At 43.8% G+C, this 55,976-nt stretch overlaps 1 protein-coding gene across 5 annotated transcripts; it reads left to right on the top strand.

Annotated features, from left to right (window-relative positions):
- The first annotated feature begins 26,266 nt into the window (after window positions 1-26,266).
- On the top strand, window positions 26,267-55,442 carry LOC115464525 (barrier-to-autointegration factor-like protein). Of its 5 annotated transcripts, none has more exons than XM_030194889.1 (3): window positions 26,267-26,333; window positions 47,073-47,203; window positions 55,211-55,442. In XM_030194889.1, exons 2-3 carry the CDS (start codon window positions 47,078-47,080, stop codon window positions 55,358-55,360), a joined length of 276 nt encoding a protein of 91 aa, XP_030050749.1. In that variant the 5' UTR covers window positions 26,267-26,333; window positions 47,073-47,077; the 3' UTR covers window positions 55,361-55,442. The 5 variants fall into 5 exon arrangements, with proteins under 5 accessions (XP_030050749.1, XP_030050751.1, XP_030050752.1 ...); XM_030194891.1 differs by having other exon boundaries at window positions 26,301-26,375; XM_030194892.1 differs by lacking the exon at window positions 26,267-26,333 and adding an exon at window positions 26,470-26,572.
- The last annotated feature ends 534 nt before the right edge of the window (window positions 55,443-55,976 follow it).

The following is a 55,976-nucleotide window of genomic DNA, read 5'->3' as shown; positions in this document are numbered from 1 at the left end:
TTTTCTCATTTTGTCGTAATCACCTTTTCTATAGTTAAACGCTAGCGTACTTGATTTCCTAGTTTCACTTCCTTCAATGCCAATATCAAAACCGAGCAAGGATTTGAAGATGGGCAGGGAGGGGGCTTGGCATATGTTCATCCATAATTGCACCTTTTCCAAGCCAGCTTGCATGTAAGAATGTCTTATCAGATCAGGGGTCTCTGGTCCACATACTTCTCAGCCTTTTTGCCCTGTTTCAAAGTACCCTTTCACTCTGCTTCAGAGTGCCCAATTGTGCTCATTATTTACACGTAACTACCGAGAGGGCCTGATGCAAGTTTTTTACTCTGCGAGCTGCTCCTTTCAGTCTTTTTTTCACCATTTTTCTCATTTTGTCGTAATCACCTTTTCTATAGTTAAACGCTAGCGTACTTGATTTCCTAGTTTCACTTCCTTCAATGCCAATATCAAAACCGAGCAAGGATTTGAAGATGGGCAGGGAGGGGGCTTGGCATATGTTCATCCATAATTGCACCTTTTCCAAGCCAGCTTGCATGTAAGAATGTCTTATCAGATCAGGGGTCTCTGGTCCACATACTTCTCAGCCTTTTTGCCCTGTTTCAAAGTACCCTTTCACTCTGCTTCAGAGTGCCCAATTGTGCTCATTATTTACACGTAACTACCGAGAGGGCAGGACATGGTGAGGGAAGGAGGCCCAAAGGGAAGCGATCTGTTGCCCTGCTGCCTGCAGCGCTTTCACACAGAGGTGAGAGGCGCTGTGATTTCAATGCAGAGGGCCCGGCCCGGTGGCGGACGGAGGGGGCGGCGTTGCCCCAGGCCCGGCCCAGTCTCTCAGCGGCCCTGGTGTATAGTTAGGGGTAGTGGGTTTTGGGTGGGTTGTGGAGGGCTCAGCAGACAAGATGGTGAGATGTGTACCTGGGTGTCCATAGCAGTGCCCCATATGGTGCTGTATTGCTCTCCTCGGATGTCTGGGGGACCAGTCTGCTAAAAATGTTTGCCCCTCCTACATCACAATGGCTTGATTTTCTCACATGCCAGGACACCAACCGGGCACCCTAGGGGGCACTGCAGTGGACTTCATAAATTGCTCCCAGGTGCATAGCTCCCTTACCTTGTGTGCTGAGCCCCCCAAAACCTACTACACACAACTGTACACCACTACCATAGCCCTTAGGGGTGAAGGGGGGCACCTATATGTGGGTACAGTGGGTTTGTGGTGGGTTTTGAAGGGCTCACATTTACAACCACAAGTGTAACAGGTAGGGGGGGGGGGGGGTGGGCCTGGGTCCGCCTGCCTGAAGTGCACTGCACCCACTAAAACTGCTCCAGGGACCTGCATACTGCTGTCATGGAGCTGGGTGTGATATTTGAGGCTGGCATAGAGGCTGGAAAAAATATTTTTAAAATTTTTTTTTAGGGTGAGAGGGGGTTAGTGACCACTGGGGGAGTAAGGGGAGGTCATTCACGATTCCCTCGGTGGTCATCTGGTCATTTAGGGCACATTTTTGTGGCTTGGTCATAAGAAAAAAAGGACCAGGTAAAGTCGTCCAAGTATTTGTCAGGGACGCCCTTCTTTTTCCATTATCGGTCGAGGACGCCCATGTGTTAGGCACGCCCCAGTCCCGCCTTCGCTATGCCTCCGACATGCCCCCGTGAACTTTGGTTGTCCCCGTGACGGAAAGCAGTTGAGGAAGCCCAAAATTGTCTTTCAATTGTGCCGATTTGGCTGACCCTGTGAGAAGGATGCTCATCTTGCGATTTGTGTCGAAAGATGGGCGCCTTTCTCTTTGGAAAATAAGCCTGATAGGGTGCCTTGCAAAGTTTTCATAGCCTTGTACACTTTTCACATTCTACTGTCCAAAAAATACAGCTTGGGGTTTGCTTTATTGATCTACACAATAGATGGCATACTTTTAATTAAAACATTGAGAAAGTAATTATGAAATAAGAAACCAAAAAGTTGATTGTATAAGGCTTCCCACCCCTTGGCTCTACACTTGGTGGAAGCCCATTTTGCAGCAATAATAGTCATGCCATTTGGGATTACTGTCCAGCAATTTTGCTAAACAGGAGGGTTGAGTGTTTGACCATTCTTCTTGACAGAGTAGCTAAAGTAGCTCAGAAGGACCTAGTTTAGTCTTCAATAGTTATTGTTATTGTTATGTGATTCTTCTTTCTTGTATCTGTATGTTTTGACTACAAACCAGTAAAACTTTTCTGAACTAAAAAAAAAAAAAGAAGACGAAGAAAGAGAAGGGTGAGAAAGAGGGTGAACTTTGAGTGCATAGAGAGACATAAAAGAAAAAAAACCAGTAAGGAATGAGCTAAACGTGAAATATCAATATGTCAGAGAAGTGTAGTGACGGAATGGAACAAGACAGGAGAAGACAGGATGTAGAAGAAAAGACAAATGGACTACAGCCACTACAAGGAGAATTAGCAGAAGACAAACAGAAAAGCAGAAAAGAGAAACTGGGACAAACATCATGGGAAAATAAAATATCAAGACAACAAAGGTAGAAAAAAGTGTTTTATTTTGAATTATTGCCTGGAATATGTTAGCTTTGGGATATATGCATTGCAAATGTCTTTGTATTATGTTTAGTACAAAAGGAAGTACATTGCTATTTTTATTTCTCCAGTGTTGCAGTACTTACCAAATTTAATTTCTTAGGGTTCCTAGTTCAATTTTGGTCTTCTTATTTCTATTTCTAATTTGTGATTCTTTGTTCTTTATTTGGTGAAGGTCTGACTATGTTTTGTCTGTGAAGAAATCAGTTCAAGTGGTTTTATGTGAGGTACTAATGGTGGGTGGGGAGATCAAGGGGAGAGGCAGGGAGAGAGGATTGGAGATCAGGAGGCCCCCTCCTTAATTTCTGCCCTGGGCCCCAAAATATCTAACCCTGGCCCTGCCTGAGCTCCAGCATATTTAACAGTGGCTCTGCAGATGATATCCCATCAAACTTGAAAGAACTACAGGTCCTGTTGAGCCTTCTAGAGGCTATCTGTTAATGTTGTAGGCTGTGGCAGAAAGTTCAAGCTAACTCAGTAATCAGATTGCTCTTAATATCCTTTACAATACTCCTGGTACTTGCCGCTATATATGTATCATCAAAAATTCACCTGAGGCAAGTATAACTCTCTATATGATACTTTCTAGGATATAGAGGAAAAGATATCAGCTGTTACCGAGTTTCTGAAGTCTTTTCCTCTATATCCTAGAAAGTATCATATAGAGAGTTATTTGATTAATGCAGCCGACCACTTTGCTCTGCGTGACCTAAATTTAATGCTCATGCTGGCGAGAATCGTCATCAGTCAAAAAACCACTTTTAGCACTGTATTAGAATCTTCAATATAGTTATTTCTACAGGATACATATATAGCGGCAAGTTGCACCTTGAGCTGGAATTCTCGGATGGTGTCTGTGGATGTCTACTATTTATTTATTTGTTTTTAGATCTTGCATTTGAAATTCATAATTATTCAGCGCCTGTTAGCAGAAGAGCCTTTTGAATGAAATATAGGAGCTTGTTTTGCCTGTTGGATTGCTAAGTATCCGTGCTCTGGTGACTACAGCTGGCTTATTCCAGTCCGGCTGCTCCAGCTTGCTCCAGTCAGTCTGATTCAGGCTGTTCCAATCCTGCAGTCTCGCTGTCATCTGCCCCGGCCTTCGAGTTCCGGTCTTCGGTCCTGTCCTGTCCTGTCCTGTCCTGCTGCTCCGCTCTCATCTGTTCCAGCTTATTCCAATCCGTCTGTTCCAGCTTCCAGTCCTGCTGCTCCGCTCTCATCTGCTCCAGCCTGTTCCAGTCCGTCTGTTCCAGCTTGTTCCAGTCCGCTCTCATCTGCTCCAGCCTGCTCCAGTCTGTCTGTTCCAGCTTGTTCCAGTCCTGCTGTTCCGCTGTCTTCTGCTCCAGCTTGTTCCAGTCCATCTGTTACAGCTTGTTCCAGTCCTGCTGCTCCGCTCTCATCTGTTCCAACTTGTCCTAGTCCGTCTGTTCCAGCTTACTCCAATCCGTCTGTTCTGTTGCAGCTTGCTCCAGTCCTGCTGCTCTGCTCTCATCTGCTTCAGCTTGTACCTCTGCATTGTTGACTCTAGCCATACTGTTCCAATTTGTTGAATATAACCATACTGCTAAAGTACCTCAGTCATTTATGGCCCCTATACACATTCTCTTCCTAGCCCTGGCCCTTCCTAATCTTTTCCCTCACCCCCTACCTCTCTCCACTACAGGAACTCACTGCCCATCCATCGACTTCATCACCTCACCTTCTCTCCTACCCTCTTCCTCCCTCTTAGCTCTTAATCTTCATCTCTTTCTTCCCTCCATTTTGCCTTCCCCATTCCACCTAAATACCTCTCGCCTTCAACGCCTTCATGGCCACACCTCTCCTACTCTCCTCCGCTCTCTCTTACTCCTTCTCTTACTCTCTGCCGGTGACATCAATCCCAATCCTGGCCTTCCTCACCAACTATTATCCCAACTCTACAGATCTCACCTTAACCTCATCACTCATCTCACCGTGACCTCTCTAACCTCATCCCTATTCCTCTACTCCCCTCCTCTTCTCTGTCCTTCTCTTGTGCCCTATGGAATGCCCGCTCTATCTGCAACAAACTCCCCTATATCCATGACCTCTTTATCTTGCGTCATCTCCATCTGCTCGCCATAACAGAAACCTGGCTCTACCCTGATGACTCTGCTTCAGTCGCAGCCCTCTGCCATGGCAGTTATCTTTTTTCACATACTCCTCACCCTGCTGGTCGCGGGGGCGGTGTTGGATTACTTCTCTCTCCCTCCTCCAGATTTAAACCCCTTATTCCACCTCAATCTCACTGTTTCTCCTCCTTTGAAGTCCACCCTATCCGCCTTTTCGAATAGCGGTCATTTATCGTACCTCTGATAAGTCCCTTTCATCCTTTCTCAGTGACTTTGATGCTTGGCTTGCCTTCTTCCATGATCCTTCCTCCCCCTCTCTCATCCTTGGTGACTTTAATATTCCTGCTAATGATCCTTCTAACTCTTATATTTCCAAGTTACTCGCTTTAACATCCTCCTTTAATCTCCAACTATGGTCCACCTCCCCCACTCATCAAAATGGTCACTGTCTTGATTTATCTTCTCCTCCAACTGTTCACCCTCTAGTTTCCTTGCCTCTGATCTTCCCCTCTCTGATCACCATCTTATAACTTTCACACTTAAATCTCCTCCCTCCCAGTCCCGTTCTATCTTATCTAATTTATCTAGGAATCTTCATGATATTGACCCTTCATCTCTATCCTCCCATGATTCAAACCTCCTCTCTACTGTAGCACCATCCACGTCTGTCAACGAGGCTGTTTCTTCTTACAACAATATTCTATCCTTTGCCTTAGACATTCTTGCACCTTTGATGACCCACCCTATAAGGCGTACAAAACCCCAACCTTGGCTGACTTCTAATATCCGCTACCTACATTCCTGTACCCGCTCCGCCGAACGCCTCTGGCGGAAATCTCGGGCCCTTGCTGATTTCCTACACTTTAAGTTCATGCTGACCTTCCAATCTGCTCTTTTACACGCCAAACAGGATTATTATATCCAACTGACTAACTCTCTTGGCTCTAACCCTCGACTTCTCTTCACCACATTGAACTTTCTCCTCAAAGTGCCCCCTCCCCCAACTCCCCCTTCATTATCTCCTCAGACCCTTGCTGAATTCTTTCACGACAAGGTTCAAAAGATAAACCTTGAATTCTCTATCTCGCCACCTCTCCCTCCACTAGTCCGTTCCCCTCATTCCTTTTACTCCTTTCCTGAAGTTACTATTGAGGAAACTACACTTCTCCTTTCTTCCTCAAAATGTATCACATGTTCCTCTGATCCCATTCCCACTCACCTTCTTAATGCCATCTCTCCTGCTCTTAGTCCTTTTATCTGTCACATTCTCAACCTCTCACTTTCCACTGCGACTGTCCCTACTGCCTTTAAACATGCTGTGGTCACACCTCTCCATAAGAAGTCTTCACTCGACCCTACTTGTCCCTCTAATTACCGACCCATCTCCCTCCTCACTTTTCTCTCCAAATTACTTGAGTGCGCTGTTCACCACTGCTGCCTTGATTTTCTCTCCTCACATGCTATTCTTGACCCACTACAATCTGGTTTTTGCCCTCTCCATTCAACCAAAACTGCGCTTACTAAAGTCTCCAATGACCTATTACTGGCTAAATCCAGAGGTCTCTATTCCATCCTCATTCTTCTTGATCTTTCCGCTGCTTTTGACACTGTCGATCACAGCATACTCCTCAATACACTGTCCTCACTTGGATTCCAGGGCTCTGTCCTTTCCTGGTTCTCTTCCTACCTTTCCTGTTTCTCTTCCTACCTCTCCCTCCGCACCTTCAGTGTTCACTCTGGTGGATCCTCTTCTACTTCCATCCCTCTGCCTGTCAGCGTACTGCAGGGTTCTGTTCTTGGTCCCCTCCTCTTTTCTATCTACACTTCTTCCCTTGGTTCATTAATCTCATCCCATGGCTTTTTCTACCATCTCTATGTTGATGACTCCCAAATCTACCTTTCTACCCCTGATATCTCACCTTGCATCCAAACCAAGGTTTCAGCGTGCTTGTCTGACATTGCTGTCTGGATGTCTCAATGCCACCTGAAATTAAACATGACCAAAACCGAGCTTCTCATTTTTCCCCCCAAACCCACCTCCCCACTCCCCCCGTTTTCTATTTCTGTTGATGGCTCTCTTATTCTCCATGTCTCTTCAGCTCATAACCTTGGGGTCATCTTTGACTCCTCTCTCTCCTTCTCTACTCATATCCAGCAGATCGCCAAGACCTGTCGTTTCTTTCTTTACAACATCCGTAAAATCCGCCCCTTTCTTTCCTAGCAATCTACCAGAACCCTCATCCACACCCTTGTCACCTCTCGTTTAGACTACTGCAATCTGCTTCTTGCTGGCCTCCCACTTAGTCACCTCTCCCCTCTCCAGTGAGTTCAAAACTCTGCTGCCCGTCTCATTTTCCGCCAGGGTCGCTTTACTCATACTACCCCTCTCCTCAGGTCGCTTCACTGGCTCCCTATCCGTTTTCGTATCCTGTTCAAACTTCTTCTACTAACCTATAAATGTACTCACTCTGCTGCTCCCCAGTATCTCTCCACACTTGTCCTTCCCTACACCCATTCCCGTGCACTCCGTTCCATGGATAAATCCTTCTTATCTGTTCCCTTCTCCACTACTGCCAACTCCAGACTTCGCTCCTTCTGTCTCACTGCACCCTACGCCTGGAATAGACTTCCTGAGCCCCTACGTCTTGCCCCATCCTTGACCATCTTTAAATCTAGATTGAAAGCCCACCTCTTTAACATTGCTTTTGACTTGTAACCACTTGTAACCTCTCGCCTCCACCTACCCTCCTCTCCTCTTTCCTCCACACATTAATTGATTTGCTTGCTTTATTATTTGTCTATTAGATTGTAAGCTCTTTGAGCAGGGACTGTCTTTCTTCTATGTTTGTGCAGCGCTGCATACGCTTTGTAGCGCTTTAAAAATGCTAAATAGTAGTAGTAGTAGTAGTAGTGTGAAATAGTACAACATTGGTACTTAGCTGTGGTTTGTGCTGAGACTGCTGAGAATGCCCACGCCCGACAGTGAGCTCCTGTTTCGCTCAATGCTTCATAAGGAGCTGGACCTCACGTCTTCTCACAGCAACTGAAACAATAAATATACTATCATGGGAGAGGAAAGTTCTTGGAACAATATATCTCGCGGTTCTGGTTCCTACCTTCCAGTCTGTCTTTTTTTAAAGGGGGATTCAAAAATGGCGGGGGAAGTTTAACCTACTTCCTACCTACCACCAGCAAATCAGGAAACGTTAACATTATACCCCCGTAGGAAATACAATGCAATGAGTTCTAACATTTTTGACCATATACCCCCTTAGGAAATTGTGCATCTCATCTGTAATAATATAAGCCATCACACTCACATTAAAAAAAAACCCCCAATCCCAAACAGGAACCCCAGAACCCCACCCCAGAACCCCCCCCCCCCCCCACCACCACCACCACAGCCACAGGCTGTACGGAAAAATATTCATAGGCACCCATCTGAAGGGGAAATAAGTTCAGAGGAAGAACCTTTGCATCATCTCTGCACCCAGCTATAATAATCAAGTTTATATAAACATTAAAGAAAACTGCTTAATACATAAACAGTGCAATATATATATGTTGGAGAGAGAAAACAAAGAACTACAGGCAGTTAACAGTGATTGAAAAGTTAATTACCCCAGTGAAATGTTCACATATAGCTGATCAATTTGCCATCCGGATGAGAGATTCTTGTTCTGCTATGAAGTGTTCCAGCTCCTCAGGGTCCGTGTACATTTTCAGCAATTCTGAAAAGTGATCTGCATTTGTGCTTGTGCCATTAGACCATATTATGTATCTAAAGCTTTTAGTCGGGGTCTCATGGCAAGAAACCTTTGTCACTTTTCAGCAGTGGCTTTGGTGAAATCAGGAGCGATATATATGGTTTGACCTTGCCATGTAATTTTGTGTAGATTCTTAATTTTGGTCAGAATGGCCTCCACCTGAGGGTACTGCAGCATCTCTAGTGCTATTGCATAAGGTCGCTGGCTTCCCGTCAGCATGTGTGTCAGTACCCGGTGCACATGCTCAGTCTCCAAAGGTCTCTCAAACCACTACTAAATGGACTTGGGAAAAATCCAAAATTCCAGGAATAACATGTATAGAATGTTTGTACGTTTGGGAAGCTTGCCAGGTGCCCTTGGCCTGGATTGGCCGCTGTCGGGGACAGGATGCTGGACTCGATGGACCCTTGGTCTTTTCCCAGTGTGGCATTACTTATGTACTTATGTACCTTAGGCAAAGCACCTTAGGCAACCAGGATTCAAAGAACTTAACTGGATCGGAGCCTTCAGAAGAATCATGCATACCCAAGATGCGCAAATTATTGTGTCAATTCCTGTTGCCAAAATCTTGAAGAGTAACCTTTATTTTCCAGATAGCCTTGTGATCCATCCAGACATTGACTAACTTGTGTTTCTGCTCCAAAGTGAGTAAACAGACATCCACAGCAGATAATTTAGCTGTTAAATGAGAAATCTCAGTATTTATGCCCCTAATATCAGCTTTACTTTCAGAAAAGAGTATAGATATCTGGCACAACTGATCTGCCACCTCAGCCATATTGTCCTCAGGAGATTTAGCTCCAGGATCTTTAATTGGGGATAATTTGGGACGCTTTGCCCCTGGGTTTAGGGCAAAAGCCGCCTTAATCTTGCTGGGTTTATGCTGCGGCATCCTGAGGTGTTGAGTAGGACTCCAGAAAAATGTTTCTAAAGCAGTTTTAAATGCAAATAATAGAGCTGGCTCTCAGGAGCTGAAGCATTATGCCTCCATCTTGTATGGGCTTCCCAGTGCCCCAGCCCTTCGCTTTCTTTTTACTTTTCAGCTGCCTATCAATTTTCCATCTCTTTCTGTCATGCCCTAGCACTCCCATTTCTAGTGTTGTTCAAAGTCCTAGATCAAAGTACTTAAGTAAAAGTAAAAAATAAATGTATATTTTAATACTTACATAAGAGTACAGTGAAAAACACATTAAAAATTTACTTAAGTTAAAGTACAAAAGTTATTGCCTAATATAATACTTTTATGAGTAAAAAGTAAAAGTACCACAGCTACAATGAATGCAAGTATTAACGTTTTTTATCCCAACAATTTTATTGCTCTACAATTCAACCCACTTTGCTTTTAGTAAAACTAATTTTTTTAAATGACTGTCACTAATGCGAGTGTGCTTGTGAGTCATTAATCCAGCACAGTTAAAAAAAAGTGTTCAACAACTGCACTAGCAGGAAGGGAATTGTTCAGTCTGATTAAAAGTTCCTTCAAATCAGGCCAGGCTGCAATATTACTGATGTCTTCTGACTTGATCTGCATGTACTGATCAAGGGAATCTCTGTCTGAAACATTTGACTTCCATATAGTAAAGAGTACTTTATAATCATAATTGTCATTATCATCTGCATTAGAAGTAGTGTTGTCTAATTCATCACTTGCATCTTCATCTTTATATTTGTTATCATTGTCATGCTAATTACAAAGAAGGCTTTCACAAAGTTGGAATCATTGTTTGTTGTTGTTGTTGTAGCAACAATTTTTCATCTGATGGCAAACTCTGTTTGAATATCTTCGAGAACTGATGCAAGGATGTCAAATGTGTGGGAATCCTTCAGTCCTAAGACCAGATAAGCATACTTCCTCTCAAAAGACTCTATCAATCCAGTGGACAGTCACTCCAGTGTAAAGGTTTTCATGGGATGGCCTGCAGTCTGTTGTGATAGACACGTCTTCACCAAGAATTGCTACCAGCTTCAGCTTCATCTCCATCTCCACTTCAAAGTGACCGAACCCATCACTGTTCAGATTGGCTGGCAACCAGTAACCAATAAACACAGGAAACTCCACTGTTCTTATAGGCTATATATTCACTGAAAAAGCACAATTTAAGATGAGATGATCCACTGTTTGCATGACAAGGTTTGCAATAGCAAAATACTGTTCCTGGTTTTGCTGTTTCCTTTGGTTTACTGAGGAATTGTCATTTACATCTTGCTTCCACTTTTACTTTTTTAGTTTTAACTGCAAGCATTAGATGTAACTGAGTAAAAGTAGTAAAAACTAGGGAAATTATGACTTCAGTAAAAGTAACAAATGTTATCCTGTATTTCTTTACAAGTAAAAGTGACAAAACTTTTACTTAAGTACAGTAACTAATTACATTTACTTAGTTACTATACAACACTGCCCATTTCCCATCTCATTCCTTTCCCAGTCTCCTATTCCCTTTCATCGTTCAATCTTTACGGAAGAAGATGTAAGAGATCTACTGTACCAGAAATGGTTTTCAAGGGTGATGAAGCAGAGGAAGTGAAAGAAATCTTGGTGAACCTGGAAGACGTACTGAGTCAAATCTACTAATTATATTTAAATCTGTTTATTGACAGACATTCAAAAGATACATGCATGATAATGCAACAATAAACTAGTAACTGTGCAACTAACAACTGCCAATCTTTCGGCATTCATCAATTAGTTTTTCATTTTATCCCCACTCAACCCTCCCCCTCCCCACCCCCACAAAGTACCGTCAGGCAAAGCCACATCTAGTAAACAAGAAACTATGTCAGTGTAAATTTATGGGAAAACAATATACATCACCTCCAAGAGAAAACTCCAGCTCCTGATTCCTGCACCTGAAACATAATATTGCCTAATCTTCCAACCAATCTTTAAATTACCCCTACCTCCCCTCCTCCCACGCCGCCCAGATGCTGTGCCGTACATTAGGAATTCAATACTCAATTTCGCGCCACCACCGTCAGAGAGTCCCAAAACGGGGACCAAGTTCAACAGAAAACATCACCTTTAGGCGAGGCCAAATCTACTAATTAAAGAGTAGTAAATCACCTGGACTGGATGGCATGCATCCAACGGTACTGAAAGAATTCAATCATTACATTGCTGATCTACTGTTAGTAATCAACCAAAGTCTCCAGATCATGCATTCATGGGCGGATGCATTTCGGCTGAAACTTAATGCAGAAAAAACCCAGTGCCTAATACTCACCTCTCAACATAACAAGAACAAATTCACCTCCATTAACACACCTAATCTGAGCCTTCCAATTTCGGACACCCTAAGAATCCTTGGAGTTACCATTGATCGACACCTAACACTCGAAAGCCACGCGAAAAACACAACCAAAAGATGTTCCACTCAATGTGGAAATTAAAAAGAGTAAGACCTTTCTTCCCAAGGACTGTTTTCCGTAACCTGGTACAATCATTGATGCTCAGTCATCTAGACTACTGTAACGCACTCTACGCCAGCTGTAAACAGCAAATAATTAAGAAACTTCAGATAGCCCAGAACACTGCAGCTAGACTCATATTCGATAAAACAAAATATGAAAGTGCGAAACCCTTACAAGAAAAACTACACTGGCTCCCACTTAAAGAAACCATCACATTCAAAATATGCTCCCTAGTCCATAAAATCATTCACGGAGATGCACCAGCCTGGTTGGGTTAGAAGGTAAAGTTTGCCTATTTGCGGATGATACTAAGATCCGTAACAGAGTGGACACCCCAGAAGGAGTGGAAAACATGAAAAAGGACCTACGGAAGCTAGAACAATGGTCTAAGGTTTGGCAATTAAAATTCAATGCGAAGAAATGCAAAGTGATGCACTTAGGAAGTAGAAATCCATGGGAGACGTATGTGTTAGGCGGGGAGAGTCTGATAGGTACGGGCGGAGAGAGGGATCTTGGGGTGATAGTATCTGAGGATTTGAAGGCGACGAAACAGTGTGACAAGGCGGTGGCCGTAGCTAGAAGGTTGTTAGGCTGTATAAAGAGAGGTGTGACCAGCAGAAGAAAGGGGGTGTTGATGCCCCTGTATAAGTCGTTGGTGAGGCCCCACCTGGAGTATTGTGTTCAGTTTTGGAGGCCGTATCTTGTTAAGGATGTAAAAAGAATTGAAGCGGTGCAAAGAAAAGCTACGAGAATGGTATGGGATTTGCGTTACAAGACGTATGAGGAGAGACTTGCTGAACTAAACATGTATACTCTGGAGGAAAGGAGAAACAGGGGTGATATGATACAGACGTTCAAATATTTGAAAGGTATTAATCCGCAAACGAACCTTTTCCGGAGATGGGAAGGTGGTAGAACGAGAGGACATGAAATGAGATTGAAGGGGGGCAGACTCAAGAAAAATGTCAGGAAGTATTTTTTCACGGAGTAGTGGATGCTTGGAATGCCCTCCCACGGGAGGTGGTGGAAATGAAAACGGTAACAGAATTCAAACACGCGTGGGATAAGCATAAAGGAATCCTGTGCCGAAGGAATGGATCCTCAGGAGCTTAGTCAAGATTGGGAGGAGGGGCTGGTGGTTGGGAGGCGGGGATAGTGCTGGACAGACTTGTACGGTCTGTGCCAGAGCCGGTGGTTGGGAGGCAGGGCTGGTGGTGGGGAGGTGAGGATAGTGCTGGGCAGACTTATACGGTCTGTGCCTGTGCCAGAGCCGGTGGTTGGGAGGTGGGGCTGGTGGTTGGGAGGCGGGGATAGTGCTGGGCAGACTTATACGGTCTGTGCCCTGAAGAGCACAGGTACAAATCAAAGTAGGGTATACACAAAAAGCAGCAAATATGAGTTATCTTGTTGGGCAGACTGGATGGACCATGCAGGTCTTTTTCTGCCGTCATCTACTATGTTACTATGTTACATGTCAGATCTGATTGACTTACCACCTAGGAATGCCAAAAGATCATCCCGCACATTCCTTAATCTGCACTTCCCTAACTGCAAAGGTCTAAAATACAAACTAATGCACGGGTCAAACTTTACCTACTTGAGCACACAGTTATGGAACGCATTGCCGTGCAACCTAAAAATGATTTACGAATTAACGAACTTCCACAAATTGCTGAAGACCCATCTCTTTAACAAGGCATACCACAAAGATCAACCAATGTGAACATACTCAACTTCTCCACATATATTCAGAACTGTCTTAGAATTCCTGCTTGTTATACTACTATCATGTTCTATCAATATCATGTTACCCAAGATCCTTCTGTAATACTAATTGTCTATTTTCTAATATATTTCCACTATCCATGATGTATTGTAAGCCACATTGAGCCTGCAAAGAGGTGGGAAAATGTGGGATACAAATGCAATAAATAAATAAATAAATAATCTGTAACCTATCATTAAAATCATCAATATTACCTGAAGACTGGAGGGTGGCCAATGCAACACCAATTTGTTAACAGGGTTCCAGGGGTGATCCAGGAAATTACAGACTGGTAAGCCTATCAGTGCCGGGGAAAATAGTAGAAACTATTATAAAGAATCAAATTACAGAACATAAAGAAAATCATGGTTTAATGGGACAGAGTCAGCATGGATTCAGCCAAGGGAAGTCTTGCCTCACCAATTTGCTTAATTTATTTGAAGACATGAATAAACATGTCAATAAAGGTGAGCCAGTTGATGTAGTGTACCTACAGTTTCAGAAAGCTTTTGACAAAGTTCCTCATTAAAGAGTCATGGAATAGGAGGCTATGTTTTGTTGAGGATTAGGAATTGGTTATTGGACAGAAAACAGAGGGTAGGGTTGAATGGTCATTTCCCTGAATGGAGGAGGGTGAATTGTGGAGTGCCACGGGGATATGTACTGGTACTGGTGCTATTGAACATATTTATAAATGATCTGGAAATCGGAACGACATGCAGACTGTGAAAAGCAGGAAGACCATAGGAAATTGAAGACTGGGCATACAAATGGCAGATTAAATTTAATGTGGTTAAATGCAAAGTGAGATGTAAGATGGCAGAGTTAAACATTGCCTTAAAGGTGCTCCAGCAAAAGAAAGAGGCAGCTGCCCTTGAGACCCAAGCCAGGGTCCTTGGAGAAGCTGTGAATCAGGATGGCAAAGACAGACAACATATAGTTACTTGAAATCTGGAGAGGCGAACTGCGGTCTATGTGCTGGGTCAAGCCATGGTCTCTAAGTGACCAGAAACAACCTGATTCAGAGGATTCCTCAGATTCTGAGGAACCACGCCCCTCTTCACTGAGGGTTATCTCGCCAAAAAAGAACAAGCCTAAAGTGCAGTACAGAATAGAAAAAAGATGTGAATCGCCAATCGTAATGTTGAGAAAAATAATTTATTCACCTAATTACTTAAAATAAGACCAACACGGCCGCATTTCGCCCTCCTAAAGGGCTGTGTCAGGGGCTGTAAAAAAACATATACATATGTGTATAAATAAAACATATAAAACATAAAATCATATATAAACAAATCACACAAATATATACATACCCCAGTGATGCAATAACACCAATTCCACCTACTGGACTAAAACAACTAAAAACAAAAAAACAATGGCTTAGTGTATGAAACAATGGAGAACCAAACCAGCATATGGTATAGCATATAAATGAGCAGCATCAGCATCTAACAATATATGCTAAAACAACAAGAAAAAGAACAGCAGGAAACTAAAACTCTTTGGATAAAAACAATATTATCCATATCTTATGTAGCATCAGCTTAGGTCATATAAACAGCATGATAAATAACAGCAAGAGACTGAAACCACATAAATAAAACAATTATATCTATATCATATGTTCCAAAGAAATACAATCCCTCTAGTTTACTTAAAGCCTAGCCTGAGTCACCTGCAACAGGGCACATCTTATTCCTATGGGCTCTGCCATATATAACCTGAGCTACGCAGGGGCGCAGCTACGGGTGGGCCTGGGTGGGCCCAGGCCCACCCAGCGCCAGCGCCAGCTCCCATTGCCGGCCACTGCTGCTTTTCCTGATGAGCAGCAGGGCCGGCGCCTGGCGCTACAAAAAAAAGAAGCGCTCAGCTGACTGAGCTGAGCGCCAACGCGTCGCTAAGGACGAGAAAAAAATGTTTTTTAAAAAATGCGGCACTGTAGGCAGCCTCGAAGCATTGGCTGCTGGCTCTGTGCAGGCTCCTCCCGTCTCTTACATCACTGCCCCTGCTTCGCTACAGGGGCAGTGACGTAAGAGACGGAAGGAGCCTGCAGAGCCAGCAGCCAATGCTTCGAGGCTGCCTGCGGTGCTGCATTTTTTAAAAAACATTTTTTCTCGTCCTTAGCGACGCGTTGGCGCTCAGCTCAGTCAGCTGAGCGCTTCTTCTTTTTGTAGCGCCGGCCCTGCTGCTCATCAGGAAAAGCAGCAGTGGCCGGCAATGGGAGCTGGGGCTGGTGGGCCTGAATGGGAGAGGGAAAATGGATGGCAGGATGGGGAGAAAGAGGAAAAATGGAAGGATGGGGAGAGAAAGAGGGAAAACAGATGGGAGGATGGCAGAGAAAGAGGGAAAATGGAAGGATGGGGAGAGAAAGAGGGAAACAGATGGGAGGATGGCAGAGAAAGAGGGAAAATGGAAGGATGAGGAGAGAAAGAGGGAAAACAGATGGCAGGATGGGGAGAAAGGGAAAATGGAAGGATGGGGAGAGAAAGAGGGAAAACAGATGGGAGGATGGCAGAGAGAGAGGGAGAACGGAAGGATGGGGAGAGAAAGAGGGAAAACAGATGGGAGGATGGCAGAGAGAGGGAGAACGGAAGGATGGGGAGAGAAAGAGGGAAAACAGATGGCAGGATGGGGAGAAAGGGAAAATGGAAGGATGGGGAGAGAAAGAGGGAAAACAGATGGGAGGATGGCAGAGAAAGAGGGAAAACGGAAGGATGGGGAGAGAAAGAGGGAAAACAGATGGCAGGATGGGGAGAAAGAGGGAAAATGGAAGGATGGGGAGAGAAAGAGGGAAAATGGAAGGATGGGGAGAGAAAGAGGGAAAACAGATGGGAGGATGGCAGAGAAAGAGGGAAAACGGAGGATGGGGAGAGAAAGAGGGAAAACAGATGGGAGGATGGCAGAGAAAGAGGGAAAACGGAGGATGGGGAGAGAAAGAGGGAAACAGATGGGAGGATGGCAGAGAAAGAGGGGAGATGGATGAAAGGATGCAGAGAAAAAGGGGAGAGACTGGAAGGATGTGGAGAGAGAAGGGACACTGAACAGAAAAGGGTAGAGAGATAGACACTGGTTAGAAGGAGGGAGAGAGACATTAGATGGAAGGATCAGGAGAGAGGGTAGATGGGTGGAAGGATGGGGAGAGAAAGAGGGAAGACGCTGGATGGAAGGGTAGGGAGAAAGAGGTGACACTGGATGGAAGGATGCAGAAAGAAAGAGGGGAGACTATTGGAAGGATGGGGAGAGAGAGGGGAGACACTGGAAGGATGGGGAGAGAAAGAGGAGAGCTGCTGCATGGAAAGGGGGAGTAGTGAAAGATTGGAGAATAAGAGGAAGGGGCATGGGGAGAACAAGGGTGAGAAAAAGATGAAAAGCCATAAGTAGATGAAGGAAATTAAAGAATGGATAGTAAGAATGAATTAAATCTGGACACAGAGAGAGGCAGAAAAATATTGAAGAAAGCAAAGAAAAAGGAGAGAAAAATGACAAATGGCCAGGAAACCCTGGCAGAAGAGTCAAGCGAAAACGAAGGAAAGCAGAATCTAGAGACTTGGAGCAACACAATGAGAAAAAGTAAATGCCCATACAACAAAGGTAAAGAAAATAATTTTATTTTTAATTTAGGATAAAGTAATATGGTGTTAATAAAGTTTCAGAGACCAATACTTCCTTCCTTAGGTCAGGAGAGGATACCGTAACAGCATTATACTGACCTGAGGCAGGAGGTTTTGGCCTCTGAAAGCTCACTGAAAAGGGTGTTAAGGCTATTAAATAAATTGTCTGAAATCTGATGCACTGAAAAGCAGCACTTTACCCTGTGTGACAAATGCATCTGAGTGTGACTACATTTTGCTGGGGGGGGGGGGGGGGTAGAGAGAAAATTTTGTGCCCACCCACTTTGGGTTCAGGCCCACCCAAAATTGGCAGTCTGGCTACGCCACTGGAGCTACGCCCCAGCAAACAACTCCCTAAATGTTAATCCATCAATAATTCAAAATAAGCAGCCAAATATATACCTTCTCTCCTGAGAAGCAGCAGCAGCATTTAGTGGTAAATCTGAGAAGCTGAATGGCAGGACTCCCATTAAATAGCAGCTGAAGAGGCCAAAGGTTGCTCTAATATAAAAAGCTACTAAACAAATCATTAATAATCCTAAGATCATCTCAGCACAAAGTAAAAAATGACAAAGGAATAAAAAAATAATTAATAATAAATAACGTGAAAAAAAGCTACAAAAAAGGACTAAAAGAATTATATATCACATCCTGCAATGTTGCTATCAGTATGAAGAGATCCTATGACATCCTGGATACATTCAAAGGTGTATTACTACATCTGAAAATGCTAAAAAATATGCATTCCAAGTTGTGCATTCTAGTGACATCATTAACAGGAAATGATGTTATCATCACTTCCAAGTGCCTGTAACAATGCTACCTGCCATCAGTAATCGAGGGGATGCATTTAAAAGGAGCTAAACACAAAAAAAACATATATAAAAGGCATAATATAATAAAACAGACATATACTTGTATAAATAATAAAACCAGATGTTAACTACTCACACTTAGTAGAAATTAAGAATAAAGATAAGTCCAATTCTTGATTAAGTCCATGCGGTACATCAGTGTGGAATTTAAAAATAAGTCTTTGTTCAGCCCTTAAAAGAATTCTATCAAGGTCCCCTCCTCTCCATGATGTTCTCGGGCTCGTCAGTACAAAAAAATTATAATCTTCAAATGTATGTCCAGTTTTTATGAAGTGTTTCACAGATAAATCATTGGTGGAACACTTCATAAAAACCGGACATACATTTGAAGATTATAATTTTTTGGACTGACGAGCCCGAGAACATCATGGAGAGGAGGGGACCTTGATAGAATTCTTTTAAGGACTGAACAAAGACTTATTTTTTAAAATTCTACACTGTTGCACCGCATGGACTTAATCAAGAATTGGACTTATCTTTATTATTATGAATTTCTACTAAGTGTGAGTAGTTGACATCTGGTTTTATTATATATACAAGTATATGTCTTTTATTATATTATGCCTTTTATATATGTTATTTTGTATTTTAGCTCCTTTTAAATGCATCCCCTCATTTACTGAAGGCAGGCAGCATTGTTACAGGCACTTGGATGATGACATAATTTCCTGTTAATGATGTCACTGGAATGCACAACTTAGAATGCATATTTTTTAGCATTTTCGGATGTAGTAATACACCTTTGAATATATCTAAGATGTCATAGGATCTCTTCATACTGATAGCAACCTTGCAGGATGTGATATATAATTCTTTTAGTCTGTTTTTGTGCCATCTTTTCGTGGGTTTTTTCGCAGGTTTTTTCGTGTTATTTATTTATTACTTTTTTTAGTCCTTTGTAATTTTTTACTTTGTGCTGAGATGATTTTAGGATTATTAATGATTTATTTAGTAGATTTTTATATTAGAACAACCTTTGACCTCTTCAGCTGCTATTTAATGGAAGTCCTCCCATTCAGCTTCTCAGATTCACCACAAAATGATGCTGCAGCTCAAGAGAGGACATACTGCATTGAAGTCGCCCCTTATGATTATAATGCTCCCCATGAAACCTAATAAACTATTCAATAATTTTGGAAAAAGCTACTATCATACAGATTGGATGCATACACAGACACTAAAACATAAGGTCATTCATAAAGGGAACAATGCACAACGCACCACCATCCAGCGGCCCACACTATCTATATGAAACGTATGCTCTTCAAACGGAATATTTTTATTAATAAGTATGGCTGTACCCACTCTCTGGTGTACAGGGTTGGTAGCATGATAACAACGGCCCACCCACTCACTCATTAATTTTGATAATCAGGAGCATTAAGTCTTGGCAGTTATCTTAAAGAAGTTGCAGCAGCAGGCAAGTCAGTGGCAGCGGTAAAGAAAGAGTGGGGTTCTTTCCTGCTCTGAAGAGGCCACTAGACCATTAAGGCATGTTAACATAGGTTCTGGGAGGGAAGGCCAGCCAGTCAGCTCAGAAACCCAATCAGGTAGGCTGGAAAAAAACACCCGGACCCCAACAGTCCCCTGCAAAAGAGGACATGTTTGGAGAAACCAAGACATATGGTAACCCTAGTGCAGCCTTGTGTTCCTCCCCTTCCAAATTAACCTTTAGGCCCCTTGGTCCCCACCCCATCAATCCTGATCACTCTGCCACCACCTGTTACTGAATAATCTGGGTAAATGGGCTATTTGAAAACTACCCGTCCTGCCTCCTCGTAAAAATACCTCCTGTTGTTTCCTTGAATTTGTGTGGTTGTCAGGACATATTGATTTGCTTAGACTGCAGCTACTTTTTGGTTCCCTTCCCCCTCCCCCAGAAGCTTCTGCCCTAGGCAACTGTCTAGTGTTGCCTAATTGTTGGGTCAGCCCGGCTCCCAACTTTGGGAAGTTCTGAATTTTAGAAAATGTTGTCTCCTATAACTGGTAAAGCCAGTAGAGGTCTCAACATGTTTGCTCGTGTATATGATTGAACCCTGTCCTGTTTTTAATTGTGTTCCATTCCTAGGACTAATTTTTTTAGATTGTACATTGGCTTGACCTGATCATCAGATTAGGTGGTATAATCAAGTTTGCAATAAACAATATTTATGTGCTGCAATGATAGAGTGTTGGAACACCATGTTGGAGACAGAATCTTCAAGGTAAAGGTGTGCACGTGTATGTGTTTTGTGAATAAATGTGAGAGATAAACTAGATATACAGGTAAGTAGCTTGAGATAAGAACATAAGAGTAGCCATACTGGGTCAGATCAATGGTCCATCTAGCCCTGCATCCTGCTTTCCAAACAATGGCCAAGCCAGGTCACAAGTACCTGGCAGAAACCCAAATAGTGGCAACACTCCATACTAAAACTCCCAGGGCAAGCAGTTGCTTCCCATGCCTGTCTCAATAGCTAGGGTTATCATATGTTCTCTTTTAAGAGGACATACCCTCTTTTTGGACTTCTTCAGATATGTCCTCCAGGATTTTTCATTTTTATGAAAATGTCCTCTTTTTCTTTTATGTGCCTATGACCAACACACCTATCCACATAATGAGAGACACCTACTAGTCAATGGGGGTGCTAAAGAGAGGGAAAGGCATTGCTGATCTCCTCTGTTTCCCTGCTGGTTGAAACAGTCACATGAATTTTGTTTGAGCAACACAACTTTAAGTATATGTCATGCAAAGATATCTCAGAAGCCAGCCAAAGTTATTGAAGGATATGTGCTCTTCTGATAAGTATACTTGAGCTCAGACTCAGTCAAACTAAAATACTGAAGTTTTGTAAGTAAGTCACTGTTTGATGTGTGTTCATTAACTAAAGGATATGATTAAATATTTCTTTACCAAAGGTAACAAACATTTTTATTATTTTTGTCCTCTTCTTTGTCTTCGCAAATATGGTAACCCTATCAATAGCAGAGTATGGACTTTTCCTCCAGGAATTTGTCCAAACCTTTTTTAAACCCAGATAGGCTAACCGCTGTTATCACATCCTCCGGCAAAGAGTTCCAGAGCTTAACTATTTGTTGAGTGAAAATATATTTCCTCCTATTTGTTTTAAAAGTATTTCCATGTAACTTCCTCGAGTGTCCCCTAGTCTTTGTACTTTTGGAATGAGTAAAAAATCGATTTACTTCTACTCGTTGTACACCACTCAGGATTTTGTAGACCTCAATCACATCTCCCCTCATCCGTCTCTTCTCCAAGCAGAAGAGCCCTAACCTCTTCAGCCTTTCCTCATACGAGAGGAGTTCCATCCCCTGTATCATTTTGGTTGCTCTTCTTTGAACCTTTTCTAATTCCACTATGTCGTTTTTGAGATACAGCGACCAGAACTGAACACAATACTCAAGGTGCGGACGCATCATGGAGCAATACAAAAGCATTATAGTATTTTTGGTCTTATTCACCATCCCTTTCCTAATAATTCCTAGCATCCTGTTTGCTTTTTTGGCCTCCGCCGTACACTGAGCAGAAGATTTCAGCATATTATCTACAACGAGTTAACGACCCATTGCTCTCCTTAGTATTTAGAATGGTATACACCTTATTACATTGTTTTAAGGCAGGGGTTCTCAACTCAGCCCTCGGGAAATACCCAACCATTCAGGTTTTCAGGACACCCACAATGAATATGCAAGAGAAAGATTTGCATACAGTGGAGGCAGTGCATGTAAATTTATCTCACATATTAATTGTGGGTATCTTGAAAACCTGAGTGACTGGGTATGTCCCAAGGACTGGGTTGAGAATTCCTGTAATACAGTACCTGTACACGTTTTCAAGAACATTGAACTATTATTCTATTTACTATACTCAGTTATTGTACAATGATTACAGCAATTACTTTTGCATGAATTTCATTACTGATGCCTAATTAGTCCTTGTTTACATCCCAGGAATTTTAGTGTTTGGGATCTTCAGGGTACTTTCCAAGTGGGTTGGTAACAAACATGCTGGGGACAGCAAAGCCCATCCAAAGGGCTGTTTCAAGCAGGTTTGAGGACCCTTACAGAATGGGGGCCCAAGGCAATTGCTTTATTAGCAACCCTCCACCACCCTCCCTTAGCCAGCTCTGCAATTGACTTACAGGCAGATGATCAAAAGCCCCGCGCTGTTCCAAACAGCGCTCTAAAATAGCGCTGGAACAGCGCGGGGCTTTACCGCACCGATGATCAGAGATAATGCATGCAAATTTAAGCAGCGTAATTATCTCTGATCATGGGGTAGAAGTGCAGGCGAATTGTGGCTGAGAATGCGCTCAGCACAATCCTCCCGCACTTGTTTGACAGGTCTGGGCTATCAAAAGCCCAAACCTGTCAAACACAGGGCTGGAGGTCCATGGGACCACCAGGCCCTGACTACCCCTGCCCCGAGCAACGGGGGCTGGAGGTCCTACCCCCCAGGTTCAGGGAGGGCTGGAGATCCAGAGGGTCTCCTGCCCCCCCAATCCCCCAGAAAATGGTCCCTGATGGTCTAGTGGCCGCCGGCCATACCCCCTCCAACCCCAACTCCCCCCCCCAGTGTTGTCTGACCAATCCCTGGTGGTCCAGCATAAAAGACAACCCCCTCCCGGCCCCCCTACCTTAGTTGGAGGAGGGACGCAGCCTGCCTCCCTCCTCTTCCTTGTGTTGACGCCGCCACAAAATGGCGGCACCCAGTACTACTACTACTACTACTACTATTTAGCATTTCTATAGCACTACAAGGCATACGCAGCGCTGCACAAACATAGAAGAAAGACAGTCCCTGCTCAAAGAGCTTATAATCTAATAGACAAAAAATAAATAAAGTAAGCAAATCAAATCAATTAATGTGAACGGGAAGGAAGAGAGGAGGGTAGGAGGAGGCGAGTGGTTACAAGTGGTTACGAGTCAAAAGCAATGTTAAAGAGGTGGGCTTTCAGTCTAGATTTAAAGGTGGCCAAGGATGGGGCAAGACGTAGGGGCTCAGGAAGTTTATTCCAGGCGTAGGGTGCAGCGAGACAGAAGGCGCGAAGTCTGGAGTTGGAAGTAGTGAAGAAGGGAACAGATAAGAAGGATTTATCCATGGAGCGGAGTGTACGGGAAGGGGTGTAGGGAAGGACGAGTGTGGAGAGATACTGGGGAGCAGCAGAGTGAGTACATTTATAGGTTAGTAGAAGAAGTTTGAACAGGATGCGAAAACGGATAGGGAGCCAGTGAAGGGTCTTGAGGAGAGGGGTAGTATGAGTAAAGCGACCCTGGCGGAAAATGAGACGGGCAGCAGAGTTTTGAACCGACTGGAGAGGGGAGAGGTGACTAAGTGGGAGGCCAGCAAAAAGCAGATTGCAGTAGTCTAAACGAGAGGTGACAAGGGTGTGGATGAGGGTTTTGGTAGAGTGCTCGGAAAGAAAGGGGCGGATTTTACGGATGTTGTAAAGAAAGAAACGACAGGTCTTGGCAATCTGCTGGATATGAGCAGAGAAGGAGAGAGAAGAGTCAAAGATGACCCCAAGCTTTCGAGCTGAGGAGACAGGGAGAATGAGAGAGCCATCAACAGAAATAGAAAACGGGGGGAGCGGGGAGGTGGGTTTGGGGGGGAAAATGAGAAGATCGGTTTTGGTCATATTTAATTTCAGGTGGCGTTGAGACATCCAGACAGCAATGTCAGACAAGCACGCTGAAACTTTGGTTTGGATGCAAGGTGAGATATCAGGGGTAGAAAGGTAGATTTGGGAGCCATCAGCATAGAGATGGTAGGAAAAGCCATGGGATGAGATTAATGAACCAAGGGAAGAAGTGTAGATAGAAAAAAGGAGGGGACCAAGAACAGAACCCTGAGGTACGCCGACAGGCAGAGGGATAGAAGTAGAAGAGGATCCACCAGAGTGAACACTAAAGGTGCGGAGGGAGAGGTAGGAAGAGAACCAGGAAAGGACAGAGCCCTGGAATCCAAGTGAGGACAGGGTATCGAGAAGTATGCTGTGATCGACAGTGTCAAAAGCAGCGGAAAGATCAAGAAGAATGAGGATGGAATATTGACCCCTGGATTTAGCCAGTAATAGGTCATTGGAGACTTTAGTAAGCGCAGTTTCGGTTGAGTGGAGAGGGCGAAAACCAGATTGTAGTGGGTCAAGAATAGCATGTGAGGAGAGAAAATCAAGGCAGCGGTGGTGAACAGCACGCTCAAGTAATTTGGAGAGAAAAGCAAGGAGGGAGATGGGTTGGTAATTAGAGGGACAAGTAGGGTCGAGTGAAGGCTTCTTAAGGAGAGGTGTGACCACAGCATGTTTAAAGGCAGCAGGGACAGTCGCAGTGGAAAGTGAGAGGTTGAGAATGTGACAGATAAAAGGAATAAGAGCAGGAGAGATGGCATTAAGAAGGTGGGTGGGAATGGGATCCGAGGAACAGGTGGTACATTTTGAGGAAGAAAGGAGAAGTGTAGTTTCCTCAATAGTAACTTCAGGAAAGAGGAAAGGGAATGAGGGGAAGGAGAGAGAGGGGAAGGTTTTCTCCAGGTTTTCTCCTGGGATGCACTGGGCAGGGCTACAGACCATCTCCAGCCCTCCCTGAACCTGGGGGTGGGATCGCCGGGGGGGGGGGGGTGACCAGAGGCCCCAATGATCTGCAAACCCTAACACCAGCTCGGAGCTGGCGTAGGGTTTGCTGCGGCCAGCGACCCAAAATTTGGCGCGCTGGCACGCGCTCGATGGCTCTAATCATGGGGCGGTAGCAAACGCCGGTGCTAATATGGCGCTAACAGCCTCTAGCGCCGGCGTTTGCTTTTGATCATGAGGGTGTTAGTGGCTGTCAGAGGCAGAATGCTAAGTTAGGTTCCCACATTCCAGAGAAAACCTACACTGTTTACATGTTGTTAAGTCTTTTGAGTAAAACCCATTGATCATACTCTTGTTTGTTCATGTCATTGTGCCAGCCTAAGGGTTTATTTTAAACTAGTCAGTCATAATTTTCTCAGTGGCCAAACACTTAGGTCTATAAAATAATGAGTGGAGAACGGGTAGATGTCTGTTTACGCTTTCCAAAAATACTAGGACTAGGAGATATGCAATGAAGCTACAATGTAGTAAATTTAAAATAAATTGGAGAAACTTTTTCTTCACTCAACGTGTAATTAAACTCTGGAATTTGTTGCCAGAGAATGTGGTAAAGGCGGTTAGCTTAAAGGAGTTTTAAAAAGGTTTGGACGGCTTCCTAAAGAATAAGTCCATAGACCATTATTAAATGGACTTGGGGAAAATCCACTATTTCTGGGATAAGCAGTATTGAATGTTTTTGTACTTTTTTTGGGATCTTCCCAGGTATTTGTGACCTGGATTGGCCACTGTTGGAAACAGGATGCTGGGCTTGATGGACCTTTGGTCTTTCCCAGTATGGAAATACTTATGTATGACAAATTCTGAGATGGCTCCAGACCAGCAGAGTGCCTACATTATGACCTAATGTGATCTGTGTTATTTTTCTATGGTTTCTATAATTCTTTTATTTTTTTTTCTATTGATGTATCAATTATAATACTAAGAGGCATATTTTCAAAGCACTTTGGGAGGCTAAGTTCCATAGGTTTCTATGGAACTTTGGGAGGCTAAGTGCTTTGAAAATGAGCCTCTAAGTAGCCCCTCATTTAAAAAATGTAGTAAATGAGTAATATTCTTTTTATGTTTAGCAGGAAACTTCGAGAATTTCCATTAACAGCTCTTGGCACCAGCTTTTCCTCACCTCTACTTTGTAGCCTTTGTTGTTGTTGTTTGTTTTTTAATTTATAGAAGTCTTTATTAGGTCCGCAAGCTGGCCGGCTAATGATTGGTCCTGGGGCCGCAGTCACGCAACCGACAATTTTTTTTTGTTTTGTTTTTTTAACTGAGATCACAATGTGTGGCGGCAGATGCCCTCGCGCGCTGTTTGCGAAGTGGCAGCGCTGGTATTGAGTAGCCATCATTTAAAAAAAAAAACAAAAAACTAATATTCTTTTTATGTTTAGCAGAAAACTTCAAGAATTTCCATTAACAGCCTTGGTAACTTTTTTATTTTTTTTTGCCCCAGTTCTCCTCACTACGGTCCGCAAACCGTCTGGCTAATGATTGGTTCTGGGGCCGCAGTCACGCGACTGACCCCTGCTTTTTTTTTTTTTAATTGAGATCACAATGTGGCGGCAGATGTCCGCGCGCCGGCGTGGGTGATCCGGTGCGTGCCGGTTGGCCTCGAGATCCTAGGTAGGCTGCTCAGCGCGCGCGACAGCTTCAGGTGCACACAAGGTGGGAGCCGCACAGCTGGTTAATGTTGCCACGTGCGTCTGCTGCAGTCCCTGGCTCGTGCTAACGAGGGGTTTGCATGATTTTCAAAATGCTCTCTGGATTACTTTTTAGTAGTCACTAAGATGTTGATTCCTATTTAACTTTTTTTTTGTTTGTTGTGGTGGTGGGCAAGGGGTTGATTAAAGACCCATCCCAAGGTAAATACATTAACTGAGATTGAGAGTGGTGATTCATTAGGTTTTATGCATAATTTCTGAATTACAAGCAGTTGGATCCTAATTAATCTGAAACGGCTGACAAAAGCTAGCCTGGTGGTATACATAGTTTATGCGTGGTGCTTGAAGGAATGTATTAATATTGTCATGTTAACCTCACTAAATCTTTTCTCATGTACATATGAGGAAAACTGTTAAGTAGGTTCTAAGAGTCGCTAGGCATACTGCATATAACTATAATTAAATGGCCTCAGCAGTGGATCCCATCCCTAGGAATTATTTTCTTGTAAAGTAGCAGTGGGCCCAAAAAAAAAGAATTAATTAACGTTGTGGGGTGCGACAGGGCCTGGAGAAGTGTCGGTGGCTTGCTCGTACGTGGAAGTAGATCTGTCTCCACCACGGCCTGTTGTGTTGCTGCTTCCAGCCGAAGACTATCACCTTGTTCCAGCTGTTACCATACTTTGCAGAGGTGGTGGTGGACGATCTTCTAGATATTCTCCAGGAATAACTGCAGCTCCCTCTATCGGTTTTGAGTCTTGCAGAGTATTAAAATGGGACTGATCAGTGTGATGGCCGACATTGCCCAGCCGGCCAACCAGTTGATTGAGGGAAAGGGTGCTGTCTATGTCTAATACACCCAAGGTTTGATAACACCTCAGGATGTCTGTGATGAAGACTCGGCCGTACAAGTTTTGGTAATGAGTAAGAATTTTTTTAAGGAGTGCACGGAAAACCTATTTTTGTTTGTAAGTAAAAAGAGAGTGAAAAAATCCCGAAAGCTAGTAATGATTTACAGAGCAATTCATATGATCACATTTTCCCTTTCAGGAAAACTTTTGGTTTCTAGCTTTCATATGTATATATGTTGAATCGATGTTTGAGTGTATACACAGTCAAAGGAAAAAAGGACTTTAGAAGTGCTGGAGAGAAAAGAAGACATATAGGAACAAAAAGAAACTAAAAATGAAGCTTTAGTATGGAAGGAAATACATGACCCTGATTATAGCTAAAATCGAAAACAAAGTTTTTATGACTTAAGTACTAACATTTTTGTGTGTGTAGCATCTGGTTATATAGCTAGTCGGGTATAGTATGTCTTGAATGCATTTATATCTTGCTTCCATAGATCTCTCTTTGTAGTTCTCAACTCTCCAGAATGGGGGATACCTTTTCCCCTTTTGGCTGCTAAATTGGCAATCCCTGGTATAAAAGTGCTTTCATTCATATCTCATGGTTTGTATTTTTATTCCAAAACTTGGAACACTTATGGATAATTTTGGGTCCATGTTAAGACTTTTGCTGTATTCAAACTGTGATTACCTGTATTGGCTTCTGATGATCAAGACCTGTTTACCAAGTGACCATTTCCAAGGGGATATCTTTTTGACTATTCCTACTTTTCATAGATACATTAAAAATATGACACTAAAGATCATTCACTTTAGATACCAAAATTCATTCGAAGTGGGGATTGAAAAGCGAGGCCTTGTCTTGGTTGTTCCTTATGGGTCACTTCATAACTGGTACTATTGTGGGATTATTGAAGCTGTATTGTCTGCCCAAAGTTTGCAATTGGGGGAAAAAATTGCTAGATATACCACCTTTTCAACTGGTGAGAGTATGACTATTTTCTGCTGGAATGTGTTACTCATAACAGTATGTCAATTGGCTGATAACAGTTTTCAGAAAACATCTCGGATCACACCGCTTATTTTTTCCTCAAACTTTTCCCATGGCATACATCTTGACACAGGTTTTGCTGAGAGATGAGGCTTTTAATTACTGTTTTTTTTAATAAAAGTATTACTGTTTAAATTGATTTGTAATTTTACTTTGAGCTTTTTAAAAGTAACAAGGAGGCATGTCTATAGCTCTCCAGGAGCAATATCTGGACACTAACTTTAGTCAACCAGATGTGGTTAAAGCACCATTAAAATCCCTTTTAAAACTGGTCTCTTGGTAGTGCCTCCAAATGAACATAAGATTGAACATCATTGCAATCCAGGTGTTTCTCAAACCAGCTATGGAGTGCCCCATTGGCAGTCTGGTTTTCAGAATATCCACAGTGAATATACATGAAAGAGATTTGTATTCAGTGGAGGAACATTGATGTAGGGTATGATCTCAGCTTTATTGCTAGTGTTCTTTGCGTTGTATGTATGTATTGGGATTTATTTAACCACACCTTAATTTTAGTCATTGGTAGTTATATAGGCTACAGGCCAGGATTTCTAGCATCCAGACTACTGTAATCCATGTAGAACTGTAGATAGGCAGAATAAAAAATATTTTAAATGTTTCTTTCAGGAGTTCATAAGATGTAAATATATGCCTAGGCCATGTAACGGTGTCCTTGGAAATTTTGATCAAAATGACAGCACCTAATATATTAGGACTATTTCTGCATTTTTTTTCTGCCATTTTTTTGATGGTTTATTATATATCTCTGTATTTTTGTGCTCTTTCCTTGGTATTTACATTTTTGTTAAATATGTCATTGTGTTTTTGTCCTAGGATTGGTAGCATGGAATGATGCTACTAATTGGTCTGACCCAGTGTGGCTATTCATATGTTCTTATGAAAACACAGTTGCCTCACCATTTCCTAGTTGTGGAATCTGCTTTAAAACGCACTCACAGTGCAAGATCTCATACTTTTGCTTCTCGGGAAGAGAAGCTAGAACATTGGACTCTTTGTTTTCCAGGCCAAAAAAACCCAAAACCTTTTTTCAGACTTCAGTGCTAACCTATCTCATACTAGACTGTTAACTTTATTCCACAATTTACTTAAAAACTCTAATACACTCTCATTTGCAGAATTCCTTCCCCTTGAGAAAGCTGATGAATTCCACAAGCTTCACAGGAAACTTCTGAACTTGTCATAAATATCTGGCAAGGCAGGCCTTTGATGTCTCTTCACATATTTCCGCCTTAGCAATGCAACATCTTTCCTGCCTCAGGGTCTGTGATTTTGACTGTTGTCCAGGAGTGTCTAGCAGATATCCCTTGTCGTGGAGAAAATGTGTTTGGTGATACAGTCGAGGAAGTGGCTGACCTAATTTAAAAAACATACATATACTATAAAAACTCTATCCAGGCCACAAACGACTTCTACTTTTAGAAGATTTGCAGGAGGATTTAGACGCTTCAGTTACTATATGTCTGAGCATCGTTACACTCCTGTTCCTCCTCCACCTTAGAGGACTACGCCCCAACTCTTGTGTCCAAGGTCGCAGTGGGGTCAAAAATCCCACACACCCTCTATCTAAAAAAAGCCTAATTTTTGACTCCATCCCAGAGAGCATTTCCACTGTAGTCGGTGCCAAGCAACCTACTGGTCGGAATGCGATTCATCCTCTTTCAATAGAGGTGACCTCTCATAACTTCCAACCGTTGGACACTGCACACCATACAGCATAGTTATACTCCGCATTAGGACGAAAAAAAGACTTCCTGACCATCCAATGTTTTGTTTTCAAGGACCATTCCCTGAGGCAGCGATCAGTGAAATATGGTGCTTTTTGGCATCTGGTCCTTCAGATTCAAATAAGTTTGTTGGAGTTACATATATTTTAAAAAATATTTAAAATGAGATTTCAAATTTAAAATAAAATCTTCACAATTTTTATATAAAACGTGCAAAAAAAAAAAAAGTTTGTATGAATAAAGGAGTGATATGGCTGGTGAGGAGGCAAGTGAGTCATGAGCTGAGCTGGTCACGTGAAAAGAGTCCCACTGAGACCACTTCCCTAATTCAAGGGTTGTGCTTGTTTAAATATCCAACTCAAGTGTTGGGTTTACTTGTTGTTGCTAAGTATTCCCCAAGCACATGTTTTCAAATTTTGGAATTCACTTCAATTCTCATTGCAGATTTTTTTTTCTTCCTTTTGACTTTGCAGAAGATTCACAGCTCCTTTTTGTTGTAGAAGGTACTTCACTTTTTGCTCCAGGCCAAAGCCAGAAAACAAATCCTGCCAGAAGGAGGGGAACTTACATTTTTAAGTTTATACTCTGCATACTTGATTCCAAAAACAAGAGTCTTAAGACCTGTATTTTGATCTTGCGACTGTTCCTTTTCGAGCAGACATAGAATGACTCCCATGCCATTCATTCTTCCTCTGCAACGTGGCATATTGGATGAATGCCTTGGATCTCAAACAGGCATATACACATACTCCAATCCGTCCTTCTAATAAGTACCTCAGGTTTACTCTTTAAACTTTTCCTTCTGCTTTAGCCTCTCATCAGCCCCCATGAGTATTCTGTCAAGTGCCTTGGGGTGACAGCTGCACACTTTTGCAAACAGTGGCATTTAATATTTCTTTACCTCCACACCGGCTTGTAATGGCTTAATTGCAAGCCTTAACTCTTGGAGAATATAATTGCTTTTCAGTTTCTGGGATTCCTTGTCAACTTTCAGAAGTCCTTACTATATTCAACCATCATTTTGTTTATAGGAGTAGTCGCAGACACTATTCAATCTAGACTGGTTATTTTTTTTGTTTGGTTTTTTTTTTTCTTTTTCTGGAGGACAGGATCCAGGCGCTCATGGCCTACATTAGGTTTCAGGATATCCCTAAAGAATGTGCATGAGAGAGATTTACGTACCCACCATATGCATTGTATGCAAACCTCTCTCATTCATGTTTGTTAAGGATATCCTGAAAACCTGGTCTGCTTGTAGCCCTTGAGGACTGAATGGATGAAACTGGTCAAGGTCAGAACCAGAGTACACTTGCATATGGCTGCAGTGCATTCCCTTAATGCATTTTCAAATGGGCTGTCTTTAATGATATCAACAGTCCAAGTCATCCATATTTTTCCCATCTTCTAGGCTTTGCCTTACTTTTTATAGGGTGGCCTTACTAACCTAACCTAGCAAAGTTAATTTCCTTTTGCACTGTGATAGCATCAGTTTAAGCTTGGATATAGATGAATGGGAAGCTCATTTTGACAATCAACCTTCACATAGAATGTGGTCTAGTTAGGAGGCAGCTCGTCACATCAACCACTTGGAACTCTGAACAATATGCTTGACCCTTCTGCCCTCTTTATAGTTCCTGTGTACATATTTAGACAGACAATCAAGTGGCAGTTTTCTTACCTGATCAAGCAAGGGAAAAATCCACTATTTCTGGGATAAGCAGTATAAAATGTTTTGTACTTTTTGGGGATCTTGCCAGGTATTCTGGATTTGCCACTGTTGGAAACAGGATGCTGGGCTTGATGGACCTTTGGTCTGTCCCAGTATGGCAATACTTATGGGACATAGCCTGTTTGCTTATTGGCTGGTAATCATCTAGAATCTGAATCTTTTGCTATAAACATCACATTGAAATACAGGTCACATATACCTGGGCCACAGAATCAGTGACCTGACAAACTCAGACTGCCTCATCCTTGCAGATCATTCCTGCATACAGCTGAGTTCCTTTTTGGTACTGGAGAATGCCTCAGGCTGACCTTTTGCCAGCAAAGTGAATTCTGCTTCCTCTCTATTGTTCCATCCGTTTTTTCCATATAATGTAACATAACATTCCGATAGCTGCTCAGGCACCTTCCAGTAGATGAATGTATGGTGTAAATCTGGTAATTTTATTAGTAGGGACCTACCACAGATCCTCCTACAATAATACTACAATGTGTCTCTCACTTTTATAACATTTTCGCCTTGAGATCTCTGCTAATAGAGCACACCTAGGTGTGCTGCTGGCTTATGCTCTTGCTCTAATGGTAACTTTCCAGCATCACAATAGCATGTTGGTTTGTTTCATGGAAGGCTTGTGTCACGACTGTGGTCGTGATCCTTCTCTGACTCACCTTATGTCCCGATGGTCAGCTACTGAGCTGGCTACTGTCTGCATTGTTTTTTTCCTGTGTGTTTCAAGCCTCACTTTGGGTTCAGTGTATTTCCTGCCTCTGTCCTGTAGGGTTCCCACTTCCTGTGTGTTTCAAGCCTCACTTTGGGTTCAGTGTATTTCCTGCCTCTGTCCTGTAGGGTTCCCACTTCCTGTGTGTTTCAAGCCTCACTTTGGGTTCAGTGTATTTCCTGCCTCTGTCCTGTTTATAAGGAAGTGGTGCACTTTCATTCAGGGCCTTTGCAATGCCAAAGGTCTCCAGATTAGTCCGTGTGCAGTGTAGCACTTCTGCCTTGTTCTAGTCCGTGTGCCTATGGGCACTTCTGCCTTGATTTCTTGTTGCTTTGTTCATAGCCTGTGTGCCTGTGGGCACTTCTGTCTTGATTCCTTGTTTAGGGTGCCTGTGTGCACTTCTGCTTCTGTTCTTCTTGGTCTGTTTGTGTGCTAGGTTCAGCCTTCAGCCATAGTTCTGTTGCTTGTGTGGGTCAGCTTTGTGTCCTGCCTAGTCTGCCTTGTTTGTTCTAGTCCCCTCTGCCTTAGTTCTGTTGTTTGTCTGTGTGGATCAGCTTTGTATCCTGCTTGTCTCTGCCCTGTTTGCTTTCAGCTTCTGTTCCTGCCAAGCTTGTTTGAAAATCCTGAATCCTGCTTGAGTATCCTGTTCCTGCCAAGCTTGTTCTAGTATCCAGAATCCTGTTCCAGTCCTGCTTGGGGGGGGGGGGGGGGGGGGGGGGGTTGCCTCCTGATGCCGCTTGACGACAGTAGGCCAAGGGCTCACGTTGTTCCAGAGTTCGTGATTGTTGTTTAAAGCCTGGGGCCGTGACAGCTTGTTTCACGTTAAGCCCCATTACAGAAGTCTCCTGTGCCATGGGATCCAGATTTGGTGCTTGCTAATGAAGTCTCGTTTCACACATCTGGTCATTGCACCTCTTAAATTTTATATATTAGCTTTCGGACTTGCAGGCAGTATTATAAGGAATTACTGAAGTGATGTACATTCAGGTACACTAGGTATTTTTTTGTCCCTGGAAAGCTCACAATCTGATGAACTTGGGAAGTACTTCTTATTGTTTTTCTCATTTTGACCACATACCTTTTACCTACAAAACCGTAAAGACAATGCCATTTCTTGCCTAAAGTGGTACCATATATTCCACCTGAATAAAGAAATAAAAATTTTTTACATTCTATCCAAAACCAAATCCTTGTCAGGAAGCCCTCCATACTCTATAATGGGCTGTCACCTGATCTTTAAAACTGAATTGTTTAGGAAAAGTAATCTCCATTGATCTTGTTGAACTGCCAGTTGCAAAAAGAGCTCTAGAAAGCGAGTTGGCTTTTTGTACACAATTCTGCTTTGAACAAATTAATTCATCTCATCAAATTAGGTCTACCGCAACCAAATTGGCATTCTTGAAGTCTGCTTCGCTCTATATGATCTGCAAAGCCTACATGATCCTGTTTTTTTTTTTTTTGTTACATTTGTACCCCGCGCTTTCCCACTCATGGCAGGCTCAATGCGGCAGGCAATGGAGGGTTAAGTGACTTGCCCAGAGTCACAAGGAGCTGCCTGTGCCGGGAATCGAACTCAGTTCCTCAGTTCCCCAGGACCAAAGTCCACCACCCTAACCACTAGGCCACTCCTCCACTCCATATTGTCACTGCTCATTGTTTGGGCCAAACTACATTACAGTACTTTTGCTTAACCGGTGATAGCTCATGTGTCCTTGTGAGCTAACTCCTCTCACGCTTTTCTATGTGGGCTGCTGAAAAGGCTAAAACTTTTTTTTTTTTTTGACTGAGCAGCCCTCAGCTTCAAGCCACCCACTTGTGTACCTGACTGAATCCTGCTTGTTGACAGTAAAAGTATTGCTGACCTGTAACCAAGTGTTGAAGACAGTTGGATTGATAAGTCACACAATCCCTCTTACCTCCCTGAGGAGTTGCCTGAATCTTTCAAGCTTTGGAACTGAGGAGACCGCTGCATGCAGAAAGGGCTGTGCATGCTAAGCACTTTAATGTAAAGTTCTGAGCTCTGGGAGGGCAGTTCTGTCCCAGTGTTTTTCCAGTGAATCACCCGCTTGTGTGCCTCATAGGAGGCTCTTGAATAAACGTGACAGGCTGACGTTAGGACCCAAAGTGGTGAACTGGATTAGCAATTGGTTGACAGACACCCAGAGGGTGGTGGTCAATGGAATTTACTTGGAGGAAGGCAAGGTGAGCAGTGGAGTGCCTCAAGGATCGGTGCTGGGGCCAGTTCTGTTCAATATATTTGTGAATGACATTGCTGAAGGGTTAAAAGACAAGGTTTGCGGATGATACAAAGATTTGTAACCGAATGGACACACTGGAGGGAGTGGAAAACATGAAAACGGATCTGCAAAAGTTAGAAGAATGGTCTGTTTGGCAGTTAAAAGTTGATGCATTTGGGGAGTAAAAATCAAAGGGAGCTGTATGTCCTAGCGGGTGAGAAGCTGATATGCACAAACAGGGAGAGAGACCTTCGGATGATAATGTCCGAGGATCTGAAGGTGATTAAGGTGGTAACCGTAGCCAGAATAATGCTGGGCTGCATAGAGAAGAGGTGTTGATGCCCCTGTACAAGCTGTTGGTGAGGCCCCCAACTGGGAGTATTGTGTTAGGTTTTGGAGGAAGTATCTTGCTAAGGATGTAAAAAGACTTGAAGTGGAAGGTGACAAAAATGGTATGGGTCTTGTGCCAAAAGATGTATAAGAAGAGATTGGAAGACATGAATATGTATACCCTAGAGGAAAGAAGTGACAGGGGAGATATGATACAGATGTTTAAATACTTGAAAAGTATTAATATAGAAAGAAACCTTTTATATAGAACAGAAAATGGTAAAACTAGAGGACATGAATTGAGGTTGTGGTAGACTTAGGCTTAATGCCAATCAGGACATTCTTTGTTGCGGAGGGGTGGGATGAACACAGGATCTCTAATTAGAAAATGGATGGTATTAAAAAAAAATCAAACCTAAAACTTAAATGGCTGCCTGTGTGTGGATGTTGAGTGGTGCTTAGCTGACAGCTCTGGCTGAAGAACTAAGGCCGATGCTGGTCAGAGTTTTACGATTTGTGTCCCGAATATGGCAAACTGGTTAGGGTGGGCTCAAAAGAGCTTTGATAGCAACTTCAGTAACAGGAATGTGAAGACAGTGCCATGCAGACTTTTACGATCTGTGTCCCACAAATGACAGAATGGATTTGGATAGGCTGGAGTGGGCTTTGACGGCAACTCCAGTAGTTGGAACGTAAGGACAGTGCCGGGTGAACTTCTATGGTCTATGCCTCAGAAATGCTAAAGAAAGACCAGGATCAAGTATTTTATGTCACATTCATTGTTTGTGTAATAATGAATTGATAATGAGTGTGACTGTTGGGCAGACTGGATGGACCATTCAAGTCTTTATTTGCCATGATTTATTATGTTACTAGGAAAAAAGGCCCATTTCTGACACACATAAAACGGGCGCTAGCAAGGTTTTCCTCTGTGTGTGTGTGTGTGTGTGTGTGTGTGTGTGTGTGTGTGTGTGTGTGAAAGAGAGTGAATGTGTGAGTGTGTGTGACAGAGACAGTGAGACTGTGTGTGAGAATGAGTGTGTGTGCCAGGGGCCCCTCCCTCCTAGTTTCAGGGTCCGTCCGCCTGCCCCCCCTCCAAGTTCCAGGGTCTGCCCTCCCACCCACCCAGTTCCAGGGTTGTTCCCCCCCTCTCCCCCTCCCTCCCAGTTTCAGGGTCACCCTCCCCCTCCCTCCCAGTTTCATGGTCCGCCCGCCCCCCTTTCCAAGTTCCAGGGACCGCCGTCCCTCCCACCCACCCAGTTCCAGGGTTGTGTCTCCCCCCCTTCCCTCCCTCCCAGTTTCAGGGTCCGCCTGGCCCCCCTCCAAGTTCCAGGGTAGTTGCCCCCCCCCCCTCTTCCCCAGCCACCCTGCGATGTTTAAGTGAAAAATTAGGGAGCTGTGAGTGTGTGTGTGTGTGTGTGAGAATGAGAGTGTGTGCCAGGGGCCCCCTCCCTCCCTCCCAGTTCCAGGGCTGTTGGCCCCCCCTCTCCCCTTCCCTCCCAGTTTCAGGGTCCGCCTGGCCCCCCTCCAAGTTCCAGGGTCCGCCTCCCACCCACCCAGTTCCAGGGTCATTGCCCCCCCCCCCCTCCAGCCACCTTCGATGTTTTAGTGAAAAATTAGGAAGCTGTCTCTACTATATTAAAAGGCACCTTCAACATTCTGAAGCTGAATCCACGCACCTGCAACGTTGTGAAGCTGACTCCGTGGCTTCACTGAAGTGAAGGGTTCGTAAGGATTGTCGCTCTGTAACCATCTCTCTGCCCCGCCCTCGCGCCTCTGATAGGTCCGCCACCCTCGACGTCATAACGTCAGTCCCACTGTCCATGGAAAACATCTGTTACATGTAAGGAATATTGCTGTTCTGGCTGCTACTTCTACTTAGAGAGGTATAAATTACATAGGTGAAGGTATCCTGTATGTATACAGAACTTTTAGCATCTACAGACTATTCTAAATAATTCTGCCACTCTCCAGCAAGATCTACAGTTTTGCTATCATATCCTGAAAACATCAAAAATCTTGGGGCCTCTTATTTTAGGATTGCTTTACTGAAGTAGACTGTTAAAACTGTAAGGCTATTTATAGCTATTCTGCATGCTGATTTAGATTCTTTAATTTATAATTTTTCAATATATATTTCTTTTCATTACTTTTTATTCTTTCATTTTTTAGGACTGCATTTTGATTAAAATTTCTAATTGTGATTTAAGTGCACAATTAAAGGTATGTTTATTTAATATTTTTCCCCCACTGCAGCTTCTTGTGACTCTGGGCAAGTCACTTAACCTTCCATTACACAGAGTCACAAGAAGCAGTGGGAGAACCCTCCCCCCCATAAAGAACATATCTTTAATGTGTGATTAATCATGATTAAAATTTTTATTGACATGCAGCCCTAATTTATTTATTATAACATATGTATTAGCTTATTCCTTTATTGTGCCATTCACTAGATCAGTCTAGACTTTGGGATTTGTTCTGTTCTGCCAGCAGGTGGAGACTGAAAACCACTGAGCTGTGATGTCATTACTTAACCCTATGCAACCTCATGGCCAGTCAGTATGATTTTAGTCTTCAGCAGATGGTAGGGTTCCTGTGCAACCTCTAGTGGTCTGGTAAGACTTGATTTCCATTGTATCGGTCAGTAATATAAAAAATTAACATCTGGGTGTACCAGACTCTTCCTCCCTTCTCAGACCAGCCCCTTTCTTAAGAGAAGGGTTCTGTGTGTGTGTCTGTTACAGACCTTTTCCCTTTGGGGGGAAGGGGGAATGGAATTGTTGCTGAACAGACTGACTAGCAGTTGCCTATCATTACTGCATTGTTTTTTTTTTGTTTTTTTTTTAATCAATGGTTTACTTGGAGGGGGGGAGCTGATTCTGGAGGCTTTGGTGATATGATACAGACGTTCAAATATTTTAAAAGTGTATTAATCCGCAAATGAACCTTTTCCAGAGACGGGAAGGCGGTAGAACTAGAGGACATGAAATGAGGTTGAAGGGGGGGCAGACTCAAGAAAAATGTCAGGAATTAATTTTTCACGGAGAGAGTGGTGGATACTTGGAATGCCCTCCCGAGGGAGGTGGTGTAGATGAAAACAGTAACGGAATTCAAAAAAGCGTGGGATAAACATAAAGGAATCCTGTTCAGAAGAATTGGATCCTCAGAAGCTCAGCAGAGATTGGGTGGCAGCACCGGTGGTTAGGAGGTGGGGCTAGTGCTGGGCAGACTTCTACGGTCTGTGCCCTGAAAATGGCAGATACAAATCAAGGTCAGGTATACATATAAAGTAGCACATATGAGTTTATCTTGTTGGGCAGACTGGAGGGACCGTACAGGTCTTTTTCTGCCGTCACTTACTATGTTACTATGTTTTGTCACACTAGCCTCCGTGTAGCGTCACTGGTGTGTTTACTATGGCTGCACTGCAGGATAAAAGCAAGTGCTGTTCTGTTTGTGTGATGTGAAGATTGGGTATCACAGAGTGGGGATATGCCAGCAGTGTCTCTCTTTGTTAAATTGTACAGCGCTGCGTAACCCTAGTAGCGCTCTAGAAATGTTAAGTAGTAGTAGTAGTAGTGTGAGGAGGAAGTTAAGGTTTCCTCTTTCTCTTGATGTCGAAGGAATGACTGTTCGAATCTCACTGCAGCTTCTTGTGATCTTGGGCAAGTTGTTTAATTCTCCATTGCTTCAGGTACAAACTTACCCTCCTGTTTACTAAGCCGTGCAGCAATGCCAACACAGCCCATTCAAAGTGAATGGGCTGTGTTGGCATTAGCGAATGGCAGCCGCTATCACAGCTTACTAAACAGGAGGATTAGATTGTGAGCCCTCCAGGGACAGAAACATACCTACTGTACTAAAATGTGCACAGGAAAAAAACATCCCCTTAAGATAGCTTTTCTTGTGGTTATTTGTTTGGCTAGGTGAATTTCAGAATTGTAGGCATTGTCCTGCAGAGAACCTTTTTTTTTTTTCTTTGAGACAGGGAAAGGTGGTGCATAGATGGTTCCAGCCTTCCTTCTCAGTGATTTTTGTCCTTCCATCTGAATCAGATTTTTTTTTCTCGTTTTTCAGGATCTTATAATGAGTATTCTCTGAGGACAAGCAGGCTGCTTGTTCTCACTGATGGGTGACGTCCACGGCAGCCCCTTCAATCGGAGATCTTCTCTAGCAAAGATGTTTCCTAGCCCTCACACGCACACCACGCATGCGCGACCGTCTTCCTGCCCGAACTCGCTTGTGTTCGTCAGTCTTCTTTTTTCCACGCTCGGGACGGCTGTGTTTATCGTCGTTCTGTGCCCTGAGGAGACCCTCACGCTTTTCTCGCGTCCTTCTGCTTCGGAAGTCTTCTTTTATTTCTAGTTGGCGTGTTTCTTTAAAAAAAAAAAAAAAACAAAAGAAAAAGAACTCCTTTATTTTCGAGTTTGTTTTTCCCGTCAAGTTTCCTTTCGCTTTTGAAAGCGGCCCTGTTGGCCGCCCGTACGGGTTTTCTCCCTTTTTATTTTTGGTGCCTTTGCCATCATAGCGAATTTTGACTTCGCTGGCGTGATTTTTCCGCCCATGTCATCGAAGCCTCCCAGCGGCTTCAAGAACTGCAACCGGGCTATCTTGCTCACTGATAGGCACGCTTCGTGCCTTCAGTGTCTGGGGGCTGGGCACTGTCCTCAGGCCTGTACTCTCTGTTTTTTATTGAAAAAGAGAACTCAGGCGGCGAGATTGGCCCAATGGAACGATTTGTTTGGGGCCTCGCCTGGTGTTTTGACTGTCTCAGTATCGAGGTCATCGGCCGGTGCTCCAGCGTCTACGGTACCGAGATCATCGTTGGTACTGATGTCGTCGGAGGGTGCTTCTTCCTCAAGAGTGCAGGTGAGGGCTGTCCATTCCCCTGCTGGTGGCGGTGAGCCCTCGAGTAGGTCTCCCCCTGGCTCGAGGGCTCCTGCGGTACAGCCCCCCCCCCCAGGATCGACCTTCTTCGGGCCCGGCCCCGAGGAAGAGGCGCTTGGATTCGACGTCTTCCTTGTCGGTACCGGGAGGTTCTGGTGACATGCTTCGTGTAAAGGCAAAGAAGCATCGGCACCGGTCACCTTCCCGACGTGGTACCGAGAGCTCCGGGTCACCGAGGGAGTCGGCACCCACTAGGCATCGACGCTGGGAGGACTGCTCCCCCTCCATTCAGGAGGTGTCGATGCGCTCTACCCTGGACAGCCCGGTACCGCCTCCGCGCCCCGAACAGATTCTGAGTTCGTCGACTGTACCGGACTCCCAACCTTCCTCGACAGCCGCTCTAAGCGAGAGCCTCCGGGCCATCCTTCCAGGGATCCTGGAGGAGCTGTTGCGCCCTTCTCCTCCGGTACCGAGGGTTCTTGTGCTGCCGGTGATGTTGAGTGAGGCGACGGCTGGCCCCTTGCCCGTTGTGAGGTCTTCAGTGCCGGTACTGCTTGTGGTGCCCGTGTCGGCTGCCTCCCAAGCAGACTCTCCAACGACGTTGATGGAGGGAGCTTCATCGCCGCCGATGCGGGAGTCTACTTCTCGACGTTCCCACTGTGGCCATGTGTCTACGGAGTCGAGGTGGGCACGGCTTCGGACAGAGGTTCATGAACTAGTGTCCAATACCAATGGTGAGACCTTGTGGGAGGCAGAGGAAGACATCAGATATTTCTCAGATGAGGAGTCTGATGGTCTTCCTTCTGATCCCGCTTTCTCCTCCCGAGAGTCTATCTTTCGCGGCCTTTGTTCGGGAAATGTCTACGGCAATTCCCTTCCCGGTGGTTACGGAGGATGAGCCAAGGGCTGAAATGTTTGAGCTTTTGGACTATCCTTCGCCTCCTAAGGAATCATCCACAGTACCCATGCATCATGTTTTCAAAAAGACACTGCTGGAGAACTGGGCGAAGCCGCTAACTAATCCCCACATTCCCAAGAAGATCGAGTCCCAGTATCGGATCCATGGGGACCCTGAGTTGATGCGGACTCAGTTGCCTCACGACTCTGGGGTTGTGGATTTGGCCCTTAAGAAGGTCAAGAGTTTTAGTGAGTATGCTTCGGCGCCCCCAGGCAGAGACTCTAAAACCTTGGATTCTTTTGGGAGGAAGGCCTACCATTCCTCAATGCTCGTAGCCAAAATCCAATCTTACCAGCTCTACACGAGTTCATATGCTGAACAATGTGTGGCAGTTGACGGACTTGGTGGATAAGCTCCCTTCTGAGCAAGCCAAGCCTTTTCAGCAGGTGGTCAGGCAGCTGAAGGCGTGTCGTAAATTCCCGGCCAGGAGTGTTTACGATACTTTTGATATCGCGTCCAGGGCCGCTGCTCAAGGTGTGGTGATGCGCAGACTCTCAGGTTGCGTGCCTCCGACCTAGAGAATAGGATTCAGCAGCGGATTGCGAATTCTCCTTGCCGGGGGGGGGGGGGGGGATAATATTTTTGGCGAAAAAGTCGAACAGGTGGTAGAGCAGCTTCACCAGCGGGACACCGCATTCAACAAATTCTCCCACCGGGCGCCTTCAGCATCTACCTCAACTGGTAGACGTTTTTATGGCGGACGAAGGACTGTTACCTATTCTTCTAATAGGCATAGGTACAATCCTCCCTCTCGCCAGCCTGCTGCCCAGGCCAAGCCCCAGCGCGCTCGTTCTCGTTAACAGTGTGCGACTCAGCAGGCCCCTGCGGCTCCCCGCAAAAGCAAGGGACGGGCTTTTGACTGGATCCAGCAGAGCATAGCCGGAATCAAAGTGTCTTTGCTGGACGATCTGCCGGTTGAGGGGAGGTTGAAATTTTTTCACCAAAGGTGGCCTCTCATAACCTCCGACCAGTGGGTTCTTCAAATAGTCCGGCTAGGATACTCCCTCAATTTGATCACAAAACCTCCAAATTGTCCACCGGGAGCTCAGTCCTTCAGCTTCAGCACAAGCAGGTACTTGCAGAAGAACTCTCCGCCCTTCTCAGCGCCAGTGCGGTCGAGCCCGTGCCACCGGGGCAGGAAGGGCTGGGATTCTATTCCAGGTACTTTCTTGTGGAAAAGAAAACAGGGGGGATGTGTCCTATCCTAGACCTAAGGGCCCTGAACAAATATCTGGTCCGAGAAAAGTTCAGGATGCTTTCCCTGGGCACCCTTCTTCCCATGATTCAGGAAAACGATTGGCTATGCTCTCTGGACTTAAAGGATGCTTACACTCGTATCCCGATACTGCCAGCCCACAGACAGTATCTTCAATTTCGTCTGGGAACACGGCACTTTCAGTATTGTGTGCTACCCTTGGGTCTCGCCTCTGCGCCCAGGGTGTTCACAAAGTGCCTGGCTGTAGTAGCGGCGTCTCTATTCAGACTGGGAGTGCACGTGTTTCCCTTACCTCGACAATTGGCTGGTGAAGAACACCTCTGAGGCAGGAGCTCTAGTCCATGCAGATGACTATTCAACTCCTGGAGCTACTAGGGTTTGTGATAAATTATCCAAAGTCCCACCTTCTTCCTGTTCAGAAACTCAAATTCATAGGGGCTCTGCTGGATTCTCAGACAGCTCGTGCCTACCTCCCGGAAGCGAGGGCCGACAATCTTCTGTCCCTTGTTTCTTGGGTACGAGCGTCTCAGCAGATCACAGCTCGGCAGATGTTGAGATTGCTCGGCCACATGGCCTCCACAGTGCATGTGACTCCCATGGCCCGCCTCCACATGAGATCAGCTCAATGGACCCTAGTGTCTCAGTGGTACCAAGCTGCTGGGGACCTAGAGGACATAGTCCTGCTGTCCATGAGTTTTCTTCAGTCCCTCCATTAGTGGACAATTCGGTCCAATTTGACTCTGGGACATCCTTTCCAAATTCCTCAGCCTCAAAAGGTGCTGACGACGGATGCGTCTCTCCTGGGGTGGGGAGCTCATGTTGATGGACTTCACACCCAAGGGAGTTGGTCCCCCAGGAGAAAGGTTTACAGATCAACTTCCTGGAGTTACGAGCGGTCTGGAACGCTCTAAAGGCCTTCAGAGATTGGCTGTCCCATCAAATTATTCAAATTCAGACAGATCAACCTCCTGGAGTTACAAGCGGTCTGGAACGCTCTAAAGGCCTTCAGAGATTGGCTGTCCCATCAAATTATTCAAATTCAGACAGACAATCAGGTTGCCATGTATTACATCAACAAGCAGGGGGGCACCGGATCTCGCCCCCTGTGTCAGGAGGCCGTCAGAATGTGGCTTTGGGCTCGCCAGTACGGCATATTTCTTCAAGCCATGTATCTGGCAGGCGTAAACAACAGTCTGGCCGACAGATTGAGCAGGATAATGCAACCTCACGAGTGGTCGCTCAATTCCAGAGTGGTACGCAAGATCTTCCAAGTGTGGGGCACCCCCTTGGTGGATCTTATTGCCACTCAAGTCAATCACAAGGTCCCTCAGTTCTCTTCCAGACTTCAGGCCCACGGCAGGCTAGTGTCGAATGCCTTTCTCCTGGATTGGGGGGAAGGCCTCCTGTATGCTTATCCTCCCATACCTTTGCTGGGGAAGACTCTGCTGAAACTCAAGCAGGATTGAGGCACCATGATCCTGATCGCTCCCTTTTGGCCGCATCAGATATGGTTTCCTCTTCTTCTGGAGTTGTCCTCCGAAGAACCGTGGAGATTGGAGTGTTTTCCGACCCTCATTACTCAGAACGAGGGGGCGCTTCTGCATCCCAACCTCTGGTCCCTGGCTCTCACAGCCTGGATGTTGAGAATATAGATTTTTCCTCCTTCAGTCTCTCCGAGGGTGTCTCCAGAGTCTTGCTTGCTTCCAGGAAAGATTCCACTAAGAAGAGTTACTTCTTTCTATGGTGGAGGTTTGCCGTCTGGTGTGACAGCAAGGCCCTAGATCCTCGCTCTTGTCCTACACAGACCCTGCTTGAATACCTTCTACACTTGTCCGAGTCTGGTCTTAAGACCAACTCTGTCAGAGTTCATCTTAGTGCGATTAGTGCATACCCTTACCGTGTGGAAGGTAAGCCGATATCGGGACAGCCTTTAGTTGTTCGATTCATGAGAGGTTTACTTTTGTCAAAGCCCCCCATCAAACCTCCTACAGTGTCATGGGATCTCAATGTCGTTCTCACCAAGCTGATGAAACCCCCTTTCGAGCCACTGAATTCCTGCCATCTGAAGTACTTGACCTGGAAGGTCATTTTCTTGGTGGCTGTTACTTCAGCTCATAGGGTCAGTGAGCTTAAAGCCCTGGTAGCTCATGCTCCTTATACCAAATTTCATCATAATAGAGTAGTCCTCCGCACTCACCCTACGTTTTTGCCAAAGGTGGTGTCGGAGTTCATTCTGAACCAGTCAGTTGTCTTGCCAACATTCTTCCCCTGTCCGCATACCCGCCCTGCTGAACGTCAACTGCACACATTGGACTGCAAGAGAGCATTGGCCTTCTATCTGGAGCGGACACAGCCCCACAGACAGTCCGCCCAAATGTTTGTTTCTTTTGATCCCAACAGGAGGGAAGTGGCTGTCGGGAAACGCACCATCTCTAATTGGCTAGCAGATTGCATCTCCTTCGCTTACGCCCAGTCTGGGCTGACTCTTGAGGGTCATGTCACGGCTCATAGTGTTAGAGCCATGGCAGCATCAGTGGCCCACTTGAAGTCAGCCACTATCGAAGAGATTTGCAAGGCTGCGACGTGGTCATCTGTCCACACATTCACATCTCATTACTGCCTACAGCAGGAAACGCACCATCTCTAATTGGCTAGCAGATTGCATCTCCTTCGCTTACGTCATGTCACGGCTCATAGTGTTAGAGCCATGGAAGCATCAGTGGCCCACTTGAAGTCATCCACTATCGAAGAGATTTGCAAGGCTGCGACGTGGTCATCTGTCCACACATTCACATCTCATTACTGCCTACAGCAGGAAACGCACCATCTCTAATTGGCTAGCAGATTGCATCTCCTTCGCTTACGTCATGTCACGGCTCATAGTGTTAGAGCCATGGAAGCATCAGTGGCCCACTTGAAGTCATCCACTATCGAAGAGATTTGCAAGGCTGCGACGTGGTCATCTGTCCACACATTCACATCTCATTACTGCCTACAGCAGGATACCCTATGCGACAGTCGGTTAGGGCAGTCGGTGCTGCAGAATCTGTTCGGGGTTTAGAATCCAACTCCACCCCCCATAGGCCCATTATTATTCTGTTCCAGGCTGCACTCTCAGTTAGTTGAATAAGTTAGGTCAATCTCAGTTATGTCCTTGCCGTTGCGAGGCCCAGTTGACCATGTTTGTTGTTTTGAGTGAGCCTGGGGGCTAGGGATACCCCATCAGTGAGAACAAGCAGCCTGCTTGTCCTCGGAGAAAGCGAAAGCTACGTACCTGTAGAAGGTATTCTCCGAGGACAGCAGGCTGATCTCACAAACCCACCCGCCTCCCTTTGGAGTTTGTGTCTTCCCTTGTCTTTGCTATTTACTGGACTGACGAACACGAGCGAGTTCGGGCGGGAAGACGGTTGCACATGCGCGCGCGAGGGCTAGCAAACGTCTTTGCTAGAGAAGATCTCCGATTGAAGGGGCTGCCGTGGACGTCACCCATCAGTGAGAACAATCAGCCTGCTGTCCTCGGAGAATACCTTCTACAGGTATGTAGCTTTCGCTGTGCAGTTGCCTCACATAAGTTGGATGTGAGACACACATTGAAGTGCTTGGAAGAGTACGGAGGCAATAAAGAAATCAGATAAGCTCTTTAGTCTTTTCTTGGAGCCCATAAAGAGGGAGCAGCATCAAAAGTGACAATCGCTCAATGGGTTAAAGAGGCTATTGCGTATATGCTCTGTGGTCATCCAGTTCCAGTTTCTTCTACAAGGGGTCAAACTGATTCTTAGACAAAGCACTCCTTAGTTCCTCATGAAATTTGTAAAGCGGCAAGCTGGAAATCAATGCACTCTTTTGTCTGTCACTACAGATTGGATGTTCAAGCTTAAAGGGATGCAGCCCGTGGGGCCTGTGTGTTCGCAACAGAGATTTCAGTGTCCCACTGTCAGTAAATACTGCTTTGGTACATACCAAGCATCTGGACTGGACTAGTGGGACAATAAGGAAGGGTAAATTCTTACCTGCTAATTTTCTTTCCTTGAATCTCTCCAGACTAGTCCAGAACCCATCCCGTGGTTCTTAGCATCAGTTTTGTGTCTCCTGAAGTGTATAGATTTTGTTTTTTGGCTAGTTCCGTATTCTTTATTCCTGTTGGATCTTTTAACTGGAGAGCTTTATCCTTCAGTAGTTTGCTCAAAGGGCTTTATCCTTCAGTGGTTCTCTGAGTGATTCATTGGTTCTTATGGGAGTTTTTTTCCCTTTTTAATTGCCTTTGCTCTTCTGCTTTTGATATGACAAATACCATCTGGTTAGGGGTTTGCACAGGGTTCTTAACTGATGACATCACAACTCAGTGGTTCTCGGTCTCCACCTGCTTTCAGGACAGTACCAAACTCAAGCATTTGGACTGGTCTAGAGGGACTCGAGAAAAAAAAAGAAAACTAACAGGTAAGAATGAATTTACCCTTTGCTATAAACGTGTGAATTGAACCAATCTCTTTGGGCTGCTAAGCTCCTGCTTTTTCTGTGGTTACTGACTTGCACAAATAGGCTAATGAGGCCTCAACATAAGTCTTGACACAGCTTTGCATCCATTAGAGATGTGAACAAAAAATCCCAGGTAAGTCTCTGTGGAGGGCTGTCAGTTGTAAAAGCATTGTAGTTGGGTTTTGCTAGTATTGTTTTGTGTCTAGTTGTTGGCAGTGTTTTACACCATTATCTCTTTCAGGAATGGCAGATAATCAAGCATCTTAAAGCAAGCCAAACAAACAGTAATGTAACTGATATATGGGATATAGGAAAGACAATATACTTAAAAAGTTTTATAAGCAGACTCAATTTAAGACTTTTTTTAACTTGTCACATTCTTTAATATGAGGTTTCTCCTATTTTAGCTGGGGTGGGGAAGAACATGGGGCAAAGCAAATGTTAAGTAATAAATGGTGCATGTGCCAAGTCACAGTACTTGGGCTCATCCTCTTGTTCTACCATTCTAGGGAAAATGTCGAACACCTCCCAAAAACACCGAGACTTTGTGTGTGAGCCTATGGGCGATAAGCCTGTTACCACGCTGGCAGGTATTGGAGAAGTGCTTGGAACAAAATTAGAAGAACTAGGCTTTGACAAGGTAATGAGTCTATTGGGCATGATCTGTCATTCATTTTCTTGGTTTCACACAAAACCAAGCGTGCTCTACTGCCTTACAACTTTTCAGTTTCCAGGAACACATTTTAATAGCAAAACCTCCCTACCACCACAATGAAATATGTGTTTTTGGAGTGGGGTGAGGTGGGGTAGGTAGGAAGAGAGAGCATAAGTTCTGTGGCTTTGCTGGGGCCTTTTTATGGTGCATCTGTTTCCTGATCTTCTGAGATTTTAGACTGAAAAAGTATACAGTGACAGATTCCACCCATTTAGTTCCATTCTGATGTGATGGCGTAGAATCCAGTTAATCAGACTTTCCTCCTCCTCAAAACTAGAAGCTTTTAATTCCATTAAGTTTTTTTTTTCCATGATTCAACATTTTGTGATCTTCCTGAATTTTCCCTCCTGGAGTCATTTCTGCTCAGTGAAGCTGTGCAGATACAGGAGCACTGTGTAATGCAGGAAGATCTAGAGGCTAACCAGATTTCATGTTTGGCTGGAACCAAAACAATGAAGTACAGTGTGATTTCTATGAGAAATGCTAAAGGCTCATTTATAGCAAGAACTACTTAATAGAATTTCAACCTTAAGAATAAGCATGTGCTTTGTACACTCTTATTTTTCAGTATTAACTTGCACGCTTGCACACATTCAGCTTTGATGCTAAGTATTAGCAGCTCTCTGAAGAAACTGAAGTGCTGTAGAAAAATCCAGCTTTACCAAATTAAATTATTCAAATTGATTAGGAGAGCTCCTGCCTTAGAGGTACAGGGCTTATGTCTGCCCTGAAGAATTGTTAATAAGCAGCCAAGAGAGGCTAAGATCTGCAATGGCCAAAGCACTAGAAATAGGAGCAGATCACCAACACAAAAGTTTAAAACATTATTCCTTATTGTCCCACCAGACCAGTCCAGATGCTTGGGTTTGTGCTATCCTACTAGCAGGTGGAGACTGAGAAACTAATGGGAGTTTTGATGTAATTGCTTAAGAACCCTCTAAAGCAGCTTGGCCAACCAGCATTTCTCAATCTCCAGAAGGTGTAATCTTGTGTAGTGGTCTGGTAGGAATATTTTGTCTTTTCTTGAAATGGTGAGGTAAAAAAAAAAATGCACAGAACTTTTTTCTCAGTCTCTCTTGTTTGGGATCCTTCCTGTTTTCTCTCCAGTCTCCTCTTTATTTTGAGGGATAGGTAATTTGTGCTTCAGAGTTCTTGTACAGGACTTCTTGAGAGCCCAAGCTAGATATACAGTTTAACAGACAGGTTTGTTTCTTTCTGTGTTAAGGGATGGAAATTAACCTTGTGTGGAAATACCATTAGTGTGGATGCTTGTGAATTTTTTGCTGTGCTGGAGTTTTGTTGATCATAAGCCTTAATAGTGGCACTGCATGAAAAAGGAAAGAAGTGCTGTGTGTGTGATAGCTAGAAAATGTGCTCTCTGTGCAGCTGATGCTGTGCCTTCAGTTTCGAGGGAGGAACCGATGTCTGGGCAGCACATCTGTTCCTCCCTCACTCTGCCAGTTGCAGCTGGTTTTTCCTGGGGCAAGTGAGTCCTTTTGGGTGGAGCCTTTTTCAAGCTCTTTGCAGCAGGGCCACTGATTGTGGGGGGGAGCAAAATTCCTGGGGACCAGCACTGGCAAACTTCTTCCGGATCTGTCTGTCTCCTGCTGCTGTGTGCTGTCCAGGACCCAGATGATTGCATTAATGCGATAAACCAGGTGACCCGGGACATCGCGTCATCCAGGTCCCAGCACACAGGAGCAGTCAGACACAGAAGGTAAGGGGGTGGATGGCCCGAATGTGTGTGTAGGGGGGGGGTGCAAGTGTGGAGGGGCAGCACCACGGTGGCCCAGGTGGGGGGGTAGTCTTGCCCCAGGCCTACTACTTCTTATCATTTCTATAGCGGTACTAGACATACGCAGCGCTGTACACTTGAACATGAAGAGACAGTCCCTGCTCGACAGAGCTTACAATCTAATTAGGACAGACAAACAGGACAAACGAGATAAGGGAATGTTAAAGTGAGGATGATAAAATAAGAGTTCTGAACAAGTGAACAAGGGTTAGGAGTTAAAAGCAGCATCAAAAAGATGGGCTTTTAGCTTAGATTTTAGCCTGGCTGTGTCTCTCGGTGGCCCTGCTTTGCAGTTAGCCCTGGGGTGAAGTAGAACTGCTTTGCCTAAGCTGTTCCTTGTCTCATTGGATTTTTCAGCCCCAAAAGTGTTGGGTATGTCTTCTGATTTAGACTTTGTTCAGTCTTTCTCTCCAGTGTTCATTCTTTTGTTACATAAAGCTTTCAGTATGGGGAAAGGGATGCTGTTCCCTCCCTTGGAGCTTAATACAGCAAAACCTTCAAAACATCAGATATTAGATTTGGACCAGGCTTTGGAGAGCTTCAGGTCATATGTCTACTGAGCAGCAGTTTGGTTACCCACCCCTGTGCAACCTCAGTCCTCGAGAGCCACAACCCAGTGGAGGTTTCAAGATTTCCACAATGAATATGCATGAGATTGATTTGCATACAAAAGAAGCATTACATGCAATTGATCTTGTGCATATTCATTGTGGAAATTTTATAAAAATACAACTGGCTTGTGGCCCTTGCTCACCCCTGGCGTATGAGAGCTTTTGTCTGAGAGGGAGGGAAGGTAGTTAGCATTCCTCCTAAGGAGGTTTTGTCTACTCTTTAATATTTTGGTGGAGCATCTCCCATCTCTTCCTCCTCTGAAGACCCCTTGGCTGGTAGGGATCCATAGGGTCATCTAAAGCAGTGCGCCTGCACCTCAAATACTGTATATAATTCTGGCCATCGCATCTCAATGGTGGAATTAGAAAAGGTGCAGAGAAGGGCAATGAAACTGATAAAGGGTATGGGACGACTTCCCTATGAGGAAAGGCTAAAGCGGCTAGGGCTCTTCAGCTTGGGGAGATATGATAGAAGTCCATAAAATACTGAGTGAAGTGGAACAGGTAAACGTGAATCAGCTGTTCACTCTTTCCAAAAATACTAGGACTAGGGAGCATGCAATAAAGCTACAAAGTAGTAAATTTTAAAACAAATCAGAAAATAATTCTTCACTCAATGTGTTACCTCTGGAATTTGTTCCTAGAAATGTGGTAAAAGCAGTTCCCTTGGCGGAGTTTAAAAAAAGGTTTGAATAACTTCCTAAAAGTCCATAAGACATTATTAAGATGGTCTTGGGGAAAATCCACTGCTTATTTCTAGGATAAGCAGCATAAAATATACTGCTTTGGGATCTTGCCCTAGGTACTTGTAATCTGGATTGGCCACTGTTGGAAACAGGATGCTATCTTGATGGACCCTCGGTCTGTCCCAGTATGGCAACGCTTATGATCTTATACACCTGGTCCCGGAGGCACCCTAGCCAGTCAGGTTTTCAGGATATCCACAATGAATATTCATGAGAGAGACTTATATGCAGTGGAGGCAGTGCATGCAAGTCTCTTATGAATATTCATTGTGGATATCCTGAAAACCTGACTGGCTGGGGTGCCTCCAGGACCAGGTTTGGGAACCATTGATCTAAAGCTTTCCCTTTGCTTCAGGTAGTGGATGATATTACTGCTGAACATGAAATTCCTTATACAGGTTTTAGAATGAGCAATCTCTTGACTTTATCCAATGGACTTTAACCTGCAGATCAGGTTTAAGCTACATCAGATTGATGCAATGGTTTCAGCTGTGACAAAGAAGACTACTGTAGAAGACCAATAATTCACACTGATCTCTATGGGAATTGACAAATCTGAGTTAACTCCTTTCACTGATAAATAACATTAAACTATTAAAAGCAGAGAATTTATTCACATGAATATAATATGAAATGACTATTTACAAGAATGAAATATTGGCAAAAGGTAGAAATAGGATAAAATCAACTTACAAATGAAAGAGAAGAAAAGGCACTTCAAATGTAAGAAGAATCCCTACTTGCAAAAATAGGTGTCACCTGTATGGACCACAGTGGCAGTGATTATAGAGCTTGGTTTATACCTGGGATGGTGTGGCAAGTCTCTTCCTCCTGGGGATGACTGGAACTGCAGGCCACAGTCATAAACGTACTGGCACTGGTATGTTCTAATGATGATCATCAGGTGTAATGAATCTGATGAAAAGTGGGAGAGTCCAATCTCTAGCCTCGGTAGGTGCTCTTTTATACCATTTCTGATAACAGCTTCATCTCCGAAGATAAGATAGTTTGGCCTGTGCCTTGACATTGTGATTAAAAGACCATAGGAATGTCTTTGGTGGTGGTTCTGGAGATTATTCCCAGAATTCTGGCTCCTGGGAAACTGGGGGTTGATATGAGCTGGCTCTTGTCTTGCAGGGATATGCAAAGTCTTTATTTAGAACAGGCATAACTCCGTAGAGTTTTAATTGTAGCAAAGTTCTCTGTATTGTGAAGCACCAGTTACTGCAGTCCTGATGACATGTATTCACAATATCACAGGCATGTTTTGTCACTCTTTAATGCATCTGTTTTTTTGGCAGGGGCTTGTGCCCCTACACTACTATACCGGTGGAAGGTGGTGGTGGTGCATTGAAGGACCCTTAGCATCATTGAATGGAATCTTTGTTGAAGCAAGCCTTCAAAGCCTGTGCTCTAGGGTTAGAAGCAGCAGTGTATGGAAGTTATGTATCCCATGCTTTGTTTCATGTGGATTGAGCACCTGGAACAGAATTTGGAACACACCTTGTCTGGGGATCTTCTGCTTCCAACCGTCTTGAATTTGGCACTTCCTATTTGGCAGACACTATATAATTTAATTAGGACCTTGGCCAAGATTATGGTATTTCTGGATGCGGCTTGCTATTTGTGGCTTTGGAATTTGTCAGCAGACACTGTATCTGAGTCTCTACACTTATTAAAGTTGCCTTTTAAAGGATGTTTACTGTTTTTTTTAGAGAAGTTGGTAATGACTGTTGAGTCCAAAGTGGCTAAGTTACAAGAAGATCAACCTAAGTCTGGCAGAGGATATTTTACAGAGGCTAGAAGATAAACCAGGCAGAGTAAGCTCTACTCAAGGAACAAGATTTCTCTTCACAGGACAGTCCTTTTGAGGTTCTTGCAGAGAGTTCCTTAAATCTGTGGTGGGTAATTCCAAAGATGCACAATGAATGCTTACAGTGTTATATAGTAATTAAATGTAACTAGTTAACTGTACTCAAGTAAAAGTTTTTTTTTGTTGCTTTTACTTTAAAGTAGTACAGGAAAAATTTACTTTTACCAATTTTTACTACTTTTACCTAGTTAGTTCTGATTCTTGCCTATGAGAAATGTAGAGTTGCCTGTGCTGGTTGAACTGGTTACTAGTCTACAACCAAATAGAACAGTGATGAGTTTGGTCACTTTGAAGCAGAGATGAAGCTGAATCTGGTTGCAGTTCTTGGTGAGGGGACAATTATGATTATTGCTCTTAAAAGTGAAAATATAAACAGTTTTTCAACAAAAGTTCCCACAAATGGAAACATTCCAATCGCAGATGATAACTGAGTGTAAAATCTAAAAAGTCCAATATTTCAGCATCTACTAAAGACAAGCATAATAATTTACAAAAAAAACTGGTAAGAACATAGGGGTCCTTTTACAAAGGTGTGCTAATGTTTTTAGTGCGTGCTAAAAATAAGCACACGATGTTAGAGATGCCCAATATATTTCTATGATTGTCTCTAGCATTTAGCACTAGTGCACTAACACTAAAACTGTTAGCGCACCTTTGTAAAAGGGCCTCATAGTAACTAAAAGCTAATGCAGGTGCTATTAGAAAAGCAAAATTGCAGTATTTTTATTTTTTTGTTACATTTGTACCCCGCGCTTTCCCACTCATGGCAGGCTCAATGCGGCTTACATGGGGCAATGGAGGGTTAAGTGACTTGCCCAGAGTCACAAGGAGCTGCCTGTGCCTGAAGTGGGAATCGAACTCAGTTCCTCAATTCCCCAGGACCAAAGTTCACCACCCTAACCACTAGGCCACTCCTCCATCTATCTATTGAAGGTAAAGTGTTAACAAAAGCTATTTATTAGATTTTCTCTTTTAAGAACAATAATCATAAATTGTTTTTTACTGATATATTTATTTGTTACATTTGTATCCCACCTTTTCCCACTTGTTAATAGGCTCAAAGTGGCTTACATAGTACCGGTGAGGTGGTTACAGACTTCGGTGTGAACAAATACAGTAAAGAATTATCAGTAAATAGGTTGGGGTGGTTCATCTCAATCAAAATGCTAGGGAGTGATCATGTGTCGGGGTTGAGTACTGTCCATTTCCTGATTAAATTGCCATATTACATTATTTGGTATGCCTTCTTGAAAAGGTGAGTCTTTAGGTTTTTTTGGAATTCAAGATGATTATTTGTGGATTTCAGGCGTTTTGGTAGTGTATTCCAGAGCTGTGTGCATACGTAGGAGAAACTTGATGCGTACGTTGATTTATACATCAGGTTTTTACAACTTGGGAAGTGAAGAGTTAAGTATGTTCTGGCTGATTCAGTTATATATATTTAGATGTCCATTTTAGATTTGTTTGTTATCTCTTGCAGAGATAATTTGTTTGACTCTTGAGGCAGATGCATGTGGCACCGAAATGTAGATGTCATTTTTAATACACCAGCTGTTTAGGAACCACATTGGTCTACTCCCTCTCGTTTTTTTGGTTGTGTTTTTTTGTTAGGGGGACACTCCTGCTTTTCTGTTCTGATTTGCAGTTCTCGGTAAATAGACATATGTCTCTCTCGCAACAGAGTGCTAGACATCCCATGAAAAATTTTACATTGTCGTAACAGTCCATATTGTCTGGCCTTAAGAGTTTCCATACATACAACATTCTTACATCAGTTTTTGAAGATATTCAGAGTTTGCCGTCAGACGAAAAATAGGACAACAGACAAAATGATTTTGACTTTGCGAAAGCTTTCTCTTTAATTGGACAGCATGACGATGATAAGATGAGAATGAAGATGCACATGATGAATTAACACTACTACTAATGCAGATGATAGTAAATTTAAAACAAATCGGAGAAAATGTTTCTTCACCCAATGCATAATTAAACTCTGGAATTTGTTGCCGGAGAACGTGGTGAAGGCGGTTAGCTTAGCAGAGTTTAAAATGGGGCTAGACGGTTTCCTAAAGGACAAGTCCATAAACCACTACTAAATGGACTTGGGAAAAATCTACAATTCCAGGAATAACATGTATAGAATGTTTGTACGTTTGGGAAGCTTGCCAGGTGCCCTTGGCCTGGATTGGCCGCTGTCGTGAACAGGATGCTGGGCTCGATGGACCTTTGGTCTTTTCCCAGTGTGGCATTACTTATGTACTTATGATAAGGGCAATGATGATAATTCTTTGCTATAAGGAAGTCCAGTGTTTCAGAGATTCCTTTGATCAATACCGGTAGACCAAGTTAAGACATCAGTGATATTGCGGCCTGGCCTGATTTGAAGGAATGTTTGTCAGACTGAACAATCCACTTCGTGATAGTGCAGTTGTTGAATACCTTTTTAGCCGTGGTGGATTGAAGACTTATTCGCGCACTTAAATGAGTGACATTTCAAAATCTAGTTTTACTAAAAGCAAAGTAGATTGAACTGTGGAACAATAAAATTGTTGGGATAAAAATGTTAACAGTAGTTGCTTTCACTGTAGTTACTATATTTTTACTTTTTACTCAATGTATTATATCATGGTGTCCTTAAGTTCTCATTGGCTTGGGAACTGACCCCCAGGTCTTCCTGTATGGTATTGTGCATCACTACTGCTGAAAGATTAGACTGGGCTATACAGTGTATCCTTGGGCTTGTCCTGAACAATGGTATCACAGTATTTTGAAATGTCATTTGTTTTATCTTATACCAATAAACAGTAGATACCCCTACTGTTGATTGGTACAATTCATCTCCCCTTAAAAAAAATCCCCAGAATGTTTTGCAGTAGATACTAATATATATTTGTTTTATCTTTACAGGCGTATGTTCTGCTAGGTCAGTTCCTCATCTTGAAGAAGGATGATGATGATCTCTTCAAAGAGTGGTTGAAGGATTGTTGTGGTGCTAATTCTCGGCAAGCAGAACTCTGCTCTACCTGTCTGAAGGAATGGTGCTCATCGTTCCTGTAATTAATAGTCATCTAAAGTTTTTCTTGCCAGGTCTAATCCTTCTGTGAAATAATAATGCTAAATCTATTGGAATAAACACAGTTTGGTGCACTCAGTGATAGTTGAAAACCTTTTTTTATATTAAGGGAAATGGGACTTGATCTACTGCCTTTCTGAGGTTTTTGCAACTACATTCAAAGCAGTTTACATATATTCAGGTACTTATTTTGTACCAGGGGCAAAGGAGGGTTAAGTGACTTGCCCAGAATCACAAGGAGTTGCAGTGGGAATCAAACTCAGTTCCCTAGGATCAAAGTCCACTGCGCTAACCACTAGGCTACTCCTCCATTAATGTAACTAATGTGGTTTTGTATCAAAGATAAAGAGTGTGAATTCTAATATTCAACTTTTGTGCTTTTTCACTTTTGCTTTTGTGGCTTGTAATAGAACTTTCATTCCCAAGGAAATGTTTTATTAAAAAAAAAAAGAATCCTCTAGAAACTTCATCTATGAATTTCATAGCTAGTTATAATTCATATTGCTTTCCAGGTGATCATAAGCAAAAATACATTTCTAGGCTAATAACACATTCTTAACCCTCATGCCTGTCCTGCAGCTTAGTTAGAACCCAGAGCAG

This window comes from Microcaecilia unicolor, chromosome 3 (assembly GCF_901765095.1).
Source record: "Microcaecilia unicolor chromosome 3, aMicUni1.1, whole genome shotgun sequence".
Taxonomy (NCBI): Eukaryota; Metazoa; Chordata; class Amphibia; order Gymnophiona; family Siphonopidae; genus Microcaecilia; species Microcaecilia unicolor.
Note: the sequence above shows the minus strand (reverse complement) of the source record. Positions and strands in the feature narration are given on the sequence as shown.

What these genes read in the sequence shown, in the direction of transcription:
- LOC115464525 (XM_030194889.1), top strand. Translation starts at nt 47,078, where the DNA reads ATGTCGAACACCTCCCAAAAACACCGAGACTTTGTGTGTGAGCCTATG. An exon ending in AAGAACTAGGCTTTGACAAG is followed by an intron (nt 47,204 to 55,210) that starts GTAATGAGTCTA and finishes TTATCTTTACAG; the next exon opens with GCGTATGTTCTGCTAGGTCA.